Source organism: Athalia rosae, chromosome 5 (genome assembly GCF_917208135.1).
Source record: "Athalia rosae chromosome 5, iyAthRosa1.1, whole genome shotgun sequence".
Lineage (NCBI taxonomy): Eukaryota > Metazoa > Arthropoda > Insecta > Hymenoptera > Athaliidae > Athalia > Athalia rosae.
The window spans coordinates 11323332-11384279 of NC_064030.1; the positions used below are offsets into that span (position 1 = coordinate 11323332).

A 60948-nucleotide genomic window follows, 5' to 3' on the forward strand; every position below is an offset into this window, starting at 1 on the left:
GGTTTTGCGTTATCGTTATTTTATTTGTGCCCGAATTGTTGTTGTGAATCCACTCCACTTTTCCATTTATTTCGCTGTTGCACAGCCTGTGCCTAGCCAGCCACTCCGCCGGATCTGCATTCGTTTATTCTGTAAGTTTTGTTAATCCGTTAAGTGACGCGACAACGCGTCTGGCGCTCAACAATCTTTTCGTTCCGTTTTCCGTTTTCCGTTCCGTTTTCCGTTTTCCGTTTCGTACAAATTGCGCCGAAGGCACGTGGGTGTTCCCCGGGTCCAACCCGCCTGGGATAAAAATAAACCAACGTCGCAGGGGTTATATTGGAGTTGTATCTCGGCACGCAATCGACTGTGTAGTGTGTCGAGTCGTAGGTGCGGTCATCTCGTAATTTCCTATCTGCTATTGACTTTCTTGCCCTGATTGCTGTATCAATGGCGTCAGTTAGCGTGCTGTGATTTGTGTTTAATACTCTCATTTCCATTCAGCCTCTGAGGCCTCTAATGTACAAATTTTAAGCACTGTCCCTAATGTTTGCTAATAATATCTTGGCCTCAACAGCCGTGTGAGTATCCTCTATTACTTCGATAGCTAAGGATACTAGTTCTTCTATGCGGGTTCCGTCATCAAGCATGTTTTCGTCTCGCCCCTGTCATGCATTGGCTATAGAGGTTTGCGGCTCGGGTAATCGAATTTTCGGCTGGTGGGCGCGTTCCAGGCCCTCAAATATTTCTTTTCATCCGGAACTGGGGTTCTTGGGCAGATATTTGGCTGCGTCGCCCTTGACTTTAGATCGTACTATCGCTACAAAGAGTGATAAGTCTGAAGGGCTCATCAGTCGTTTCGCGTTCTCAACGCTGTCTATAAGGTTCCTGATCGTTATATCTCTGCCATCGAAGTTCGGGATGATGTCTACGGCAGTTTTGACTGGTAGATACGTTATGCCCGCGCCGGGTGAGGTCGCCATCTTACTTGGACTTACGGTAACTTGTGCGAGTAAATAGTGAAATGAGTGTCTTACAATATTGCGAATGCTAAGATACTAATAAAGGTGAGTTCCATGGGGCGGCTATTGCTGTCAAAGGAGTTCGTCCTGGAATGGCTAGATCTTTAGATTCCTCTATTCGTGTTGTACGCAGAGGAGTGGTTTTCATTTTCTCGGTTTCCTTCCTTGGGGTTCAACGACGGTATTTTTGTTGCTGTTTTTTGTTCTGCAGGTTGGCTTCCGGCGTCGTAGCAAGAGGGTGACACTTCATGTAGTATTCATCATTGATAGCTTGTCTTTCGACGTCGTAGCAAGAGGATGAGATTTTGATGATCGTTGAGTGTATATGGGTGCACTGACACTGAGCACTTCACTGCTCACCAAGTTTCAATCACTATCACTGATTTACTTGTTCGAAATCTTTACTTATTCACACACTTTCAAAACGGGAGCCACCGCTGCCACCATATGTAACGTTCTACTGGAGAGACGTCGAATGGGTACTTCCGTTTACGGTTTCGAGGTGTTACATCCCGGCGTACCAAAAATTCAACTGCTGTGAAAACCATTGTTATCATATCATTATATTGGCTTGCTTTATTTCAATTACTGCTTTATTTAATGTTATATTTCGATTTCGCTCACGCCTCCTTGGAATCGTCAAGTCGCGCAGAACCGAAGGCGGTTCTGCATAAAAATAAAGTGAAAAATAAAGTGCGACGGAAGGAATAGCTGACAGAAATCCTAAACTCTGCAGCTGCAATGTAGAGTTAGTATATACACTGCGCGTAAAAATTAGCGGGTCACCCCGTTTCTACTCCTAAAAATGCCCGATTTCAAATCCTCATAACTCAGCAAATAATGTGCGTAAAACGTTGCAAAAAATGTTGTTTTGAAGCTCAAAGCTTAACCTTTCGAATGCCCTTTGTCGAATTAAATTATCTTTTTTTTTCAAAGAGTAATCCTTTTTCGAATCATTTCATGTCAAAATCGCGAAGTGAACTTTCGACTTTACAACGATGCACCGAGTGTCACAGCGTGGAAATGCAATTTCCACGATAATAATCTCCAAGCCTAAAAAGTCTTCTTCAAAATGCGATTTTGTGAGTTGATTTACGATGTTTTTTGGCCGAGTTATGTGACCTTGAAGCAATTGTTGTCCCTAAATTTTCGAACGAATGCTCCAAGCGACCCAGTCGACGTATTGAAGTTTTTCAAAAACGATTTTGAAGGTCAAACTTTCATCTTTTCCGAAGTTCACTGCTTTTTTTTCCCCGATCATTTTCGAAGCTTGGATACCTTCCGAATGAACCCCTCCATAACACGGTGCGGAAATTCAAATTTCGACCTTCAGTAGGTCGCAGAAAAATGGCGGGATAGGCAGCACGTGATACCATCTTCGAGTTTGAAGTGTCCCTTTCAAAATGCGTTTTTGTAAGTTAATTTACGATTTTTTTTTACAGAGTTATTCAACTTCGAACACGGATGGAAGATTGAAACGTTACCTCCGGCATCGGCATTACCCAAGGTGTACCACGTGGAGGTTGCTCGGTAGGATTTCTAAGACGGTATTGCGGTATTTCTCGCGAAATTTCGATTAACACGTTCACGCCGGGGCCGATTTTAATTTGTTTTGCCATGAGGCGGCGCTCAAATTAATATCGCGCTTCATCTGGCGGCGCGTGGTTATTGCCTGTTCAGACCTGCATACGCGTTGTTTGTTGCTCTGCAGTACAGTGAAATCTTATTGTGCAAGTTTTGTAACTCGTGTAACAAATTTCCGACTGTAAGTATAATTAGAAAGGTGATTAGAATGTTTTTTTAATTTTTACCCTTATAAAAAATAGATAATTACAAGCCCGATGAGACAGTTTAGTGCGGGCCACCGGTGGCCCGCGCCGCCCGATGAGACAGTTTAGTGCGGGCCACCGGTGGCCCGCGCCGGCGTGAACGTGTTAAAGCTTGACCAAGCTCGGCGAGGTTTCGAGGTTGTTCCTGGCGTTCTCTTAGTCGCCGTCCAACCATGTCCCAGACCTGCTCGATGGGATTTAAATCCGGACTCATAGCTGGATGGTCGAGGAGAGTGATGTCGTTTTCCAAAAAAAAAATTCGCCGAGCTTGGTCAAGCTTTAATCGAAATTTGGCGAGAAATACCGCAATACCGACTTAGAAATTGTATCCGCATGATGCAAAGATGTCGAGATGTAATTCGACAACGAGGAGGCAACACTCGCTACTAATTCCTTTGTTTTGCGGTAGTTGGTACACACACACACACACACACACAATGACACGCACTCTGACACTCACACACGTACCAGAGAGGGTTTGGAGTCAAAAAATACCGTGGAATTGACGAACCATGGGGTCCTGATCTCTGGTACACGCTAAACACATGCACACTTACACACGAGGTGTAAATCCTACCGAGCAACCTCCACGTGGTACACCTTGGGTAATGCCGATGCCGGAGGTAACGTTTCAATCTTCCATCCGTGTTCGAAGTTGAATAACTCTGTAAAAAAAAATCGTAAATTAACTTACAAAAACGCATTTTGAAAGGGACACTTCAAACTCGAAGATGGTATCACGTGCTGCCTATCCCGCCATTTTTCTGCGACCTACTGAAGGTCGAAATTTGAATTTCCGCACCGTGTTATGGAGGGGTTCATTCGGAAGGTATCCAAGCTTCGAAAATGATCGGGGAAAAAAAAGCAGTGAACTTCGGAAAAGATGAAAGTTTGACCTTCAAAATCGTTTTTGAAAAACTTCAATACGTCGACTGGGTCGCTTGGAGCATTCGTTCGAAAATTTAGGGACAACAATTGCTTCAAGGTCACATAACTCGGCCAAAAAACATCGTAAATCAACTTACAAAATTGCATTTTGAAGAAGACTTTTTAGGCTTAGAGATTATTATCGTGGAAATTGCATTTCCACGCTGTGACACTCGGTGCATCGTTGTAAAGTCGAAAGTTCACTTCGCGATTTTGACATGAAATGATTCGAAAAAGGATTACTCTTTAAAAAAAAAAGATAATTTAATTCGACAAAGGGCATTCGAAAGGTTAAACTTTGAGCTTCAAAACAACATTTTTTGCAACGTTTTACGCACATTATTTGCTGAGTTATGAGGATTTGAAATCGGGCATTTTTAGGAGTAGAAACGGGGTGACCTGCTAATTTTTACGCGCAGTGTAGTAGATCACGTAGACAAACGACAGGGTATGGGATAGGAAAACGGCTACCGGAGTGAAGGGGGACAGGATGATGCACCGCTTGCACCTCTCCTTTTGTTTTTCGAACATAGGGGCCCCGAACCAAAAATCATTACCATTCGCTGTTTTTAAGTCGCGAGGTGCGCCTGTGTTTTGGTCCGATCGGATTAACGTCCAGAGTTGGAGTCCGGAAATCTGCGAAGTGACGGCCTAAAGTGATTTTCGATCGTTTGAAGTTTAAGTGTATCAACGTAGTGCCGCTCAGAGGACACAAAATCAATCTTCATCATTTTCCATTTTCTTTTTTTTCTTTCCCCCTAATTCCGAACATTAAGAGTTTAGTGAGTGCAAGTGGGGCGTTCATCCGTCAGCCGAATTCAGTGAGGGTTGCAGTGAAGCCGTTCATCAGCTCACCTTTCTACGAACGGTATCGTTACAACAGAATTGTTTACTTTTCCTCTCTCCTGACGTATGTGTTGTCGCCGCCGTTTTTCGCGTCGCTTATAGAATAGTCGCAAGAGAGAGATAATTGGTTCTTTGGTCAAAATATTTGGTTCCTTATTCTTCCGTTGCATATTTAGTTAGTGCCTACAAAGATTTAGTACCCGGAATTCGCTGTAATAATCAGTTTAATCATTAAATGACATCGGGGTGTTAGTCAAACGATACAATTCTTTAGTTTATTCATCCTAACCCCGAACATTCCCAATTAAAAAGTAGCAGACGCCTCCATGAAAAGATATCGTGCGGTCCTGTACAGGACCGGCAAGAGGGGACCCCATTACCTTCCGCTTATTGCAACGTAAGTGGAAATTTACTTTTTTTTTTAGTGTATTTGTGTTGTCGCGTGGGGAATCTACCCAAAAGGACGAACCGCTCGGGCCTTGCCCTCACGTAACAGAGGTACCAATGAAAATGCAAGAGGTTTGTGAGAAATGAAATAGATGATTATTGTCAAACCACATTACTTTATTAGATAAATAGCTGAGGCGTTGAGACCTTTTTTGAAAATGTTGATGGTTGTATGAGATTGTCGAGAGTTAATTTTGGAAAGGTGATTGAGTTGTCCTCCGATCTCGTCGGTTTGCGAGAGAAGTAGAAGTTAAAAATTCTGAGGGTAAGGCTCTGGAAAGAAGGACCGTCCAAAAGGGAGGGGAACCGCATCTGACGATGCAGTTTTGCGTGAGAATGAAATCGTTATCTGAGTAGAAGAGACTGGTAGCCAGGTTACAAGGCGGATAAAAAGGTCTCGTAGTCCGGGGTCAGCACGTAACAATTCTCCCAATCATTATTGTTCTTTGATTCATTGAATTGATTTTCATCAATTACTTTCAAATTTCGTCATCTTTTAATTATTTGTTAGGGTAGTTTTATTTTCATTCCAATCTTCTCGAGAATTTCTATTCGTGTAGCAACGTTCCATGTACTTGGCACAGTCATCGATTTGGATTCTTTTTTTTTATTATCCATGAATTCTTCTGAATAATCAATTAATATATTTTCATGGTAGTTACTGTTGAACATTTGATGTACTTGGCGAACTTTTTTGCACCATAGCTGTCTTTCGTGGGAATAGATCATCCTCAAACCTAGATCATAAGCCTAGGTTTGCCATCACCTTTTATGTTCACATACATTCGTATGAATTTGCACGTGTATAACTTCTCTCAATGAAAACACACCACACTGTTATACGTATTTGACCACTTGTCGTGATTTATTCAACCCGCAATGACACCATTCACCCCGGAGACTCTCAGCCACTCTAAAAAAAACCATCATTTCGGGTAGTGAAGGTCAAACATTTCTGCTGCCGTCCCGCAGGTCAACAACCTCGGGGTGGGAAAGAGAAAAACGCCCGGACAGGTATACCGGACCAGGTACCTACGCGAAGGTCAATGACCCGGGAAAGGGAGGAGAGGGGGGTAATTATTGGCGCCAGTGACCCAAGGGGAGGGGGAAAAGGGGAGGTTCGTTTTGACGCGGCGAAGATGAACTATTCTACTGACAAGAATGGTGAAATTGACAAAAATGATGAAAATGATCAGAATCTTTAAATTAACAGAAATGTTGAAATTATAAAAACTCGTGGGATTGACGGAAGTTACAAAAATAATGGTAATTGTGACATCAACGGAAATCGTGGAATCGACCAAAATGGTGAGATTGACAAAAATCGTGAACTTGATCAGAATCGTCAAATCGACGAACATGATGGAAACCGTGAATCATTGAATAGACAAAAATTCGCGGAATTAACGAAAATCGTAGAGTCAACGGAGATTGTGAGATTAACGAAAATCACGAAATTGAAGCTGATCGTGAAATCGACGAAAATGAGGAAATTGACGGTAATGACGAGAACGATAAATCGATGAATCAACGAGAATCGTAGGATTGACGAAAACGATGAAAATCACTAAGTTGACGGAAATGGTGAAATTGATCGGAATTGTGAAGTTAATGATAATGGTGGAATCGACAAAAATCGTGAAATTGATAAAAACGTCAAATTGTAAAAAATTGTGGAATTGACGAGAATCGTGAAATTGACGAACATGATAAAAACCGTGAATCATTTAATTGACAAAAATGACGAGAACAGGGGAAATGATGCGAAAAACAAAAATGATAAAAACGATGGAAATCGTAGAAACGATAGAAATAACGAGAACTATGGAAATCGCATATTATCTAGAAATGGTAAAATTGATAAGAATCGCGGAATGACCGAAAACGTTGAAAACGATGGAACTCGGAAAATCGACGGAAATGGTCAAATTGACAAAAATGACGCAAACGATGAGAATCACGAAACTCACGGAAATGGTAAAATTGATGAAACGAGTAAAATTGTAGAAAATCACTGGAACAATGGGATTCGCGGAATTGACGAGAATCGTCAAATCAACGAAAATTGTGGAATTGACGCAAATCAGAAAATCAACGCTAATCGTCAAATCGACGAAAATAGTGAAATTGATGAGGATCGTGAAATTGACGAGAATGGAAGAGTCGACGAAGAGGACGAAAACGATGAAAATCGCAAGATTGACGGAATTGCTGGAATCGACAAAGATCGTAAATTCAACGAGAATGATGAAAAAGATGAGAATCGCGGAATCAACGAGAATGGTGAAATTAATAAAACTCGTGAAATTGACGAAAATTACAAGAATGATGGGTACCGCAAAATCGACGAAAATCGTGAAATTGACGAATATGGTGGGATTAACGAGAATCGTGAACTTGATCAAAATCGTAAGATCGACGAAAATGGCGAAATGTCGAAAATGATGAAAATCGCAGTAACGACGAAAATGGTGAAACCGATAAGAATCGTAAAATTGACGAGAATGATGAAGTAAACGAAGGGAACAAAAACGATAAAAATCGCAAAACCGACGGAGATGGTGAAATTGACGAAAATGACAAAAACGATGAGAATCGCGAAATAAACGGAAATGGTGAAATTGATGAGACTCGCGAAATTGACAAAAATAGTAAAATTGATTCGTATCTTGTGATTGACGAGAATAGTCGAATTGAAGAAGATTGCGAAACCGGAGGAAATGGTAAAACTGATGAGAATGGTGAAATTGTAACAAATCACTGGAACGATTGGATTCGCAGAAACGACAAAATCGTAAAATCAACGGAAATTGTGAAATCGACGTAAATCACGAAATCATCGCTAATCGTGGAATCGACCGAAATAATGAAATTGATGAAAATCGTAGAATTGACGAGGATAGTGGAACTGACAAGAATGACGAAAACAATGAAAATCGCGAAATTAACGAGAATAGTGAAATTGATAAAACTCGTGAAATTAACGAAAACGGTAACTTCGACGAAAATCGTGTACTTGATCAGGATCGTGAAATCGACGGGAATGGTGGAATTGATGAAAACTTCGATATCGACGAAAATGACGTAAACGATGAAAATCGCGAAATTAACGAAAATAGTGAAATCCATACAAGTCGTAAAATCGACAAAAATTAAGAAATTGAAAAAACTGGTGAAATTGACGGAAATCGGGAAATTGACAAAAATGGTGAGATTGACAAAAATCGCAAAATTAACGAGACTGATGAAGGAGACGAAGAGGACGTCAACGATAAGTATCGCGTGATCGACGGCAATGGTAAAATCGATAAAAATGGTAAAAACAATGAGAATCGCAAAATTGACGAGAATGATAGAGTAGACGAAAAGGACGCAAACAATGAAAATCGCGAGTTCGGAGGGATTGGTGAGAACGACGGAACCGCTGAAAACGATAAAAATCGCGGAACTGACAAAAATCGTGAAATGAACAAAAGTGGTAAGATTGCCGAAAATCGTAAACTTGATCAGAATCTTGAAATTGACAAAAATAGCGAAATTGATGGAAACTTTGAGATCGAAGCAAATGACGAAAATGATGAAAATCGCGGAATTGACGAAAATCGTGAAATTAAAAAAAAATGTAGGATTGACGAAAATCGTGAACTTGATCAAAATCGCGAAAGTGACGAAAATAGTGAAATTGAAGAAAATCACAAAAATGGCGGAAACGGCAAAATTGTCAGAAATCGTGGAATTGACGAGAACAAAAAAGTAGACAAAGAGAACGACAACGATGAGGATCGCGAGATCGACGAAAATGGTGGAACTGACGGGAATGCTAAAATTAATAAGAATCGCGACATCGACGACAGTGATCAAATTGACGAAAATGACGAAATTGATGGGAATCGCGAAATTTACAAAAATTGAGAGGAGGTTGGGAACCGTAAAATCCACGACAATCGTGGATTGATCAGAATTGTAAAATCGACGAGAAAAGTGAAATTAACGGAGATCGTGAACTCATGGAAATCCTGTGATGGACAAGGATGTCCAAAACGATCGGGATGCTGCAAATGAGGAAAATGATGAAAACGATGGAAATCGTGAAAACGATGAGAATCACGGAAACGATGAAAATAGTGAAATATTCGGAGATGACAGGAATAGTCAGGGAAAGATGAGAAAAGTGTAATTGTCGAATATCGTAAAATTGATGAAAATCGTCAAATCGATGGAAATCCTGAAATTGAAGGAAATCGTAAAATTGATGATGAAAGTGGGATCGACGAAGATAACGAAAACGATGAGAATCGCAAATTTGACGAAAATGAAAAAATCGATGAAAATCTTGGAATTGACGGGAATAATGAAAAGGATAAGAATGGTGAAATATACAGTGTAACGTACGATCTTTCCCGTGGAAAATTAACGGCAGGGATTGATGGATTCGTCGTTACCCTTCGGCGCGTCTCTCTTATTATTCGGCACGATAAACTCTCAAATAACAAATCCGCTCGGTTTTGGCGCCAGACGCTGGTGCGTCACATGAAAATCGACAAAAGAAATTGAGGTCAAGATTCGTTTTTCTAAGAGATCTGCGATGACCGGCAACTTGACTAGCTCAGACATGATATGGGAAGGTAGAGGTGCTGAGTTTGCCGTAAATCACGGAATTCTAATTTCCTTTACTGGGCTTTGGCCCGTATATTCAATTCACAAGATGGGTCGTGCAATCATACATGAAATTTTGATTAGTCACAGGATTACATTAATCAAGAATGTGGTGGCAGGATCGGTACTTTGCTGAATTCAATAATTGCTTCGCGCCGGGCGTGATACAATATTTACAATTCAAACGCTCCTTCTCGGAGCGGTCGTATACACTGAAGTTCAGCTGTCAGGAATTGTGTCACTTGGATAGGCGAGAATATGTCACAATAGACAGGCGAAAATATCACGTCATCGGGAATTAATTGTCTCAGCGAATCACAAGAAAAGAAAATTATTACGCTGCGTTAGCATCCAGGCACAGTTCTACACTTCCATCTTATAAAAGCGTCAGGTTCGGTATTATGGCGGTACTTTGGCAGTAAACCGGTCACAAAGATCCAGATGCTTTCACTATTCTGAAGGTTCTTGATGATCTCGATGGTCTCGATGAGTATAGGCGGAAGGGGTTACAAAATGAAAATCTCCAAATTGGAGAGAATGATGGAAACGATTAGGATCACGAAGTCGACGAAAATAGTAAGATTGATCGAAATTGTGCAATTGACGAAAATAGTAATATTGACAGGAATTATGAAAACGGTTGGAATCGCAACATTGACGAAAAAGGTGTACTTGATGGAAGTCGCGAAGTTGACAAGATTAGAGAAATCGATGAGGATCGTAAAATTCACGGAAATAATGAAATTGACAAGAATCATGAAATTGACGGTAATGATCATTGATGAGAATGGTACACATGATGGAAATGACGGAATCGATGATAATCGTGCAGTTGACATAGATCGTGAGATGAATGAAGACAAAAGAAACGATAAGAATGGCGAAATAGACGGAAACGAAAAAAACGATAAGAATCGACAAATTGACGAAAATGTTAGAATCGATGGAAATCGCGACATCGATGGTAATCGTAGAATTGACGGAAATGGTGAATTTGGCGTGGGTGTTGACAACGATTGAAATCGCGCAATTGACGGAAACTGTAAAATTGATGAAAATCGCAGAATTGACAGAAATAATGAAACAATGAGGATACCAAATATGATAAGAATGACAAAAACGATGGGTATCGTCAATTCGAAGAAAATCTTGGAATAAACGGAAATCATGGGATTGACGAAAATGATGAGACCATAAAAATGGTAACTATGATGAAAATGACGAGTAGACTGATATGACAAAATTGACGAAGATAGTTAAATTGATGATTAACGTGGAAATGACGCTGATACCGAAAACGACAATAATGATGAATTTGACGGAAATGACGGGAACAATGGGAATAAGAAAATTGTCAAAAATGACAAGAATTATGAAAATCGTGAAATTTACGAAAATGGTGGAAAAAACAACAAGCGTGGATTTGACGAAAATGATAAAAACGATAGAATCGCTCAATTGACAAAAATCGTAAAATTGATGAAAGTCGTGTAAATGACAAAAATAACGAAAACGATGGAAATCGCGAAGTTGATGAAAAAGGTAAAACTGATAATAATCGTGAAATTGACGGAAACGGCGGGATCGACGAAAATGACAAAAACGATCAAACTCACGAAGTCGACGAGAAGGTTGAAATAGATCAAAATCGTATAATTCACGAAAATGATGAAAATGACAGAAATCGCAAAGTTTACGGATACGGTGGAATCGATGGAAACGACGAAAACGGTTGGAATAGTGAAATTGACGACGATAGTAGGGTTAACGAATATTGTCAGATGGACGGGAATGACGAAAACGATGAAAATCGTCAAATCAACGAAATTTGTCAAAATCATGAAAATCGATAGATTGACGGAAATGATGGAAACGATGGAAGTGGTAAAATTGACAGACCTGCGTGAATTGAAGGAAATCATTGAATCGACAAGAATGATGAGAACGATTGGAATCGCGGAGATCACAAACATAATGAAATTGATGGAAATTGTGGAATTGACGAAAAAAGAGGTATTTTCACGAAAATGTCGAAAACGATTAAAATCGAAAATTCGATAAAACTTCCGGAATTGATGAAAATCGCGAAATGAATGAAAATCGTGAAACTGACGAAGTTTTTGGAAACGATGAAAATCATCAAACCAATGGAAATCTTGGAATGGTAGACGAGAATCGTCGAAACGATGGAGATGTTAAAACCAACAAAAATGATGGAAACGATGAAAATTTCGAAATTTTCCGTAATGATGGGAAGTATGAAAATGTTCAAATTGACGGAAATGACGAAAACGATAAAAATCCTCAAATTCACGGAAATGTAAAAATTGACGAGAATCGTTATACTAACAAAAATGATGAAAACGATGGAAGTCGCAAATTGAATAAAAATGAAAAAAATTCATCGACATATTGAAGTCGACGAAAATGGTAAAACTGACGAAAATGACGAAAACGACGAATATCGCGGAGTTAGAAAATGGTGAAATTGATCGAAATTGTGAAATTGACCAAAATAGTGAAATTGATGATAACCGTGGAAATGATGCTAATGACGAGAAAGATAAGATCGGTAAAATTGACGGAAATGACGAGAATTTCGAAAATGGCAAAAATGGTGGAAGAGACGAAAATCTTGAAATTGACGAGAATGATGAAAACGATTAGAATCGCAAAGTTGACGGGAATAGAAGAATTGTTCGAATCTATGCAATTGACGAAAATTGTAATATTGACGAAAATAGTGTTATTAATGATAATCGTGGATATGATTCCAGCAAACACAGGGATATAACATGCAGGCACTAGTTATGTTACAACCAAAACGTGTTTGTTATTTGCGATGTACCATACTTTTAAAAATAACGGCTCTGGTACATGTAAATGTCCGCCACACGTACCTATAAACGAGACATGTTTGTCACACTAGCAAAGTCACGCCTACCATCATGACATCTCAGAGAAGTAACATAATGATTATCACCGTTATTACGTATTTACGAGTCGACAAGGTAATGTACCGCATATATGTACTTGATTTGTTCTAATGAGTGACGGTGCGTATGTACCATACATGTGACGTTCATATATTTGGTGCGTACCAATGTCCGCCACATGCACCTTCAATGAGACACGTTTGTTACACGGGCGAAGTTACGTAATCTCCACGTAACACAGTGATATCGCAGAATAGTGGGATCATAGACGTTGTCATGACGTACTTACCAGGTAACTTGGCAATGTTATATACCTTGTTCATGCCAATAAGCGTCGGTAGGTATGTACCAAACATGTCACATTAATGTACCTGGTACGTGCAACCGCCGTCAGACACACGTCTGAACGAAACGTATTTATTATATTGGCAAAGTAACGCCATCTCTATGTCACATAATGCCATCCTAAAGAAGTAGCATGATGAATATCACTATTACGTCTCTATGAGTCAACATGGTGATGTACCGTACATATTTTTAGTTTGTACCAGAAAGCGGTGGTGGGTACATACACCAAATGCGACACTCATAAACCTGTATCTGGTACGTTTCAATGTTCGCTATACATATCTCTGATTAAGACGTATAACACTGGAAATAAAACCTCTTTCATATGAAACACAGTAACACGTCAAAGAAGTGGCACTATCGACATGACCCTTATGACGTACCCGTGTCAAACTAATGACGTTATTTGGTACGTAGCAAGTGTACACGTATATACCCATCCCACAAAAGGCACCTACGGTGCAAAAAGTTCGCCAAGTACATCAAATGTTCAACAGTAACTACCATCAAAATATATATAACGATTATTCAGAAGAATTCATGAATAATGGAAAAACAAGAATCCAAATCAATTACTGTGCCAAGTACATGGAACTTTGCTACACGAATAGAAATTCTCGAGAAGATTGGAATAAAAATAAAACAACCCTAATAATTAATTGAAAGATTACGAAATTGGAAATCAATTGATGAAAATCAATTCAATGAATCAAAAAACAATAAAGATTGAAAATGTTACGTCGGTAAACGCTGCCACCAAGGTTACGTAGGTAAAAGGTTCACCGGAATTATTATTTAGGTTCGTTCTCGTTTTATGCAACTAAATGCAACTGCAGGAAAGGATTCGAAGTGATGAAGCTGATTGAGAGTTCGTATATGATTATGATGCGAAGTATAATTATTTTCCAAGCTCGAGGAGGCTTACAGGCGTAATCAGACGTGTTTGAGTCTCGAAAAGTAATGATTATTATTGACCAGGCACGGTAAGGCTTACAGGTGTGTTTGATGAATGTTTGTAGAGTGACTGATCCAGGATTTCGGTGTTTGACTAAGGAACTATGTCCTGGAAAACCGTACTGTTTGGTTCTAAGTTCGGAAGTAATTTCGATATGAAGATTAGGAATAAGGTAAACTCGGTTTATTGAAAGAGGGGGTAGGTGGAGTAGGAGTGCACGTGTAGCTGACAGGGTGCAAATCGGGAGGTCATTGCACTTGCATGTCATGCTGATGCAAGGTCTAGCAATGACCGATGGCAATTGAAATAGTCAGGCAGGAAAAAGGATATCGGGTTGCATCCGGTAGAATTGTTGGTAATAATTGATATGTATTGGGAATTGGTATGAATGGTTGGGCGAGACGTTTGGACCGAGGTCCGGACGTAAAAAAAAAATAAATTAAATTAACAAAAAAATAAAAAACAAAAATTGGAATACGTAGTTCTTGGCGGGCTAATGTTATATTGTCCTGCAAGAATTCTGAATTTTTTCTTCTGAAAAGCCCGCCAAGTCCTACTACCTCCAATTTTTGTTTTTTATTTTTTTTTAATTTAATTCATTTTTCAATGTTCATTGTTTTTTGATTAATTGAATTGATTTCCATCTATGCTTTCCAATTTCGTCATCTTTCAATTAATTATGGGGGTTGTTTTATTTCTATTTCAATCTTTTCGAGAATTTCTATTCGTGTAGCAAAGTTCCATGTACTTGGCACAGTAATTGATTTCGATTCTTTTTTTCCCATTATTCATGAATTCTTCTGAATAATCGTTATATATATTTTGATGGTAGTTACTGTTGGAACTTTGATAGCGTTAAAATTGCATTCATGTTATATCGTTTTTTCTATTTCATAAACCCATTTTATTGCGAGTTACATTAATTTCTTCGCTTGTCTCATCTCTTATGCGATAGGTGAAAAACTTTGATTATATACGAAAAGTAATATTTGGATTGTTGCGCTATCAATCGGCTCATTCACTATTTGCTGGCAGTTTTGCATCCATTGATTTCCTTGGTCGATTAAGGGTGCCCTGCCTGTCTTTGGAGAGGACGAGTATTGCACTTCGGTCTGCCAGCTATATTTGTGCAACCATAAACCCTGCTTGCAGCTTACCTCCTTTCTCACCAAGGCCTGTGACAGGCGATGATAGAGTTACTTATATGCAGGTATTATAGTTGCGTTTCTATGGCATTTGCCTAGTTCGTTTTTTATATTCATTTTTATATCTTATCGATATGTCTTACACCGCATTTGAATTTGTCGCAAGAAGAATGTGTATCCGTCCTTTGTATTTCTTGGCCAGGTTTGCTTCCTGATATTCGTATTATTAGTGATCACCCAGGCGAACGTCTCTTCTCGTAGCATGCTTGTATAATAGCCTTCCGTTATGTTGCGGCCATGGTGAAAAATCGCACTATCTACTTTATAACTTTTAGCGCAGATCATAATTTTCTCCGTGGGTATTACTTTTATGCTGTGATCATTCGATTTCATAACTTCCCCGTTTTTCACCGAAAATAGCATCAGCTGAATAATGAAACAGCTGTTTGATGATAATATTTCAGTTTTCGCGCACATTTCTTCCGATTTGCAAGTACCGCACGATCCTTTCACTGTTTTCCAGTGCGATAGATTATCATTGAATATGTCCGATAACCTTGGTGTTTTTTTGCAAGATTTAGGCAGTGCCAATGACAATATTGTACTGCGTTCGATTAAGGTGTAACCGCAATTTTTGCAGAGTAGTTTTATCGTCAGCTGATGCTCAACAATCGTGCTAAAGTCATTGTGATTAGAAATTAGACCGGTTGAAAATTCGGACGCGTCTTGCCGCTCATTCGCAGTAAACTATTCACCCGCAAGTCTTCTAGCGATAAATACATTCGCCGGGTCTTCTGAGTTAGCATAATCATTAATTAACGGTCTCAAGACATCATCTGTTTCATTTTGACGCAATAAATGGTCTCTGAGTGTTTTGCAGTGTAATATACACTGGATTGTTGCGTTAGCGTAACAAGATACGTGATCAACATGTTGTAAGCCTTTTATTCGCCACGAATTGGCTGCAGTTTCTTCGGCTGGTGCCTGACATGTGACAACATCTTTCGGTATTGACCATCTGCAGTCAGGTATCTTCTTTGCTCTCATCGACGTGAGTCATCAGCATCAGATCTGGACAATACATTTTCCTCATTCTATTATATTCTGAAATGGCTGATCCATTCGCTAATACAGAGTAAGGACCGTAATTGATCAGATGCAGACCTTCTGGTGTGGTTATTCGCGAAAGAGCAACGTGAACTTATCCACGCGCAAATACGGTATTGCCTGCGTCAATTACGGCGTTCTTTAAACTCAGGCCCTGACTTTTATGAATTCTCATACCGTAACTGAGGCGAATAGGAAATTGTTTTCGGATAACGTAAGCGCCTTCCATCACCTCAAATTTCACATCAACGCGCTCCAAAAGATGTACGACGCCTGTAGCTAAGACAATCTGCACTGTTTCTACGTCACCGGTATCAGCAGCTCGGGACATTGCCGTTATTGTACCAATAGTGCCATTTACGAGGCCTAACGTAACATCAATGTTCCGTCTAATCATTATTTTCGAGCCAATTTTTACAATAATCATTCTTGATAGACCCGCAGTTCGTGAACTGTCTTCGTCATCCGTGTTCAACATTTTCTGAACTTTTTTTTTGAAGTACGGTGGACAATCAACCGTATCATGAGCCAATAATTGTATCTCGTCGGTCTGAATCTCGCTCAACATTGCTTCATTGAGAACATCACACATGCGACACGTAGGAAGTAAACAGACTGTGTCAATAGGTAAATTGTTCATATAATTGCAAAGTAATCGTATTCTGTCTCTGAACTCATTTGCTTTGAATGTGATATTCCTCGATTACAATATTTTCGTGTCCGAATCAGTAACGATTCCAAGGCGTATTCTTGCGAGTATCTCGCGATACGTCTGATCTTTCTTTTGTCTCATATTGATAGTGAGTTCATCGTATGTGAATAAATTACGCCACAGATCCATACTACCCATTGCACCTATGAGTTTTTCTACATCGTAGTTCGATAATTTTGTGAACGAGGGTCCCTCGTAAACAGGCGGGAGTTGTAGCAGATCTCCGAAAAGGAGGATGTGCTTATTACCAAACCAGCCGTCTTTACAGTCTGCGGTATTGAAGATTTCGACTAATCTAAGATGTATGTATATGAAAGTAACGTTAGAAATCATCAAAACTTCGTCTATCACTATCAGGGCAACGTTTCTCAGTTGGTCCCCTATGGTTTTGAGGACCGCGTCTGACAACGGGTTGTATTTTGGAGTACGGCCGTGTTCAACTGGCAATTGAAATAGCCTATGAACAGTCAAATCGTCAACATTAAATGTTGATACTCCGGTTGGAGCTGTTATCGCAGTATCTTTACTAGCATGCTGCTGGATCCAACGTCTGATGTTTTTATGAAAAAGCTTTTACCAGTTCCACCTTCTCCACTGACGAAAAGTCATAAGATTTCGTTCGAACTCACCGCTTTGATAACCTGATTGAAAACTCGTTTCTGATCCATATTCAGCCTGCCATTTCTGAAACGTCTACGGTTTCGACTTTTTTAGCTGCGTCTTTGAATTTCTTCATCGCATCTTCAGCCTCGATAGGTACGCAACCGAGTGGTACAGTATCGCTATTTTGTGAATTATCATGTCGTTTGCATTATCTGCGATTTTTTTTTCAATCACTTCCTTAGCATATTCCAGACCTTTTTGTATTCCGGTTATGCGTTCGTGATATTCCAATGCTTGTTCAAGTTCTGATTGCATTGATTGAAATGAATCAGCATAAGTGTCGTATCCGTTACGGAGTTCGTCTACTTCTCTCCATGGTTGGAAGAGTAGCAGCAAGGCGTAAAAATAACGCTCCGGTTGTATATTGACGTTATTTTCATAGTGATTTACAAGGCATGGACGCTTACGCTTCTTCAAGTATAGCGACATGCCCATTGAATAATATTCCACATCTTCACTTGTTGGTTTTACCTTCGTTGTATCGTACCATTGTACGAAGTCGTATAGATTAGTAGATTCCAATTCCCTTGGTCGTGCAGGATAATACGTATCGACAAACGAATCGCAAAATATTTCAGTGGAATCAGCCTCCAAGGCTTCGATTTCCTTGCAAGATTTCACTTTTCCATTTCTGATCATTTTCACGTCTATCCACCTGATGGTAGTTTCCGGATCTGTACCGTACAATGGGATCCCCAATAGAGTATTTGCGGCTTCAAGAGCTCCACATTCTCTATGATTCAACATACGCGAGGCAGAATTCCATAAACGACTACACAAAGATTTCGTGGAATTTACGTCTGCGAAACTTGTGTCTGAGTTGCTTTTTTCGGGCTTAGCGACGTATTTAGTGACATACCGATTCAGGAGTGTAGTTTTTTCTCCGATGATCTGAATGTCCATATTCCCTTTCCAGGCCGTGGGAATTGCCGGGTTATAGTCGTTAATATTGCCTTCCTTTTCGAAGTGGGGCAGGTCGTACAATCTGCTTTTAGACTTACGCGTTCGCCTACCAGCGATCGAAATGGCCACATCTTGCATAACGAAATTATTCGTGATTGGTCGAGAAAACCCGAAACGACGGACTCTTCCAGATTTCCCAGTTTTGTTCGCTTTGCTTCGCAAACAATAGGAATTATGGGTATGTCGTTGATGCGTATTAACACGACGATAGAGGTTTGGTGAAACATCTTTAGATGGTATTCTGTAAGTAGCATATTTAAGATTAAAGTTTGCTATCTCTTGATTGGAAGATGTTCCAAGAATCGGAGCATCTTTGATCCAGATCATTAAATAAAAATGCTGCGTTCCTCTACCTTGGTATTCTCTCCTCCAAAAGAAATGCGTTACTTCCCCAATGGGATTATCTGGAGAACATATGAAATCGAGCATAGCCTTGAACTTATTGTCGATAAATCTGGATGCGGACACTGAATCAGAGGCCACCAACTGACTAGGTGACATCTTTACGGTGGAGGGACCTCCGACTTCGCGTAGATATTCTGTAATATCCGACCACAACCATTCGCTTGGACCTCATGTGAGGAACCATGTCACCGGTCTGTAATTATATATCATACAGGATACGTCATTTCTTGGCCGACTCCAATATTGCCCCGTATCATGGAGTCTTGCAAATATAGCATTCAAATCTCTCTCCAACTCTTCCTCGGAAAGTTTACTCAAATAACTTGCTGCAGTAAATCACTCCCTTGGATTAATAATATTAATTTCGTAATAAATACCACCGTTCAATTGTCTGTTGTTAGAATCGTTTAATAGATAGAAAAGGTATTGTTGTTCGGTTCTGAATTGTGGATGCTCTGACATAAGTCTCGATTTGATGGATTCGAAATGAGTTATGCTTTTGGGTCTATCTTCGTGCTGTCCGTTACAATCGTAAGAATACAAATGCGGAAAACATTGCAAATCTAGTGTTTTTTTACAGTTGTCTAACGGCACGTCGTGAATTTCAAACATTTGATGTAGGTTGATCGCCGTTTCATTTTCTTTTTTTTCGTTCATCGGATATATGGTATATCGTTCGTACAGCGCATCTGATGCCGCAGCCTGAGTGAGTAATGCAGCGCGATCATCAGCTTTTCCATCATCGTGAGTCTCGTTTGGTTCGACTAAAGGATCGTCTTTGTGATCATAAACTGATTCTGTATCTTGGTTGTCTTGTATTTGGAATTCTACGTCTTTTATGTGAGCCAGAAAAAGATCGGCCGATGCTGGGAGCTCGATCTTTAAATATTGTGGGTTATTTTTTTTGAGCCAGACTAACGCTTTCCACACTTTATTCATATCGACTAGTTGTTCCCACACCAATTTTGATTTGGTTGGGATACCACGAACTAGAATGTAGAATTCGTAGTCTAGATTAATTGGATCCGTTTCACGGCAGACTTTTTTCAAAGTTTCTTCAAGGGGAAGGGGCAAATGAAATGTTCTGCCCTTGACTTTTTGCACCGTCTCTCTATGGGGTAGATGTTTTTTTGCAACAGTGCCCATTCTTTGAATAGTTTGGAATACCTTTGCTCTTTGAATCAAGATTCGCTCGTAATCATTCAAGCGCGATATAACTTCGGGTACCGACTCGGTAGCAAGTTTATTCAGTACGCATTTTGGTGGCATGATGTCTTGTCGAAGCTTTGGGAGACAGTAATTGCAAACATAATCGCAATCGTTACCTCGAGCTGCGACGTGTTGCATCAGTTCTGCCCAAAGTAAAATAGTCATAGGTTTCCTGAATTTCTGCACGTTCGTGACCTCTCTTTGGAAACAAAGTTGTTCACAGGATACACATACGTACCGTGGAGTATCCATAGATCGCTTTGTTAATGTTCTAATCACGATCACGTGCTTAGATATTATATTTTCTTCGTTGAGATCTATTTCTTGCGTAACATTACTGGCGAGAGTGTTTGCTTTGTATTGGCCAAATTCTGATGTTTCTTTCAATTCCGTTATGTCAGCATCTTCTAGAGCTTTGTCTATAGTGAGTATTTTTTCAAAACAGTTCACTGTCTTGCATACTAACCGCTGTATGTATCGCACCGAAGGGAAATGTGGTGCTCATATCTAGACGGGTGAAAAAATTTATTTGCAGCTGGCATTATCCATGTAACACACTTGTGATTGACCTAGCTTGACGTCTATGTGTTTTACGGTACAATCCAATCGCTCAATGAATTTATTCATATTTTTCAATGAGCAATTCGATGTGATTTGTAGAAAACTGAGGTATTTATTCAGCTGATGTATTTCTCGGGTTTTGCACATGTTACCGCAGAGCCAACTTTTATTCATGCCTTTTGATTTTTTCGTCGGCTCAGCCAATGGCAAGATTTTTACTGCTTGCCCCGTTCGGTTGATTATGATTGCGTCTGATAAGTGAACACTCTTGCATGCGGCTTCTGCAAAATAGGGTTCACCGGAAGCAATGTCTTCAGATGGAGCACATAAAGCACCTAGCTTATTCCTAATACTGTCATCGCGACATTCGGCAGCTTTTGTTGACAATATTTGTGCCTGCTTCTTAACGGCCATTAATTTTTTTTTTAACGCTATGATGTTACATTCTCTTTCATGGAGACACTATTTTACTATAGATTCTGCTTTCAATCTGCTCTCAGTTCTGCGTTTTTCACTAATTTTTGGTAATATCTTTGTCACATATTTCTCTTTACATTGCCTGACAGCCATCAAATTGGCCGCGCGGATAAGTCGATATTTTGTAATGATTCTGCTGGCGGCACTCATTTTTTGTCGTACGTCATTATTCCTCTTGGTTCGTATGTCATTAAATTCATTGTACTGCATCTGCGAACGCTGTGGATCGCAACGGCGTGAATAATTAGCTCGCAATTGCGCGCGTTCTCTGTCCATTTGGGCAGCATACCGCTTAAGATGCCGTTCACGTTCTTTTTCTATATGGGACAAATGTCGTTTACGTTTCTATATGTTTTTCTGGCACGGCGTGTTTCTTTATTGAAGGGATAAAGTTCTCGCTGCCGAGCCCGCTGCGCTTCGATATTCGTATGATGACATTTTTTGTGTTGTTCTCTACGTTTTCCACCATCTGAGATACGCGCGGGAAGGATGGTTTGTTCGTTACGATCATGTAACCGATCATCCACGACCGACAATGTACGTCCGGATGTGTTGCTTTCACGTGGTTCCACTGGGGGCTTTTCTGAGGTTATATCTTTCTGAATCGGTTCCCATGACTTGTCATCATCTTTTTTGATATCATTATCATCATTATTATTATTCATATCCTTGTGCGCTGGATGCGACATTTTCGTTAACAGAGGATTATTTCTGACTTGTGCTACCTTGTCCAACGTATTTCTCTTTAAATTTTGTTGTGTACGTTGTCCCGCGACAACTTTGCCAGGTGCCTGACGTTTTCTGGAGGAACCAGTATTTTTTGAAGCGGTAATCTTTTGCTTGTTAACGCATGGAAAGTTTTCTATGACGTTGCTTTCTAATATTTTTATCAGATGTGTTCGCATCTGAGAGATATCGTAAGTTTTTTGTGATGGGTTATGACCGTTGATGAGCGATATTGCGAATACAATAGCAAAGACTCCACAGGCGGATTCATTACTTTGCTGTTGAACTTGTGGGAATTTGATACGTCGCCTCTGGAACTGATAAAAAGGAAGCAGTTTTCTCAAGTATATCTCATGGTGCTCATGAAGAGTCTTCCTATTCAATGAATCGTATATGCATAGCGATTTACCGTCGAAATAACTGCATACTCAGTGCCCGTCTAGTCCTGTATTACCGCTATGCATTATTTGAACATGCTTTTCATTCGATGAAACCGGCTTAATTGTGTTTGGCATTCGAACTCGCCACGTTTCTTGAAGCGAAAATGTTAAATATTTTTCAATTAAGTGATTCAAGTGATCCATATGTACGTCAGTCAACCACCCACGAGATGTTATTATATCTTTGGACGTAGCATCCAACTTCGGTGTAAGACAAAACACGCTTTTTCAATTTTCAAGTGCTATCTTCTCCTCATTTTTATTAACCGATGAAACTTGTGTTGTGAGACAAATCTCATCACTAACTAGCTGATTGTTGTCACGATGAGACAAGAGAAGAACAGTTCCTTCAACTGCTGATACACTATTCGTTCCGTCCGTACATGGAAACGGTTGGATTTCATTATTTTTCAATAATTTTGGTAAATGTGCCCGAATAAGGGTTGCATGATATGTTACCTGGTCAGGTTTTTCCCCATTTAGAATGGAAATAGCAGGAGCGATCGCAAATACTCCACAATCAGACCCATTGTGCTGCCGCTGAACTGTAGGAAATTGTACAGGATTCTGTGAGAAGTTGTAAAAGGGAAACAACGCCCTCAAGTATGTTTCATGGTCCTTGCGGAGCACCTTTGAATTCAAAGAATCGTATATGAATATCGATTTTGTATCGTAGTAGCTACAAACCCAGTGTTCAGCTCCTTGCGTACCACTATGCGAAATTTGCACGTGCTTGACGCTTGGCGAAACAGGTTCTATTGTATCAGGCATCTGTACCCAACATGTCTCCTGAGGTGCATATTCTGAACATTTTTTCAGAAACAATGAGAAATGATCTATGTGATCATCATAAAGCTATCCGCCTGGACCAGTAATCGACCTCTTGTCATTGAACGGTCTCATTTGGGGTTTTTAGGTGGCGCTAGGGTGTATCGGTTATGGCATTTACTTGAGAGCAGGTCGAGCTCGACTTGACAAAGACCGTCTTATTCGACCACCGTCTTAGGACCGGACTATGAATACCACCCGTAGGTCGTGCGGCCCATTCCTCCTACGGTGTCTTCAGAGGTGAGTCAACGGGGGAGTTGCATGAAGTGAAGTCTCAGCATACCATTGTAGGTCAGGCAGACTTTCGATGACAGTAATTCGTTTTCGCTTGATGAAGATAATGTCATGATACTGATGATGGTGATGTACAGACCCTAATGGGCTTTGCTTCGTCTTTTTTTTTTCTTCCTCCGTTTTTTAGGACTATTCCTTAGCTGTAATTGTTGTCGGTCATGACAGGACTTAAAAGAACTTAGATCAACTGTCGCTAGACTTCGCGTTTGCTTCACACTGACAAAACAAGCATCACCTGATATTATATCAATTCGAACTGTGTAGCTTACTATGGCCCAGTAGGTTCTATTCTTTCGCTGGATTTGCAGCGGCCTAAAAGTGGTTGTCCTCAAAAAATTTTAAAGCAGCTATCTGTTGCTGATAATTAATCGTGTATGAATAGGCTTCGAATGCTCCCTGATCAGTTATGATTGATAGGGATATGAGCCAATTATTCTTGTAATGCTTATATCCATTCGCAATTTTATCAATATTAAGTTGCCGGCTCTTGTTTGTATCGAGTTGAGTTCGGTATGGAAATATACAGAGAGTAAAAGCTGGTTATAAGCTGTTGAAGTGCGACAACAGAACTGAAACTAACAATGATGGTGTCTTTTGTTTCAAATACCCATTTTTTACCTAAAATAAAATTAAAAAAAAAAGAACAAACTTTTTTAAAACAAAATTTTTGAAAATGATAAATTCAACTTTTTCTATTTTTGATCCAATAAGAAGATTAATAAATTGAAATTTAAATTGATTAAGAACAATTTTAAGATTATTATTTATTCCTCAAGCATTTTGATTTTTACCTTCACGTTTAATAATTTTTTGAATAAAAATTTTAAATACTCTTCATTTTGAAATAAATATTTTACTAGAAAATAAAAAATCTAAGGGAATAACATTATTGTTTTTAACTTTTTTTACATATATTTTTTTTAATAATTTTTTAGGCTTATTTCCTTTTATTTTTACTTCAACAAGACATTTAGGTTTATCTTTATCTTTAGCTTTACCTTTATGATTAGGTTTAATATTATATGGATGAATTAAAAATACAAATCATATATTTGCTCATTTAATTCCACAAAATACTCCATTTTTATTAATACCATTTATAGTACTAATTGAAACAACAAGAAATGTAATTCGAAGAATAACTTTATCAGTTCGATTAACTGCCAATATAATTGCAGGACATTTACTTATAGCTTTATTAAGAAGAAACGGAACAATATTAAGAATAACAGGAGTAAGACTTTTAATTTTTACACAATTTTTTCTATTAATTTTAGAATCTGCTGTGGCAATTATTCAATCTTATGTTTTTACTGTTTTAAGAACATTATATTCTAGAGAAGTAAATTAATGTTAAATAAAAATCACCCATTTCATATAGTTGATGTAAGACCATGACCTATTCTTGGAGCATTTAGAGTTATAATTTTATTAACAGGATCAATTAAATGATTTCACTTAAACTCTTTAAATTTATTATTAATTGGTTTAATTTCAGTAATAATAATTATAATTCAATGATGACGAGATGTAATTCGAGAAAGAACATTTCAAGGTTTACATACAAAAAAAGTAGAAAAAAATATACGATTAGGAATAATTCTATTTATTACATCAGAAATTTTTTTTTTCATTTCTTTTTTTTGAGCATTCTTTCATGCTGCTCTTTCTCCTTCTATTGAAATTGGAAGAAATTGACCCCCTAAAGGTATTACACCCTTTAATCCTATAAGTATCCCATTACTTAATACTCTTATTCTTATTTCATCAGGAGTAACAGTAACTGTTACTCATCATAGATTAATAAATAATAATAAAAAAGAAGCTCTAAAAAGAATTATTTTTACAGTAATTTTAGGGATTTTATTCTCTTTACTTCAAGCTTATGAATATAAAATAGCACCATTTTCAATTGCTGATTCAATTTATGGATCAACTTTTTTTATAGCAACTGGATTTCATGGTATTCATGTTCTAATTGGAACAACTTTTTTATTAATTAATTTTTTTCGAATTAAAAATAATCATTTTTCAAAAAATCATCATTTTGGATTTGAAGCTGCAGCATGATACTGACATTTTGTTGATGTTGTTTGATTATTCCTTTATTTATCAATTTATTGATGAAGAAATAAATAAATAAATTCAAATTTATATAATATAAATATAATATAATTGATTTCCAATCAAAAAATCTATTAACTTAGTATAAATAATTAAATTATTACTTTTATTATCAAATTTAATTTTATTAATTTCAATTTTTATTATAATTTTTTCTTCAATTTTATCAAAAAAATCAATTTCTGATAAAGAAAAAACTTCACCTTTTGAATGCGGATTTGACCCTAAAAACAATAATCGAAACTCATTTTCAATTCATTTTTTTTTAATTTGCATTATTTTCTTAATTTTTGATGTAGAAATTACTCTTTTACTTCCATTAATTTTAACCTTAAACTCTTCAAATTTAAAAATTTGATTTATTTTAGTTTCATATTTTATTATAATTTTAATTTTAGGATTATTATACGAATGAAAATTTGGAGCATTAGATTGATTAAATTAATAATTTGGGAAAATAGTTAAATTATAACATTTGATTTGCATTCAAAAATTATTAAATATTAATTTTTCTTAAGTTTGAAACAAAAATTGTATTCAGTTTCGACCTGAAATTTTAGTTTATTTAAACTCTAACTTTTAATTAAAGCCAAAAAGAGGCATATTATTGTTAATAATAAAATTGAATTAAAAAAATTCTAATTAAAGAAATATCTTAAAAATAAAGCTTCTAACTTTAAAAAAAACAATTAAATTATGTTTATATTTCTTAATTTATGTAGTTTAAATAAAAACTTTACATTTTCATTGTAAATTTAAGAAAACTTTTTCTTCATAAATTAATAAAATTGTTTAAAGATTATAATAATCATAATATTATCTTCAATAATATACTTTAAATTTAAGATATTTAAACAAAATAAAAAAAATCAAAAAAAAATAAAAAAAATAAATAAATTAATTAATTTATTAAAATTAAAAAATAATAAATCAATTTTATTTATTTTAAATTTAATAAACTCTAAAATTTTTTCTCTAACACTAAACTCAACTCAAGTTTGATCAATTTTATTAAAAAATAAACTTAATTTTAATCTAATTTTTGTAAATAGTCTAAATAAAATTGTTAAAAATCATATTATAGAAAAAATATTTTTTAAAAATAAAAATTTTTTAAATTTTAATTTAAAACTTAAACAAAAAAACATGAAACCTAAACAACTTCCTATCAAAATTAATATAATTGGTAAAACCTTAAAATAAATAGGTAAAAAAACTAAATTTGAATTAGGTATAATAATTCATATTATAACTCCCCCTCCAAAAATAATTATAATTATTAACCCAATTAATCTAAAATTTATCCCCCAAGAATTTTCATTTAAAAAATTTGAAGGAAAAAAACTAAAATTATTTAAAATTACAAATATAATTAATCGAAAAGTATAACAAATAGTTAATAAAGTTGAAAAAAAAATTAAAACAATTAATAAAATATTATAACTATTATTAAATAACATAAATTCTAAAATTAAATCTTTTGAATAAAACCCCACTAAAAAAGGAAATCCACATAAAGAAAAATTAGCAAATATAAAACATACTCTTATAAACGGAGAAAATTTTCTTACACATCCTATATAACGAATATCTTGTAAATTATTAAAATTATGAATAATAATTCCTGCACATATGAATAATAAAGCTTTAAATAATGCATGCGTTAATAAATGAAAAAATGCTAAATTAGAAAAACCTAAAAATAAAATTCTTATTATAAACCCTAATTGTCTTAAAGTTGATAAAGCAATAATTTTTTTTAAATCATTTTCAAAATTAGCCTGTAAACCTGATATCAATATTGTTAAAACTGAAATAAATACACCTCAAAAAATTAATAAATTATTGATAATAAAAAAATCTTTAAATCGAATTAACAAATAAACTCCTGCTGTTACTAAAGTAGAAGAATGAACTAAAGAAGAAACAGGTGTAGGAGCTGCTATAGCAGCAGGTAATCATGAAGAAAAAGGAATTTGAGCTCTTTTTGTAAAACAAGCTAATAAAATAAAAAATAAAATTAATCTTCTGTTTAAATTAATTTGTATAAAATTTAAAAAAAAAATATAATTTCAACTTCCATAATTTAATATTCAAGAAATTGAACAAAGTAAAGCAACATCACCAATACGATTTATCAAAATTGTTAATAAACCTGCATTAAAAGATTTAATATTTTGATAATAAATTACTAAACAATAAGAAATTAATCCTAAACCATCTCAACCTAATAAAATTCTAATTAAATTAGGTCTAATAATTAATAAAATTATTGAACAAACAAATATAAAAACTAATAAAATAAAACGATTTATATTTAAATCATCTCTTATATAAAAATTTCTATAAAAAATTACTGAAAATGAAATAAAAAAAACAACTCTTAAAAATATGTATGATATTCAATCAAAATATATTGTTATAACAATAGAACAAGAATTGATTGATAAAATATTAAATTCAATAAAATAAATTTCATTAAAAAAAATTAAACTTATAATAAAAAAAAATATTCTAAAAAAAAATATAAAAAAACTTAATAAAATACACAAATTAACAATAATTTAAGACAAAAAATTTTATATTAATGACACCACAAATCATAGTTTTAAATTAAACTACTTAAATTAAATTATAACAAAAATAAAAATTTCACAATTTAATACTAATAAATTTAAAGGAATTCAATGTATTATTAATAATAAATATTCTCGTAAACAAGGTTGAGAAAAAGAATAATAATTCATATTTAATAAACCATGTTGAGAAAATGAATATAAATAAATTGAATAAACAGCTCTAAAAAATGATAATAAAAATAAAATTAAAACTAAATTTTTTAATCATAAAATTAAACTATTAATTAAAAAAATTTCACCTAATAAATTTAAAGAAGGTGGAGCTGCTATATTTGAAGAACATAATAAAAATCATCATAAAGTTATTCTAGGTATAAAATTAATTAAACCCTTATTAATTAAAATACTTCGTCTTCTTAAACGTTCATAAATAATATTTACTAAACAAAAAAGACCAGAAGAACATAAACCATGTGAAATTATTAGTAAATAAGCACCTATAACTCCTCAATTAGTTAAAGTAAATAAACCTCCTAATAATAAACCTATATGAACAACAGAAGAATAAGCAATTAATGATTTTAAATCAATTTGAACTAAACAAACTAAACTAATAATTAAAGATCCTATTAATCTTAAAATAATAAAAAAAAAATTAAATTTTACATTTAAAAAAAATAAAAAACTTATTCTACGAATCAACCCATAACCACCTAATTTTAAAGTAATTCCTGCTAAAATTATAGAACCTGAAACAGGAGCTTCAACATGAGCTTTTGGTAATCATAAATGAACCAAAAATATAGGTATTTTAACTAAAAAAGCTAAAATAATAAAAAAATAAATAAAAAAATTTAAAGAATAATTTATATTTAAAGAAAAAAATATTAAATTTAAAGAAAATTTATTAAAATAAATATAAATTAAACAAAAAAAAAATGGTAATGAAGAAAATAAAGTATAAAAAAATATATAAATTGCAGCTTGAATTCGATCAAACTGATACCCTCAACCTAAAATTAAACATAAAATTGGAATTAATCTACATTCAAAAAATAAATAAAATAAAAATAAATTAGTTACACAAAATGTTAAAAATAAAAACAAAACTAATAAAAAATTAACTCTTATAAAATAAACTTTAAATAAATTTTTTCTATAAATTTTTTGACTAGCTAAAAATATTAAAAAAACAATTCAAAAAGTTAAAAAAATTAATCCAAAAGATATTAAATCGCAACCTAAATATAAACTTAATTGAACTCACTCATAACTAAATCCACCTAAAAATATTAAAAAAAAACTTAATAAAATAAAAATAAATTGTATTAACCAATAATTTTTTGAAAAAAAAATTATTGGTATAATAAAAATTAAAGAAAATAAAAATTTAAACATTTTATAATAAATTTAAAACATAAAAATAATCATTTCCATGAACTCGAATTAATAAAATTAAAATACAAATTCCTAAAACTCCTTCACAAACTCTAAAAACTAAAAAAAATATACTAAAAAATATTTCATAATTAAAAAAATTTAAATAAAATACTAAAAAAATAAATAAAACCAAAATAAAAAATTCTAAACATATTAAAATTATAAATAAATGAAATCGATTTAAACTAATACTTAATAAACCAATAAAAAATACTATAAAAAAAACTAAATTTATATTTATAAGTTTCCTAAATAGTTAATTTAAAAAAAACTTCAGAAAAAAAAATAATTTTTATCATTAATCTCCAAAATTAATATTTTAATAAACTATTTTCTGAATTTATGTTTTAATAGTTTATAATTTAAAATATTGATATTGTAAATCAATGAAAAAAAAATTTTTTTAAAACTTTCAGATAATAATTTATAAAAAAAAATTCTGTATATTATACACTTTAATTATTTTTTTACTAATAAATTCTTTATTAATTTTATTTTCAAAAACTCCTATTTTAATACTTATATTTTTAATTATTCAAACTTTATTAATTACATTAATAAGAAACTTCTTTAATTTAAGATCTTGATATGCATATATTTTATTTCTTATTTTAATTGGAGGATTATTAATTTTATTTATTTATATTAATAGACTAATTCCAAACCAAAAAATTAAGTTTAATACACCAATTTGATTTTTAGAATATAGATTAGTAATTATTATACTTATTCTAAATACTTTTTTATATAAATATTATAACACAATTGAAAGAATAAATTTTATAAATTTAGAAATTGAAACAAATTTTTTTATTAAATTAATAATAAATAAATTATATAATAAACCAACAAATTTTATTATATTTATACTAATTAATTATTTATTAGTAACTTTAATAATTTCTGTAAAAATTATTAATATTAATTTAGGACCTATTCGAAAAAAATAAATGAATTTACCAATACGCTTAAAAAATAAATTATTTTTATTTATTAATAATAGAGTTATTACTTTACCAACCCCAAGAAATATTAATGTTTTATGAAATTTTGGTTCAATTTTAGGACTATGTTTAATTATTCAATTTATTTCAGGAATTTTTTTATCTCTTCATTATTCAAATAATATTGATTTAGCATTTAATAGAATCATTAATATTTGTCGAAATATTAATTATGGTTGAATAATTCGTAACATTCATGCAAATGGAGCTTCACTTTTTTTTATTTCTTTATATATTCATATCGGACGAGGAATATATCATGGATCTTTTCATTTTAAACAAACTTGAATTATTGGAGTGATAATTATATTAATCACAATAATAACGGCATTTTTAGGTTATGTTTTACCATGAGGTCAAATATCTTTTTGAGGAGCTACAGTAATTACAAATTTAATATCAGCTATTCCTTACCTAGGTACAAATTTAGTTCAATGATTATGAGGAGGATTTTCTGTAAATAATGCTACATTAACACGATTCTTTTCATTTCATTTTATAACTCCATTTATTATTTTAGCAATAGTTATTATTCACTTATTTTATTTACATCAAACAGGATCAAGAAACCCTTTAGGAACAAACAGAAATTTAGATAAAATTCCATTTCATCCTTATTTTTCATTTAAAGATATTATAGGATTTATAATTGTATTATTTTTTTTTTTATTATTAAACTTAATAAACCCTTATATATTAAGTGATCCTGATAATTTTATTCCTGCAAACTCAATAGTAACTCCACCTCACATTAAACCTGAATGATATTTTTTATTTGCTTACGCAATTTTACGATCAATTCCTAATAAATTAGGTGGGGTAATTGCTCTAATTTTATCAATTTTAATTCTAATAATTATACCATTTTTTTATATAAAAAATTTTAAAAGAATTACATTTTACCCATTTAATCAATTTTTATTCTGAACTTTAATTAATACAGTAATTTTATTAACATGAATTGGTATAAGACCTGTTGAAATCCCTTATATTTTTATTGGTCAAATTTTAACTTGTATTTATTTTTCTTTTTATTTAATTAATCCAATTATTACAAAAACATGAGATAATTTATTAAATTAATTAAATTTTAAAATCAATGAACTTGAATAAGTTTATGTTTTGAAAACATAATATAAAAGTTTTAATCTTTTATTGATTTAATTTACTTATTTTAAAAATTAACAAAAATAAATTAATAAAAATATTTTTAATCCTACAAAAAATATTAAAAAATTTAAAGATACAGGTAAAAATCTCTTTCATGCTATATTTATTAATTTATCAAAACGAAAACGAGGTAAAGTACCCCGAATTAAAATAAATAAAGATGAAATAAAAATTACTTTAATATAAAAACTTATATTAAAAACATCACCCCCTAAAAATATTAAACTAAATAATATTCTTATAAATAAAATTCTTGCATATTCTGCTATAAAAATTAAAGCAAAACCCCCTCTTCCATACTCAACATTAAACCCTGAAACTAATTCTGATTCACCTTCAGAAAAATCAAAAGGTGTACGATTAGTTTCAGCTAATATAATAATAAACCAAATTATAGATAAAGGAAAACTAACAAAAATAAATCAAATTTTTTGTATAAAAATAAAATTTAAAAAATTAAATCTATCAATTAAAAAAATAAAACATATTAAAATAATTCTTATTCTTACTTCATAAGAAACAGTTTGTGCAATTGAACGAATTATTCCTAATAAAGAATATTTAGAATTTGATGATCATCCAGCAACTATAATTCCATAAACTCTTATTCTAGTACAACATAAAAAAAATAAAACCCCAAAATTAAAATTTAAAACAATTGAAATTATTGGAAAAATTAATCAAGAAACTAAAATTAAAAATAATCTAAAAACAGGAGAAAAATAATATATTAAATAATTTCTTAAAGATGGAAAAATTTGCTCTTTACTAAATAATTTAATAACATCACAAAAAGGCTGTAAAATTCCTTTAAATGAAACCTTATTAGGTCCTTTACGAATTTGAATATAACCTAATATTTTACGCTCTAATAATGTTAAAAAAGCTACTCCTACTATTACTATAAGTAATAATAAAATTAAAGATAAAAAACTTAAAAATATTTCTTTATTAAAATTAATAATTTCTATCTAAATAAAAATTTTATTTATTATTAAAGCCTAAATTTAATGCACTAATCTGCCAAAATAGAAAAAATTATTATTAAACATTTTTTTTTAAAAAAATTATTTTAAAATTTTGGTCCTTTCGTACTAAAAATTTTTATTATTATTAAGGATAGAAACCAACCTGGCTTACACCGGTTTGAACTCAGATCATGTAAAATTTTAAAGGTCGAACAGACCTAAAAATTAAGCTTTTGCACCTAAATTTTATTTTAATCCAACATCGAGGTCGCAATCTTTTTTATTAATAAGAACTTTAAAAAAAATAACGCTGTTATCCCTAAGGTAATTTAATCTAATAATCTTAAATTAAAGATCAAAAATTCATAAATCAATGTAAAAAAATTAAAAAAGTTAAACTAATTTTCCTATCACCCCAATAAAATAATTAATTAATTTAATTAATTAAAATTAAAAATAATTAAAAAATTAAATATAAAACTCTATAGGGTCTTCTCGTCCTTTAATTAAATTTTAGCTTTTTAACTAAAAAATAAAATTAAAAAAATAATTTTAAAGAGACAGTTTTTACTTCATCAAATCATTCATACAAGCCTACAATTAAAAGACAAATTATTATGCTACCTTTGCACGGTCAAAATACCGCAGCCATTAAATTTTTAAATCATTGGGCAGATCAGACTTTAAATTAAATTCAAAAAGACATGTTTTTGTTAAACAGGTGAGTAAAAATTTTGCCGAATTCCTTTTTTAAACCTTTCATCTTAATTTTTAAAAAATACATTTTAATCTACTAATTTTATCATTATTTCATTAAATAATTAATTAAATAAATTATTTTAATAAATTTTTAAATAAAAAAAAATTTTAATTAAAGTTTAAATTAAATTATAACATTTTTTAAAAAAAAGTTATTTCTAAACCTATTTAAATAAAATCAATTAAAAAAATTATAAAAATTTATTTTAAAGCTTATCCCTTAAAATATTAATTTTAAATTATTTTTCTTTTTTAAAAAAATAAATAATTAAAATCTAAATTAAATTTATTTATTAAAAAACTAGAAATCTTTAAAAACGATTAACATTTCATTACTATAAATTTATTAAAAATAATTTTGCTACATTAAATTTCATAAATAAATAACTCTTTTAAATTCGAGAAAAATAATTTAAATATTTTTTATTTAATAAACCCTGATACACAAGGTACAAAAAATTAATTTTTCTTTTAAAAATTTTAAATTTTCAAATATATTTCAAAATTCATCTACAATACTTTTAAACTATAATATAAATAAATAATTTATTCTAAATAAATACTTAAACTAATTTTAATAAAAAATAATTTTATTAATTAAAAAAATATAAATTTTTAAATCAAATAATTTATTAAATTCAAATTAAGTTGAATTGCACAACATTAAATAATTTTGTAAAAATAATTCCTCACTATGAATAATTTGTAAATTCTAGAAACACTTTCCAGTACCTCTACTATGTTACGACTTATCTCATCTTAAAACGAGAGCGACGGGCAATATGTACACATTTAATTCTAAATTCAAATAAATAAAATATTTTAATTTACTATTAAGTCCACTTTCAATTTAATATTTCAATTAAATTTTCATTAATAAATAAAATTTATTGTAACTCATTTTTACTTTAATATAAATTACACCAAGACCTGAAATAATTATTTTTAATAAATAATTTTGAAAATTTAAATTTTTAAAAAATAATCTGATAACGGCAGTAAATAAATTAAATGAATTAAAGTAAGGTTTCATGCGGATTATCATTTAAAAAACAAGTTCCCCTAATTAGTTTTAAACACCGCCAATTTTTTTAAATTTAAAGAACTTAACTATTATTCTTTTAAATCATTATTTTAAATTTTAAATAATAGGGTATCTAATCCTAGTTTATTAATAAAATTTCACAAAATTATTAAATTAAATTATATTTTTCAAAAATTAAAAATTTCACTTAATTAATTTTTATTTAATTATAAAACTTTATATTAAATAAATTTATATTTAAATTATATTTACTCACATAAATTGTATAACCGCTGCTGCTGGCACAATTTTAACCTATATTATTAAAATTTATAAATCTAAATTTCTTTAAAAAATAATTTTATAAACTGAAAAAAATATATTTAAAAAATTTTTTAAAAATTTTTTAAAATAAACACAAAAATTTCCATAAAAAAAAATCTTAAAGTAAATATGAAAGCCAAAATCAAACTTTAATATAATTATTAAAAATTTAATTTAATTTTATAAACCTATATATATATATATATATATATATATATATATTAACTAATTATTTTATAAGTCTTTAACGAGCATATTTTTAAAATTCAATAACTTATTTAAAGAGCCATACCATATTAATGATTCCGATGTATATCTACTGATTAAATCACAAGCGCATTTCAATGTTATATCAACCTTAAAGCCTCCCTAAGTCAAATTCAGGTTCTGAAAGACATTAGTTCCTCGTCCGATTAATTTTAAACCACGCTAATCAGATGGCACGCTCGAAGACAGTACATAGACGACCCAACCCCTTGCATTTCATTTTAAAGAAATCAAAATGTCTATGATTTTGATATATATTTTTAATTAATTAAAATTAAATAAAAATTGCCGTAATCTATTTTAAATTGTATATATAGAAATTTATATTTAATAATTTAAATAAATAATTTTAAATTAATTAATTTTAATATATTTATAATAATTAATAAGAATTTATTTATAATTTTTTAATTAATATTATATATTTAATTATTTCAAATTATCTTAAAAAATTTAAGTTAAGAATTAATCTTTATTTATTCTAAATATAAATTTAATTTTTTTTAAAACTTAATTTATTTATTCAAATATTTATATATATATATATATATATATATATATATATATATATATTAACTAATTATTTTATAAGTCTTTAACGAGCATATTTTTAAAATTCAATAACTTATTTAAAGAGCCATACCATATTAATGATTCCGATGTATATCTACTGATTAAATCACAAGCGCATTTCAATGTTATATCAACCTTCAAGCCTCCCTAAGTCAAATTCAGGTTCTGAAAGACATTAGTTCCTCGTCCGATTAATTTTAAACCACGCTAATCAGATGGCACGCTCGAAGACAGTACATAGACGACCCAACCCCTTGCATTTCATTTTAAAGAAATCAAAATGTCTATGATTTTGATATATATTTTTAATTAATTAAAATTAAATAAAAATTGCCGTAATCTATTTTAAATTGTATATATAGAAATTTATATTTAATAATCTAAATAAATAATTTTAAATTAATTAATTTTAATATATTTATAATAATTAATAAGAATTTATTTATAATTTTTTAATTAATATTATATATTTAATTATTTCAAATTATCTTAAAAAATTTAAGTTAAGAATTAATCTTTATTTATTCTAAATATAAATTTAATTTTTTTTAAAACTTAATTTATTTATTCAAATATTTATATATATATATATATATATATATATATTAACTAATTATTTTATAAGTCTTTAACGAGCATATTTTTAAAATTCAATAACTTATTTAAAGAGCCATACCATATTAATGATTCCGATGTATATCTACTGATTAAATCACAAGCGCATTTCAATGTTATATCAACCTTAAAGCCTCCCTAAGTCAAATTCAGGTTCTGAAAGACATTAGTTCCTCGTCCGATTAATTTTAAACCACGCTAATCAGATGGCACGCTCGAAGACAGTACATAGACGACCCAACCCCTTGCATTTCATTTTAAAGAAATCAAAATGTCTATGATTTTGATATATATTTTTAATTAATTAAAATTAAATAAAAATTGCCGTAATCTATTTTAAATTGTATATATAGAAATTTATATTTAATAATCTAAATAAATAATTTTAAATTAATTAATTTTAATATATTTATAATAATTAATAAGAATTTATTTATAATTTTTTAATTAATATTATATATTTAATTATTTCAAATTATCTTAAAAAATTTAAGTTAAGAATTAATCTTTATTTATTCTAAATATAAATTTAATTTTTTTTAAAACTTAATTTATTTATTCAAATATTTATATATATATATATATATATATATATATATATTAACTAATTATTTTATAAGTCTTTAACGAGCATATTTTTAAAATTCAATAACTTATTTAAAGAGCCATACCATATTAATGATTCCGATGTATATCTACTGATTAAATCACAAGCGCATTTCAATGTTATATCAACCTTAAAGCCTCCCTAAGTCAAATTCAGGTTCTGAAAGACATTAGTTCCTCGTCCGATTAATTTTAAACCACGCTAATCAGATGGCACGCTCGAAGACAGTACATAGACGACCCAACCCCTTGCATTTCATTTTAAAGAAATCAAAATGTCTATGATTTTGATATATATTTTTAATTAATTAAAATTAAATAAAAATTGCCGTAATCTATTTTAAATTGTATATATAGAAATTTATATTTAATAATCTAAATAAATAATTTTAAATTAATTAATTTTAATATATTTATAATAATTAATAAGAATTTATTTATAATTTTTTAATTAATATTATATATTTAATTATTTCAAATTATCTTAAAAAATTTAAGTTAAGAATTAATCTTTATTTATTCTAAATATAAATTTAATTTTTTTTAAAACTTAATTTATTTATTCAAATATTTATATATATATATATATATATATATATATATATATATTAACTAATTATTTTATAAGTCTTTAACGAGCATATTTTTAAAATTCAATAACTTATTTAAAGAGCCATACCATATTAATGATTCCGATGTATATCTACTGATTAAATCACAAGCGCATTTCAATGTTATATCAACCTTAAAGCCTCCCTAAGTCAAATTCAGGTTCTGAAAGACATTAGTTCCTCGTCCGATTAATTTTAAACCACGCTAATCAGATGGCACGCTCGAAGACAGTACATAGACGACCCAACCCCTTGCATTTCATTTTAAAGAAATCAAAATGTCTATGATTTTGATATATATTTTTAATTAATTAAAATTAAATAAAAATTGCCGTAATCTATTTTAAATTGTATATATAGAAATTTATATTTAATAATCTAAATAAATAATTTTAAATTAATTAATTTTAATATATTTATAATAATTAATAAGAATTTATTTATAATTTTTTAATTAATATTATATATTTAATTATTTCAAATTATCTTAAAAAATTTAAGTTAAGAATTAATCTTTATTTATTCTAAATATAAATTTAATTTTTTTTAAAACTTAATTTATTTATTCAAATATTTATATATATATATATATATATATATTAACTAATTATTTTATAAGTCTTTAACGAGCATATTTTTAAAATTCAATAACGGTGATCGGTGTCCAATCAAAACGCTGTTTTTCTGGGGGTTAACGAATAGGATTCGCTGTGTGATTGCAATCTCGGTGCGCTGACACTACCTGCCAGACGGCAGAAAGAAGAACCTTTCTCACTCGCGACAGTTACTACTTTGCAGTTTCCCTTATGTATCACATTTATGTGAAATGGTTTCTTATTCGCAGAAATATAAGCGGATGTACGATGATGACGACGATGGTGAATCTGGATAGGCAGATCCCACACGCACGAGTAGCTTTGGCAGTGTGGGTGAGCTCGACCTGTTGGGACTGAAGTGTGATCCGAGCGGCACGGTCCGAGTCGAGGGACCGACGTACTTCGGATGCGCTTCGAATCCGTTCGGCCTCAGCCCCGCGCACTGGAAATTCGAACTAATACTTTGCTACATTCAGTCATGGGTAAAGCCTTACGTGCCAAAAGAAATAGATCAACGTTCCACCTGTACGCGGCCTATGTTACGTTTGTTTTGTGTATGAACAGATTAGGGTTAATGAATCCTTCATGCAATTATGTATACGATTTATCGGTAATCAGAATTACATTTATATAATCAACACAATTATTAAACTTTATGATTACTCTTTCCTCCTTAACTCGATTCTGTATAAGAAAGGTTGCATTGCCGAAGACTAAGTAAAGTATCAAGAGGTCTCCAAGAAGCTAAATTTGAGGAGCTTTTGTATGTCGATCATCCGACTTGGAATGTAAACGAAGATTCTGAAAACATTTACTTAATTAACAATTATGTGCAACGACCGTTGTCGAAGCAGCGTTACGGCACAGCGCTCACCAGGCGTGGCCTCTATTTCCACATTGGATGAAAAAAATTAATAATAAAGATGAAGGTCCCGGAGACAACATTTTTTTGTGGTGAACTTCCTCCTATTTGAGAATTTTTTCCCTACAGTTTCTTCAACGTTGATAGTTTCTGAGTAATTTCCAAAAACTAAAAACTGATGTTATACCTCTGTTTTCTGGAAATTTTAATTGTTTAGAACTTTTGTGATTGTTTATGTGTGTCTTACATTTTTGCACGTTTTTCTAGATGTCATTAAAAATCCAATGAGCTCTTGCATGTATTTTAATTTGCAGTAGCAAGAATTTTCACGTAATTGGATTTGCAAACTAGACATAGCAGCGCGTGCAAGGATCTCATTTTTCGGCCATCTACATTACATCTACAGTCCCACACAGGTCGAGCTCACCCACACTGCCAAAGCTACTCGTGCGTGTGGGATTCGCGTATCCAAGCCTCCAAGATACCTAGTAGCGCGCCTTGGTGGCTGGATACAAAACCGTTCTTCCTCTACTGTTTCAGGTTGGTCAAGCCCCTCGCCCTAGCTTTACCTCTATACCCATATCTACACTCAACGCTTATACCACCGTTGAGTGTAGACAGGTACGTACGTACGTACACAAACTGTGTTCATAAGTGGAGCATGTAAACATTGCGCGATTCGATTTAGGTTCGCGCAAAATATCCCTGGTCGAATATACAGCAGCGCCACAGCAGAGGTGGGTTGATCGCATCGACCGGCCACGATCTGTTACGATCCACGGCTTGTTTACCTCACAAAACTGACACAGCCATTCAACGATGATTTAACGATAAACGAGACGCGTTGGCAGTCTGAAGGAGTTAGCAGTTAGAAGTTAGCATGCAATTATTATCCTTAATGCGTCTCGTTTATTGTCCTTTTCTTACAACACTCATTTTGAATGCATCAATGGCAAGTGTTTGCTCTGTCATCGACGGAGATCATCCTATCCTATTTAATTCACCATGTCATTTCTCTGACCAAAATAACAACATCAGTCGTGGTTTCTACGATAATATCGACAGATAGATTGTAATATTTTCGGTAAACACGCCGTGGATCATAACAGATCGTGGCCGGTCGATGCGATCAACCCACCTCTGCTGTGGCGCTGCTGTGAATTCGACCAGGGATATTTTGCGCGAACCTAAATCAAATCGCGTAATGTTTACATGCGCTACTTATGATCACAATTTGTATACGTAGTACGTACATACGTACGTACGTACGTACTACACTCAAGGATACCACTAGCTTATACTGTGACCACTGAAATAGAGATATACATTTCAGTGACTGTGACCCAGCGTTTCCCCTCCACGACCACCAGCTTTACATGAGTCGTGGTGGTGAGAAGCGCCTCATGGTGGGGATTGCTGTACTGTGGCATCTGACAATGAGCACAGCACGAAATAACACTAGCTCACAGACATTGAGACATGGGGAATGCTTCGATACGATAGAGACACCAAAGTTTTGCCTACTGTTAATTATTGTTAGCGCACGGTACAATAGTCCAGACGAATTAAGATTCATATTGATGTGGAAGAACATAGGCTGGCCGATTTTTTCAAATTTTCTTTAGACCAGTAGAAAGCTACTCTAAAAATTCTAACATTTTTTTTGAACGGGTGTGACCTCAAAAAATTCTTAAAAAATGAAAAACCCATATTTCGAGATATAACTTTTTTTCTCTCAACTTTTCGGAAAAAGTGTGCGTACAAAAGTTGTTCGTCGTGAGAAGATCTAAATTATGAGTACGATTGCAAAATTTTATAAGAATTAGTTTACTTGTAAATTTCAAGCAACCACGGAAATAAATTTCTTCGATTTTTTTGAATAACTTGATAAATGATCAACTCACTGTGGTATTGAAACTGATGGAGAACTAACTTTAATCCTTTTCCCAGAGAATAGTCGAAGATTCGCTCACCTAGGTTTCATAGTTGAGCAACAATACGTAACGAGACAAAATTCGCGGATTGCCCATACTTTTTCACGAACGATGGTCCCGTGGTACCGAAAAATCGTGAAGGTAGTTTTCCATGAATACTTTCTAGACACAAAAAAAAATAATTTTTCATCCATATATTACGTCTAACGCCTCCTCTTCTTCTTCTTCTTTTTCTTCTTCTCTTACAATTAAACTATCCCACGATCAACCCGACCCTCTACATCCTTTTCTCCTATTTCTCCACCGCATCACTCTGCAGACTGTTGCTAGCTGCAACGGCATGCAAACTCAGCTCAAAACCCCACCTAATTCCGAGCCTTCCTTTCTTCTCGCTATTTCTTCGGAAACTGAGACTCTCCACTACCATCCGGCTGAGCAACATCAATCCTCTTCATCAGATAGGGTTTCTTACGTATTAATAAATAAGTAATCACGAGAACACCAATCGTCGAACCTTTATCATTCCAAACCTTCCAGCAAGGAGCGAACCCTTTATAATTGTTGACGCGCCCAAAGTCGCACGTTACAACTGGTGGCAGCGGTACTCTTGCTAGGAAGTGTTATTTAATAGTGAGTTTTAAAGGTTAATTGTGAAAAAAATAACTCTGCACAAACTTTCACGGGTCGCAATACTTGCCAATCGTCATAAATAGCACCTCGTACATACGAACAGCTAGTTTCGTGATAACGGAATCCCCGTTAGTGAAATTGTCGTGCAAAGTAAAAGTGACGAATAAGTGTGACAAAAAATATCAACAACAAAAAAAAAAAAATCTACGAAATCATCCTGCAACAAATCTACAAAATAGCCCTACAACAAGTCTACGACTAACTTACGAAGTATCGAGCAACCAATCCACGAAACTCGATAAATTCTTGAGTAAGAATTTTCAACAATCGACAAACAAATCTGCTTTCCTTGGGACAAACGCCAAGAAAGAACCAAATACAGAAGACACATCAACAATCCTCAAAGGCACCTTGCCCCACAAAGACTCAGCTGAGTCCAACGATCAGCTTCCCTGCTGTTACGAGGCCCTCATTTGCCAGCCGAGACACCTCTACTTGCCTACACAACCACCGAATCAACCCAGCTAGAACTTCAACGGATCTACATCAAGGAATGCGGCTCATCTCAGCGATAATTGTAACGTTCACCGCACAGTCAGTCTTAAGATATTATATTGTACAAACTCAGAATTAGAACCGACAAAATGCAAGGCGAAGAAGACATTGCCACGGCAGTCAACCCCCATCCGTATCTGCCATTGCAAGCAGCAGTGAATTTAATACCAACTTTCAACGGCACCAATATGCCAGTAAACTCATTCATTCGAAAAATAGAGAACATAAAAGATTCCATTCACCCACGCGAATTGCCACTTTTTATAAACCTTGTATCAGTCAAAATCGAAGGTGTGTTCGACAAAGTCATTCTAACACATTAGAAAGCATATTAGGGGACTTGAGACGTGCGTACAAGCCCAAAGAGCTTTTACCGGACATACAAGCCCAAATCACGCGAGCAGTGCAGAACTGGGATGAAAGTGTTTTAGAATTCGGTTTAAGAATAGGAAAACTCGTCAAGATGGCATCGGAAACTACCGACGATCTGACCGATTCGGAACAAAAAACAATGACAAATAGATTAATGAAAGATTTAGCTGGCCGTTCGTTTATAAGAGGTCTAAGGGATGAAATTGAAATTAGAGTATCCACCGAGAAACCGAGAACCTTACGCGATGCAATAGATCTAGCGACTAAAGTCGAGAAATTCTTAAACGAAAGGAAGATTTTGAGGCCATCTCGTGGGAACACTTCGACGAGTCAGATACTAGTTAGGCATACCAATCATGATACCATAACTGACAAAAGAAATAGGAGCTACCCTAAAAAAAATCATAGACCCGAGGCTGAAAACAGACTTCACTGTAACTATTGTAAGAAATCAGGCCATACCATTGATATTTGCATGTCAAGAGAACGTAAGAATAAGTACTGCTCGTTCTGTAGAATAAACGGACACACGTACAGCGAGTGCCGTACGCGGAATTTTCAGAACCAGCAGGATCTTCGACACTATCCTTCCAATCGTAACTCCCGAGATACTCGATATTATCAACACGACGGACGACGCGATCAACCTAGCCGCGCATCTGATGTCGCACGATCAAATGACCACCCGAGAGTCAGTGGTCAATCGAATTATCTCGCTGGCAGAACCGATAATCGAATCTACAACCGGTCAAATTTCAGACATAATACACCGAATCGTCAACAGTACAATAGTAACTTCCAAAATTAACCGGGCCACAGCCAATCAAATCACCATCATGGTAGATACGCGCACGTGAGCACCGCCCTGTAAAACGAAATAGAACAAAATTGCTATCCCGAAGATTTAAACGAATCACGGGATCGTCGCGTGGAAGCGTTGCCGGCCCGAACCGAGGAGAAGCGTCCGAACTCGACAGGAGAATATTTTTCAGCTCACCAATAATTACCATAGAGTCCAAGCAAGTTCGTGGAAAATCCGCGAAATTACTAATAGACACGGGCGCGAATATAAATGTGAATCAAGTCGGAGTAATCACCCCAGATACACGTTCCACACCAAGAAATACATGCCTCATCAAAGGAATAAGCGAAGGTTCCGTCGAAACACTAGAAAGCATAGACTTAGAATTTGCGGGAACTAGACACGAATTTCACCTAGTACATAATCAATTCCCAATTATGGAAGACGAAATCTTAAGCGCGGATTTCTTACGCTCCGAAAATGCAACTGTCTGTTTTAAAAGAAACCAAATCTTCTCACAAAACACGGGCACGATCCCACTCACCTACCGACGTCAAAATGCCCATATCAATACTTATCGCATTTTAACAACATCCTCAATATGTACTCCAAAAGTTCAAATAGCAGCACCGCAGCTCAAAAACGATACCAATACACTCTTGCTTGATACAGGAGCCGACATAAACGTCATCAAGCTCGGTATGGTAAATCCTAACGCATATATGCGACCAGATACGGTGACAATAACAGGTATGACACCCGAAACGGTACACACGTTGGGAACTTTAGATATCCAAGTCGGTAAATCAACATATGAGTTTCATTTAGTAAATGACTCGTTTCCAATCATGGAGGCGGGTATACTGAGCATGAAATTTCTACGGGACGCCAACACCGCAATTTCGTTCCCCATGAACAAGGTAACATTAGACAACAATGAGACACTAAAAATTTCAAACGAAGAAACTATATCGATTCCCCCACGATCCGCGATTGTGATACCGTTGAAAGTGGCAAAATCGTCACCAAAAACAGGAATTATCAACAAATTAGACTTAGGCCCTGATATTTTTTTAGGTAATGCAATCGTAACAAGTAGGCAAGGTTTTGCGTACGCTTATGCGATGAACTCGAGCGAAACAGCTGTTGAGATAAGAAGGCCTACGGTAACTTTAGAAGAGGTACACGAACGCAACACAAGCAACTCACCGACACAAAATCGCGGTAGCATACACACTAACAAACCCCATATACTCCAATTCGCACCTAACTATGATGCGTAGCGTCTCGACATCCTCAAGCAAAATCTTAGATTGGATCACCTGAATGAGGAAGAGAGGCAGTCTGTAATTGATCTCACTTCCGAATACGATCATTTGTTTTTTTTGCCGGGCGATAAGCTGGGCTCGACGAAGCTCGTTCAACACACCATACCAACAACCGACAACATACCCATAAACACGAAACAATACCGTTACCCCAAACAACACCGAGCTGAAATCGAAAAACAAATAACCAAACTCATTGAGCAAAATATAATTAAGCACTCATCCTCGCCTTACAACTCACCCGTGTGGATAGTCCCGAAAAAGGCCGACGCACATGGCGAAAAGAAGTGACGAATGGTATAGTACATTACGATACAAGTGCGCAAAGTAGGTGATTCCCGCACGAGCGGGGTTTGTCGCCCGAGCGAAGCCAGGGCGACAAAAAAGCGAGTGTGGGTACACCTACGCAGCGGACGAGTATCGTATACTATTTTTCCTACCATCGTGCGCAAAGTTCGATTTCTCGCACGCTTAGCTACATTCACGCACGCTTAACTATATTCCCGCACGCTCTTCTTAGCGTGCGGTAAAGTGGTACTTTGCGAACGCAAATGCGTGCGCAAAATCGAACTTTGCGCACGATGGTAGAAAAATAGATTTTCGTAAGCTTAACGAAAAAACAATCGGCAATGCGTACCCACTTCCAAACATCGTCGACATTTTGGATCAGTTAGGTTCGGCAAAATACTTCTCTACATTCGATCTGGCATCGGGCTTTCACCAAATCCCCATGCATCCTACTGACAGTGCGAAAACCGCCTTCTCTACACCCCATGGACATTATGAATACAACCGAATGCCATTTGGGCTAAAAAACGCGCCCTCTAACTTCGAAAGACTAATGGACCAAGTCCTTCTAAAATTACAAGGAAATGAAATGTTCGTTCATTTAGACAATATCGTCATTTATGCCGGATCAATGGAGGACCACAGAATCAAATTCAAAAAACTGATGAATCGACAAGAAAAAGCTGGACTTACTCTACAACCCGAAAAGTGCGAGTTCTAGCGAGAAGAAGTCGCATATTTAGGGAATATAATGACACAAGACGGTGTCAAACCCAATCCAGATAAGATAGTGACTGTAAAACATTATCCAACTCCTAAGAACCCCGAACAAATCAAGCAATTTATAGGCCTGATCGGCTACTACCGTAGATTCATTCCTGATATGTCGGAAATAGCAAGACCCATTACCAACCTTTTAAAAAAGAATATCCCATTTCTCTGGACCTCAGAGCATCAACGAGCCTTTGAAAAACTACGTGATACATTGCGCACCGAACCCATCAAGAGACTCGGTAGAGTCTCGCGCCAAGTACATTCAAAAGAAAAAGAACGCGCGGACTACCGAGTGTCTATACTGCTAGGAGATAGGAAAAGCGCTGTAGGGCCGACTGTTTTATTACGTATTCTCCTAAATCATTGGCTTTCTGGCACATTTGGATACACTTTCACGATATAATTTGGAGTGAAACTTCCATTTGAGCCTGAATTCAACGGAATTGGTGGTCGGAGAGTTGAGATCTGATAATCTTCGATCACCGGCAGACTCATTTCATCAGATTCACCATCGTCGTCATCATCGTACATCCGCTTATATTTCTGCGAATAAGAAACCATTTCACATAAATGTGATACATAAGGGAAACTGCAAAGTAGTAACTGTCGCGAGTGAGAAAGGTTCTTCTTTCTGCCGTCTGGCAGGTAGTGTCAGCGCACCGAGATTGCAATCACACAGCGAATCCTATTCGTTAACCCCCAGAAAAACAGCGTTTTGATTGGACACCGATCACCGCGCTGGCTGCGTGAGGGATATACAGAACTAGCGGAAGTGAAATGTCATCTGTCGTCTGTTGGCAAGGCTATCATGGCGGCCGCAACGTGCCAGTGATAGATTTGCGATCGCTGGAACGTAGGACGTATAGTTGTACGGTACATGGCCCCGTGACAGACCTTTCAGTTTCGCAAATGAACCTGAATAAGCGCAGCTCGTTTATCCACCTTATCGATAATTAAAACGTCGGAAGTTCACTCGTCAGATGGTCGACTACTTGTAAGGTTACGAGGTGACAGCTCGTAAGTAAACGGTAATCGTCACCGGCAGCGAACGCGTAATAAAGTTTCCAATGCATCGCAATGCAGACGTATTGAATTGAATAAGCAGGCCGTTCAAGGTCGTCGTATCTGCAAAGCAATTATGTGGGTAACAAACATCATGGATGCAAGACGATCACAAACTTTGCATTTCTAACGTACCCACCGTATCGAATCAGAACAACTGACATCTTCCCCCAATTCCCAAGCACATCGCTATCAAAAAATACAGCAGCTCACATTCCGGTGATACAAATCGAGGGTTCCTAATCACACAGGCAAAAACCAACGTCGAATGATCCAACACCACCACCTGGATATTACAAAAGGACGCTTTCCCTCCTGGCACGTCACAACCTTGAGTGTTCCTTTCCAATCCTACTCGGTTCTGAATGCTGTAACAGAATCAGAGGCAGAAAGACTCGCCAACACGGAAATCTTCCGCCGATGCTTCTCGTCGTTACACATCGCAGTCTGCAAGACCCAATCTATTTCCCCCGGAGTTCATCGTAAATCAACCATAATTCATACTTCTCTGACGTACCTACTGTACTGTATCAACACGATTAACACCTTCCTTCCAATCCCAAGCATACCAAGAAGGATCCTACTTCTATAGGTGTACCGACACCTACAAATTCATCGGTACTACCTATACGAATCCGTGAAAGAAGGTACCTCTCCAGAAACGTAACGAACGCAAAGCTCATCTTCAATCCCACCCGCTCAACAAAGATCCAAAACTACCATGTGACCATTTCCTATCAGCACATTAATTCCAAAGAATCCAACAAGTGTCCATGAGTCGGTCGTTTTATTAATACTTTTCCAAAGCCTTTTCCCAAAGACCACTTCCGAGCGAACTGATGCTGAAAAATCCGGAGCTTACTTTCACCTCACCTGAAAGAAACCAATTTCTCTCCTAGCACATCACCCACGAAAAACACCTTTCTCAGCGCGATTCTACCCAGCAACGAGAACGGTAGCGAATCAAAAGGTGAACGAACCTTCTAAACGTAGATCTATTTTGGATAAATCTCGCGAAATCGAGTCTAGGCCATCGGACCAACGATTTCTTGTAATTCAAGTACGATATTCATCATCACTCTCTAAACTTGCCGTACAAATCCGTAATTCCTAACACCATCCTCTCTCCTCCTAGCATACCGATAACGATGGAAAAATTGGTTCCCGTCCCGATACTAGCAAATCAAAAGTTCCTGTACCCTCAAACAAAGGGCCGCCGTAAAATTCAGAGTCTACCTCACGCTACCCGGAAAAAGACGGTCTTTTTCCTGGCCCCTCAGACAACACGAGCTCTGCCGTAAACGTATGCGCTGATCAAAGCTGTTGCTGAACGAAATGGTTGAAGATCTATTGAATTAACGATACATCAACGATGGCTAGACGCTGTCTTGTAGTCACCTAGGGAACCCATTTTATTGACTGGCAAGCATTTTCCTCAGATGCCGACGCACTGGAACAAATGAGCATGCATGCCGATGCCTCACGCAACAACCGGCGCATCGATCAACGTTGTGACGAAGGGTATCGGAAGAAAAGTGTGAAATTCGTGCGGAAGCGTTTGTTTACGTAATTCATGTTACCGGCAATAACAAACAACATCCACCACTAGCCAATGTCGACGATCACCGTGCGCGTCTCGTGAAAGTGGCCGCGATCTACGCTTGCGTCAAAATATTCGAATTCCGCAGTCCACGAGCGTTGAGTGTAGATAGGAATAGAGGTGCGGAAGACGTGGTGGGGGTATGCTTCTCATAACTCGCAGTTTTCCAAATCACCCGTGAGGTACTGCGACAGATTCGTTTCCCTTTATTTTACATGGCGGGTTCTCCGGTAGGCCTATTACCATGTGATATCCCTGCCCTCTCTAACTAAATGGAATTTCGGAATAGACTGATATCCTCAGCTTTTGATGCAAATCCGTCACTCATTTTACCCTATACTATCCTCTAATCGCCTCTAAACTTCTTAACAGCCGAATTTGATTCATACCCTGACAAACTATACGATCGTTTCCTGGATTCGCGAGCTTCGATAGATGACCACTGCAACCCTCTAACTAACCGTGAAGTTATTAGCGAATGGAGCAAAAATATTCTATGTTCGCAGCAATCATCATCAAACCAGCCCTCTGACTTCGAATCCTGATCTACTATACGATTTACTAATGTCCTAACAACGTTGGCTTTGTAACGAACTTCGGGGTAAAACTTTTGAAAAAGATGCAAATGATGGTAGGCGATCTGCCAAAACTGTTTGGACGCTGCAACGAGATTACCTAGCGGAGCCGGATTTTTCGTGGGGTATGCTTTGAAGAACTGGAGCACCTGATTTTGCGCAACGCTTTCCCGACGCCTATCAACAAGTACCTCTCTACATCTGGCACAATCAGACTTGCTAAGAGTTTTTTTGACCGAAAAGCCTGAAAAGTAATATACTGCATTATCTTCTAAACTGATCACCCTATCTGTACCTATCTCATGACAACAATCTACGTCTTTCACCCTATCATCATACACTAAGCACAACAATTAGCGGGCCACCCTGTTTTTGCTCCGAAAAACGTCCGATTTCGGAAACTCATAACCGCTCGAAAAATTGAGGTAGAGAGTTGTAAAAAATAGTATTTTGAAGCGTGAAGCTTCACCTTTTAGATGCTACAAGTCAATTTGAATTGCGTTTTTGCGTTCACTAGTTGTACTCTCCTGATTCAATTCATGTCGAAAACGTCAAGTGAACTTTTGACTTTGAGAAGGTGCACCGAGTGTCTCAGTCGGTAGATTTCAATTTTTTTGATGTCATTTCGAAGGTTGAAGTGTTCGCTTGAAAACACGTCCCTTAAATTTTTCGTACGATTTTTTTTGCATGAGTTATGCGACTTTGAAGCAGTTATTGTCCATAAATCTTTGATCGAATACCCTGACCGACACAGTTATCGTATCGAAGTTTTTCAAAAACGAATTTGCAGCTCAAAACTTTGACTTTACGAAACTCTATCGCAGTATTTCCTTATCTGAATTTTTGGAGCTCTGTCACCTTCCGTATGCACCCCTGCGCATCTCCGTGTGAAAGCTTGAAGTTTGACCCCTTGTAGGTCGCGTAAAAATAGCGGGATGGGTGGCCCGTGATACCAAGTTCAAGCTTGAACTGTCCCCTATAAAATGCGCACTTTCGTTTTTTTTTATCTTTTTTTTCCATCGCGTTATTCAACTCAGAACGCAAACAGAAGATTCCACCATTACCTCCGGCATTAGCATTACCCAAGGTGTACCATGTAGAGGTTGCTCGGTAGGATTTACACCTCGTACCTTACCTCCTGTGTGAGTATGCATGCATTTTGTGCGTACTAGAGATCAGGACCCCATAGTTCGTCAATTCTACGGTATTTTTTGACTCCAAACCTTCTCTGGTACTTGTTAGTGTATATCCTCATCGAACTATTTTCTGTAACTTCTACCCCGGTCGTTTCGTCTACGTCAATCTCGTTCGTAGCTACGTCAGAAGTCATCGTTTCATATCGACTGATAATCATTTCGTCATTATCGTCTTCGCAATTTGCTGTTTCCGGAGGAATAAGTAAACGGTTGCCAATCACGTGTTGTAAGTTTTGTCGGAATTGCATCGCAGTCGGGTTTGTTCCGTATGACACTCGTTGTCTTGTAATAGAAAATAAATTTTCAACTGGGTCTTGTTGGAATCGTGATGCCAGTAGGTACTTTACACCCTCGAATTGCATATCTTCCTACAGCTTCAAAATTGAAGTTATACTTAACATCAAGTTTTCGAAGGTCGGTGGATCGTGGAGTGTGGGCTCCAAGATATGCAAATGGGGTAGCCATTCAAGTGCGTCCCGTAGAGTCTGTTCAGATCGTCTGTCAGTCGTGTTTAGAGGTCGGCGGTAGGGATTTTTGTCATGTAATGTCCTGCTTCCTGCTGTTCAGTGCGTTAAATATACGATCGATTTTACCAATAATGTCACCTAACTCAGTCAGTTCGTTCTGAGTCCTACGGTCTGAGGTAGTCGAAGCTAATGTTAAAAGTGCGGCGTGAACGGAATGACTAAAAACTTGGGTCGCGCGTTTGACGTTCATTTTGTCAAACGGAGTAGATATACAAGGGGGGTTCTGGATGAAAATTCCTTCATAACCCACAATCTAGCTGAGACGCAAACCCGTCAGCCGAGACGCACGTGTCTCACCGTCGATTCCCCCTCCCCCGCTGGCGAGGTAGCCCGCGGTGTGCGGTCATCGTGAGACCGCCATTTTGTTTTTTTAAAAACGCTGGCGGTTTTGACCCGCAGCCCCCTCAACCCTTCTCTTTCTCGCTATCGCCGAGATGAAAGGAATTCGTAAATATTTTTTTTCGTCGAATCTTCCGATCGAAGGGGATCATTTTACATGGGGCGATCGCCGGTGTCGTTGTTATTTGCAAACAAAACAATCCTCGTGATACCGCAATTTTGGTCTTTCAAAAACGCTGGCGGTTTTGACCCGCAGCCCCCCTCAGCCCTTCTCTTTAGCGCTATCGCCGAGATGAAAGGAATTCGTAAATATTTTTTTTCGTCGAATCTTCCGATCGAAGGGGATCATTTTACATGGGGCGATCGCCGGTGTCGTTGTTATTTGCAAACAAAACAATCCTCGTGATACCGCAATTTTGGTCTTTCAAAAACGCTGGCGGTTTTGACCCGCAGCCCCCCTCAGCCCTTCTCTTTAGCGCTATCGCCGAGATGAAAGGAATTCGTAAATATTTTTTTTCGTCGAATCTTCCGATCGAAGGGGATCATTTTACATGGGACGATCGTCGGTGTCGTTGTTATTTGCAAACAAACAAATTCTGGAGCGTCGGCGGGTAGGTTCGAACTCGCTTAGACGGAAACTTTGGGGGTCATCGAACGGGTCCTCTCGATCCCTTGTACTCCACCCCGCTGGGGAAGAACCGACGGTCAGGCGGGTCACCGATGCATTAGTGTGAGCGTTTGTTACTTTATTTATAAACAATTACGGATTTCTAACTGGTATAGAGGGGTTAAGGGCTAGAGTATATAATCGGAACACTTCTAGACAGCGTACTATTCAAGCACAGTCGCTCAGCACACTTACCTTTTTTTGCAAGTGATCGACCAAGCTCATCATTGTCGAGTGAATTTTTTTGTGGAACATTGAGAAAAAGTGAATCAAAACGATAATCACAACAATTCTAGAGTTAACTGTCAAACGTTAGTAAAAAAGTAGAACCAGAGCCAATTAATACAAATAAAAAAATGGATTTGTCACAGCTAAACAAAGTAGCCAGGTTGGATAATTTTCTCCCAACCAAAAAACTGACCGAATTCGAAGTAAACAAAACTTACAAAATAAGCGACCTCCGCAAAGTCCAGACAAGATACGGACCTAAGGTGGTGGTAGATATTGAAAACGAATACAGCGTATATTTGCCTACCCGCTTGGCTCGCACACTCTTTGCGGGGGATGACACCTTCGCTGGAGATAGTAGTTTCTTCGACCAAATGCTGGAGGCGGCATCAAAAGGACAATTGAATCTGAAATACCTTGGAGGCCAATACCACAAGATGGAATTCCACTACATTTAATTATTGTTAAACAATCTTTCTATCTTTTTTGTATATTTAGAAAAAATAAATAAATATTTACACACCTAATTGTAAGACAAATTGAGAAAAAAAAATATATATATATTCACACACACCTAATTGTAAGAGAACTATATTAAAAAAAAACTTTTTGTATTATTAAAAAATCATGTTACAAAAAAAAAATTTTTAGTGTTGTTATTATGTATACATCAGTCGACGTAGCACCCCTCATCGAAGTCTGGATCGTCTTGATCGTCGAAATCTTCGTTGTCGTCGTCGTCGTCGTCGTCCAGACCAAAGCGTTCCATTCCTCGAACGATCAGAACGAACGGTCTGCGGCATTTTTCAAACATATAGCTGCCATCAATGCATTGCCCAAATGCACATAGCGTTTCTGCCACCGTGAAATAGATGTGGCTGTTCTCGTTTTCGGGCATATTTGCCAATGCCATGGCGCGTTCAATTAAACCTGTTATTGTTGCGGGGGACAGTTCCGCAGCCCATACATGGGGAACGTAACCCCCTCAAATCAAACATAGGCATTGTCGTTCATGTCGTTCATGTCGGATCTACAAAAGTTGAAAGATATTACATGTTCCGCCATAACGTACGTACAAGTAGAAGCACAATTGAGGATTTCACTTCAAAAACACAATTATTTACCTTTCGTCTCACTTTTTACTCTTCACTTTTATAGAAATACACGAAAAACGCACAAGCTCCGTCGAATTTTCAAAATACGTAAGTTCTTCACTCTTCGAAGCTCTTTCTAGGAATGAAACTCGTTGGTTCGTCTAATATCAATAACTGATGCAGTAATACACGTACACAACCAAAGCTTTCATGGTGTCTATAGATTCATCTTTTTTATTTACGATAAACTCAACCGTTGTGACTTGACGCTAGAAGTGGTCCCACCTGCAGCAAAAGCCCTTGACGATGTAAACTTAAATCTGTTCAAATCTCAACCCTCGAATCGAAGATCATTGATTTTGACTTTATCGCTTTTAACCGTCTGAGTTGCATGGATAAAAAACGAAAAACAAAAAAAATCCAACGTCTAATTCTCAGAACTGCATGTGAAGCCACCTCCGTTGTATTATATATATACGGATCTCCAACGATGCGTGATGGTCATTCCGTGTTTCGACTCGATGACATACAGACCACCTTCAATATGAATTCCGAGAATTGTTTAGACTCATTTCCATTATGGAAAAAGCTTACAAACTCCTCGAAAACGAATCATCGGTGACAGAAACTCAGAAGTGGGTGAAATATGGAACTCAGAACATTAGTTTCTTGAACAAAATTTTAAGAAAAAGTTGCTTGACCGTAGGGCAAATAACAAAAATATTAACAACAATTGGAATTTCAAAGACTTCGAAAGTTAAGTTCCAACAATTAAAAAAAACTGGTGAAGGTGTGCAAAAACAAAGAAGAAGCGATCGAGTGCAGTGGGAAGATTTGGACACTACTTTTGAGGGACGCATCAGAACCGGAGCTGTGTTGAATTTGCGTCACAGGGGTCTGAAGGATTTTTTAGAAGACTCGAGAACTTTGATTACCGCGAGACTCAGAACAACTGTACAGAGAAACCACAGTTTGAAGGCAAATGTGGTTTTGTGTTGCAAATTTCAAATTGTTAAAAATTCCGAAATTATGGTGGAACGCAAATTCTTCAATACAAAAAATGTTGTGGTTCTACAAACAACAAACTTGAACGAGTGGTTTGACGTGAATGAGAAGGAGAAGTTGTTAGTGAAAGTTTAGGACTTCCAAGAAAAGGACTCGGGGTGGTCTTTAGTAGAAATCATAAATTTATCTGTAAACATTAACAAATATACCCTGCTGAAAGGTGGATCATTCACTTACGTAGAGTTACCAAAACATATAAGAGATAAGAAAGCTGTTGTAAACATAAGGAACACAGACTCTTATTGTTTTCTTTGGTCAGTGACTGCAGCTCTTTTCCCCGCAAGTAATAATTCTACCGCACCAGATTCGTATCCACATTTTAGCTCGGTGCTAAAATATGACGGATTGCAATTTCCGATGTGTTTGCACAATATTCCAAAATTTGAAAGAATGAACAACCTTTCGATCAACGTTTACGGTGTAGACCGATGTGACAGAAAGGAGGAGGAGGAAATCGTACCGCTTTATCTGAGCAAACATAGATCAGACAAGCCGGTAATTCACCTTCTTACGGTGGAGGTTGCAATTCATGTAGACGAAGATAATGATGATGACGAAGATGTTAAAGACAATAGGTTGTATCACTTTGCTTGGATTCGAAATTCGTCCAGATTAATAAGATCACAAATTTCGAAACACAAATGTCGCACTTGGTTATGTGACAGGTGTCTGAATAATTTCAATTTTGAGAAAAATTTGAACGCACATGAGGTTGAGTGTGCAGCTTTGAATAACACCAGGGTTGTTATGCCTACAGAGGATGAGAAATTCTTGAGATTCAAAAACTTCAGATATAAAGTGGATGTACCTTTTTGTATATACGCAGATCTTGAATGTTTGTTGAAACCTGTAGCTAGTGAATCAGCGAATGTAATTATGTATCAAAATCATACACCACATAGCATAGCATACTACCTCCATTGTTCGTTCGATGACTCGATCTGTAAATTTGAAATTAAACGTGGACCTGATTGCATCCAGTGGTTTGTTAATGAACTAAAGGATTTGGCTAGTTCGATCGAAATTTATTTAGAAACAATCACGCCAATGGAATCCCTGAACGTCGATCAAGAGAATCAATTTCGTTCTGCTACCTTTTGTCATATTTGTGAAAAACCGTTTACTAGTGCAGACACAAAGCATCGTGATCATTGTCATTTCACGGAAAAGTATCGAGGTGCTGCCCACTCAGTTTGTAATCTTAATTACACGAACTCGCATTGTATTCCAGTGATTTTTCATAACTTGTCCGGCTACGATTCACATTTTTTCATCAAAGAACTCGCAATCTCGTTTGAAGGTCACATCAATTTACTACCCGTAAACAAAGAGAAATATATATCGTTCACAAAATTCGTAAAAGGAACAATCGTGAATTATCGATTTATTGATTCTTTTCGATTCATGCCAAGCAGTCTTGAGAAATTGGTGTCGTATTTGGATAATGATTAAAAATTAATTACGTTCAAATATTCTGAGAACCCCGATAACTTTCCGTTAATAGTTAGAAAAGATGTGTTTCCATATGATTACGTAGATGATTGGGAGAAACTGAACGAAAAACAATTACCTTCAATTGAAGAATTTTATTCTGAACTAAATCGTGAAAATATTTCACAGGCTGATTATTCGCATGCGTGTCACATTTGGCAGGCTTCCAATATCAAAACTTTAGGAGAGTATTCAGATTTGTATCTACGCACTGACGTTCTACTTTTAGCTGACGTTTTTCAGAATTTCCGACAAAATTGCCAATCTACATGTAAAAACTGCAGCACACCGAAACGAATCACCAAGGCTAAATTGAAATAAGAGATATTCCGTATATGAGGCTAATTTTCGTTGTTGTTCCGAATATTCTCTTATGTGACCTGGGAAAATACCGACGAGTTGAGACAAGGACGACCTACGAGAACCTCCCGGGCCCTTTCCTCCAAGGGTACAACTCTGACGTCATCCGTGCCAATCAAACTACCGATGTGCACTCTTCCGCGGTGGACCGGACCACCAGCTGATGACAGCATCGCCAACATCTCCCGCCTCCCGATCTACCGAATCGCTACCGGCGTATGGGACCGCAAGACGACCCGTCTACGATCTCCCGCTAGACGATAGGTGCGTAAGACGCTCTGCTATCGACGAATGGATGCTACGGAAGGCGGCGTATAGGGTGGCATCAACCGAGTAGTGTCACCTCCCGTCCCGTAACTTACTGGCCAAGAGCCAGACCAAAATAACATCTACCGTTCCGGAACTGATCCTGTCACCGGGTAAAACTTGGTAACCTCCCGAGATGACGTTCTGCCTAGGAAGACATGTAGGAGCCGAGGCACAAGTGAGCCCAGGACTACATTTCGACTCCCGAGACGACATAGGATAGAGACGTTGCTCTTGAAGATGAGGACTCCAAGTGCCTGAGTCGACGCAGCCTTGGATGGCCTTCTGAACGCAGACAGCCAGCCGGTCAGTATTCAAAAGCGAGCGCGGCCGATGAGGAAGCATGGATGATGACGTCAGAGGAGAGGAGAGGCGCCGAATAGGCAAATTCATTTGTCACGCGAAGAATTGCGCCCTACACCTGTGGCCTAATTAGGAGAGGGAATCGCCAATCCGGACGATTTCCGAGTAAGAAGATCCTGGACACCGGCGATCAACTCGTCCTACTCTGCGAGATACCGTTGTACCGACAGGACGTTTTTGGCTAGATCCTTTCTCACCAGTTAAGATCTTCCTTTTCCGCTTTCCTAAATCTACCGTCTCTCTACCGTTTTTCACCTAACGTCTACCGCTACCGTTGAGTTTAGATTCATTCCCATCCGCCCTTTAGTTCACAGTATATTTAAATCTAGAATCAGTTAAAGTATTTTTATTAAGTTAGACTCAGTGGGTGCCGAACTCCTTCGATTAGGTAAGGTTTCCCACCTTCTGAGAGAGGCACGAAGTAGCCACGTGGGGATTGAGAATTGCCTAAAGTATTACGTATTTTTGTTTTATTGTTTTGTAAGTCGGTGGGAACTAGCCCCACCGCAGTTTATTTTGTGTGTGAGTCAGTGGGTACAAGGCCCACTGCATCCCGTAAATTTTGCGTGTAAGTCAGTGGGTAAAAGGCCCACTGCATCCCGTTAATTTGATAAGTCGGTGGGAACGAGCCCCACCGCAATTTGGTACGGTCCGGTCCGTTACGTATTTCGGTTTTTGGGCAATTCTGTAATTCCTCCCGGTGCACCTCGTGGCCGAATTGAATTACCGTACATTTTGTATTTCTGTTATCTGAGTTTTTAATTGGTCTTCTACCGTTCTCCCGTGCATTTGCTGCACGTGGCATCATTCAATACGTTCAGGAATTAAGTAAAATTTAAGTAATACGTTAAGGAAAGCCTTGGTGATATTTGGTGGTGCTGTATGGTATTTTGTTATAATTTATGTAATATTTTCTCCCGTATTAATTTGTCATTTCTTTGGGTAATTTGTTACCCCTACGGTAAATCTTGCGTTCCGTTACATTCCCGATCAATGTGGAAAATCTATTGTCTGTTACCGTAGAGTAGCCACGGAAAAGCGCTCCGTGTAAAACCGCGCCTTTTCTCCCGTTCGTAATGATCGCACATTCGGATAATTTGTAAAAGAATTAGTGAACTCCCGTAGGCCTTTCGAATATCGAAATTATAATTCTGTACTCCCGTAAATGATCTCCCGCTACCGTTAAACGAATTATATTTTGTTACTCTCGACCTATTGTAAATCTACCGATTCTGTATTTCCTACCGAATTTGTTAAAATACAGTCTCCCGAAATTACGAATTTGGTTTTACGTTATCGTTATTTTATTTGTGCCCGAATTGTTGTTGTGAATCCACGCCACTCTACCATTTATTTCGCTGTTGAACAGCCTGTGCCTAGCCAGCCACTCCGCCGGATCTGCATTCGTTTATTCTGTAAGTTTTGTTAATCCGTTAAGTGACGCGACAACGCGTCTGGCGCTCAACAATCTTTCCGTTCCGTTTTCCGTTTTCCGTTTCGTACAAATCGCGCCGAAGGCACGTGGGTGTTTCCCGGGTCCAACCTGCCTGGGGGAAAATAAAAAACTTAACGTCGCAACGCGTATCGAATTAGAGCTGTTGCTTGACATTGATATGGTAATGTTCGTTGAAAGAGGTATCCGCGGTGGTGTGTCCCAGTATTCTAACAGGTATGCGAAAGCTTATAACAGATACATGGGTGCAGCCTTTGATTCGCGGCGGGATGAGTCGTATATCATGTGTTTCGACGTGAACAACCTGTACGGTGCAGGTATGAGTCTTTTTCTACCATATGGTTCGTTTGAATGGGTGATATATTTTGAGCTACTCGACATAGGCAAAGTTTCAGACAGATCCCCTATAGGATACATATTAGAAGTAGACTTAGAATATCCTCAAGAACTTCACGAATCACACAAAGACGTGCCACTATGCCCGACGCACTATGTACCCCCCGTTTCGAGATGTACACAGCCAAAATTAACGACCACCCTGTTCGCGAAAAAAAAATACGTCATTCATTACATAGTTTTGAAACAGTGTCTAAGTTTGGGTATGAAATTATTGAAAATTCATCGAGTGTTGAAGTTCAAACAAGCACCCTGGTTGGAAAGCTATATAAATTTGAACAGTGATCTTCGAAAAAAATCTAATAACGAGTTTTAAAAAAAAATTTTCAAATTAATGATCAACGCTGTTTTTGGAAAAACGATGGGAAATGTTAGAAAATACAGAGACGTTCAATTAGTTACCAAGTGGGGAGGACGATACGGTGCCAGATCTTACATAGCAAAACCAAATTTCCATAGTTGTACGATTTTTGATAAAAACATGGTCATAATTGAATTGACTAAAACAAAAATAAAACTGAACAAACCGATATACAGCGGATTTTCTATTCTCGATCTTTCCAAAATATACATTTACGATTTTCATTACAATTATGTGAAAAAAACTTTTGGAGACAAGGCGAAATTGTTGTACACGGACACGGATAGTCTTCTGTATCATTTCACCGTTCCCAATATATACGAATGTATGAAAGCTGATTTATACAAATTCGACACCTCCGACTATCCTGTAGATAATGTTTATGAAATGCCGTTGGTGAATAAAAAATTTGTGGGACTGATAAAAGATGAAACTAACGGAAAAATAATTACCGAATTCATAGGTTTGAGAGCGAAATTGTATTGTTTTAAAGTGTTAAACGACCATGAAGACAAAAAACGCGCCAAAGGAGTCAAAGGGTCAACTTTGAGGACAATAACTTTCAACGACTACATGGAATGTGCTTTGCATCAGCAAAACTTAGTGAAAATTCAGAATTTAATTATAAGCAAAAAGTATGAGGTCTATACGGTATCACAGAAAAAGATAGTGCTGAGCTGGGATGACGATAAGCGAGTTGTGTCTTCTAATACAACGGATACACTTCCGTGGGGTTTCATACCTTCCGAGTGAGCTGTATTGGATTTTAGGTGTAAATTGGAGAAATAAAAAATTAAATTTTATATTATTATTGTTGAAGTTTTATTACGTATTTATGTTCAATTTGAAAAAACCTTACAAGTCATTTTCGTTTATCGAACTATTGTGTGTATTGTCAAAACCTAACCACTTTACAAACAGTTTCTTTCCACGTTTTCGCAACACCTTCTCGATGAGGTAAGTGTCAGAGTTTGCAGCTTGGAGAAGCTCTAGTTCATAAAAACCACCCGCAACAGGTTGGTTTCGGTAGTCCTTGAGTTTGTAAGTTACAGGATCGGTGTTTGCCACCTGATCTATGGTGAATATTTCCGTTGTCCAATTTGGTGTATATTTGGTTTCATCTGAATTGTTCGATGTTTCGTGTTGTAAGTGGATATCAAATCGGGTAAAATGGTTATCCACTTGTAATTTCCTTGCAAACTGAATTCCATCCACATTCTATTTTTTATCGCTCGGTTAAAACGTTCGCAGATCAAAGCCTTCAGATTACTGAAGGTGGAGTAGAGTTTTATTTTATACCGTCTCATAAGATCCTCAAAATGCGAATTGTAGAATTCTTTGCCTTTGTCAACTTGTAAATGTTTCGGCACGCGTCCCCGCTTGAGAACAAATTCCATAGCACTCGCCGTCTCTTCGCCTGTCTTGTTCTTCATAGGCACGGCCCAAGCGTATTTTGAAAATACATCAATTACGGTGAGCATGTTTAGATGTTTAGGTATACGAGCATACGTCTGACAAAGATAGAAACAATCCACATCGCGATGGCGCCCCATACTGAAGAAATTTCGGATATTATCCTGCTTCTCGCAGGACACATCGTCAAACACCATCAAAGAATCAGGTAGCGCATCGCCAGGTACGACCACCTGCTGGTTTTCGTTGAAAGGGAAATACTTGACACCATCTACTTGCCCTAACAGCTGCTCTAAAAACTTGTACTTTGGTTGATGTAGGGATTTTGAGTAAACGTAAACATTCTCGAACCTGAGACCGTTCGAGTGTGTTATTAGGGCGAGCAGTGCGTTTGTTTTACCACAGTTGGACGGACCGCAAAACACAGCTCGTACGCTGTTGGGCAACAAATGTCCGAGCCGCTTTCCCGTTTTACCACTCTTTTGTTGCGCGAGTTTGTCAAAATTTGTCACAGGCAACTTGACGGGCTGTGTTTCAGCCCTCGTCCAAGACATGACTAACGCAAAACGCTACAAAGTCGTTGTTTATGAACATTCTCTTTCAGTTGTCGATGGAACGTCGATATGATCGTACACAAAGCGGAAACCCGTAAAAAACGTCGTTGTGGAAAAGGCTTGGTCAATAAAATCATCAATAGCCTACCTGTGGAATTGCATTTACCAGGTTATCAGTACTGCGGACCTGGTACAAAGTTAAACAAAAGACTTACTCG

The 60948-nt window shown here is 35.6% G+C and overlaps 6 protein-coding genes and 1 pseudogene across 6 annotated transcripts; 3 read left to right on the forward strand and 4 right to left on the reverse strand.

Moving 5' to 3' along the window:
* The first annotated feature begins 6756 nt into the window (after positions 1–6756).
* LOC125500986 (protein PFC0760c-like) lies at positions 6757–10796 on the forward strand. The gene is made up of 5 exons (XM_048655414.1): positions 6757–7171; positions 7277–7562; positions 8677–8903; positions 10332–10550; positions 10681–10796. The coding sequence occupies exons 1-5, from the start codon at positions 6757–6759 to the stop codon at positions 10794–10796; spliced, it is 1263 nt and encodes a 420-aa protein (XP_048511371.1).
* A 13539-nt stretch (positions 10797–24335) lies between these two features.
* Positions 24336–25625, forward strand: LOC110117425 (cytochrome c oxidase subunit 3-like). The gene is given in 1 exon segment (XM_020856359.3): positions 24336–25625. A coding segment is annotated over 1 exon segment (774 nt). The 5' UTR covers positions 24336–24825; the 3' UTR covers positions 25600–25625.
* A 1180-nt stretch (positions 25626–26805) lies between these two features.
* LOC110117282 (NADH-ubiquinone oxidoreductase chain 5-like) lies at positions 26806–27932 on the reverse strand (the record flags this gene model as incomplete). Its single annotated transcript, XM_020855263.2, is given in 1 exon segment — positions 26806–27932. A coding segment is annotated over 1 exon segment (1092 nt), but the record flags the coding sequence as incomplete, so codon positions are not given.
* On the reverse strand, positions 27424–29449 carry LOC112694905 (NADH-ubiquinone oxidoreductase chain 4-like). The gene is given in 2 exon segments (XM_025746432.2): positions 27424–29185; positions 29446–29449. Coding segments are annotated over 2 exon segments (747 nt in total). The 3' UTR covers positions 27424–28442.
* A 1104-nt stretch (positions 29450–30553) lies between these two features.
* LOC110117477 (cytochrome b-like) lies at positions 30554–33528 on the forward strand. Its single transcript, XM_048656345.1, is given in 1 exon segment — positions 30554–33528. A coding segment is annotated over 1 exon segment (819 nt). The 5' UTR covers positions 30554–30568; the 3' UTR covers positions 31388–33528.
* LOC112694907 (NADH-ubiquinone oxidoreductase chain 1-like) lies at positions 31795–40427 on the reverse strand. Its single transcript, XM_048655415.1, is given in 3 exon segments — positions 31795–32763; positions 40271–40306; positions 40374–40427. Coding segments are annotated over 3 exon segments (969 nt in total). The 3' UTR covers positions 31795–31884.
* Positions 40428–59618: 19191 nt separating this feature from the next.
* LOC125500987 lies at positions 59619–60730 on the reverse strand (annotated as a pseudogene).
* Between the last annotated feature and the right edge of the window lie 218 nt (positions 60731–60948).

Excerpts from the sequence above, each read along its gene's own strand:
- LOC125500986 (XM_048655414.1), top strand. The coding sequence starts at position 6,757 with ATGATAAAAACCGTGAATCATTTAATTGACAAAAATGACGAGAACAGG. Across the intron at positions 8,904-10,331 it reads GAATCGCGACATCGACGACA|GAATTATGAAAACGGTTGGA; the intron begins GTGATCAAATTG and ends TAATATTGACAG. Across the intron at positions 10,551-10,680 it reads TCGTGCAGTTGACATAGATC|AATTGACGGAAATGGTGAAT; the intron begins GTGAGATGAATG and ends TGGTAATCGTAG.